Source organism: Alosa pseudoharengus, unplaced genomic scaffold (assembly GCF_046254945.1).
Source record: "Alosa pseudoharengus isolate Yale_2024_CS ecotype anadromous, Long Island Sound unplaced genomic scaffold, YU_APseudo_1.1 YU_APseudo_1.1_scf_20, whole genome shotgun sequence".
NCBI classification, from domain to species: Eukaryota; Metazoa; Chordata; class Actinopteri; order Clupeiformes; family Clupeidae; genus Alosa; species Alosa pseudoharengus.
In genome coordinates, this window is record NW_027468664.1 from 10924330 (window position 1) to 10996418 (window position 72089).

Consider the following 72089-nt stretch of genomic DNA (forward strand, 5'->3'; position numbering starts at 1 on the left):
CCTCCTTAAAAACGAAGTACAGTCGAGGTGGTATTTTTTTTTCTCCTATTTTGCCTTATTTTTCTTCTCCAAAATAGATGTCATATATATATATAATATATATACACATTCATACATACATATATTTATTCATGTGATGTCCAAAAAAAAGTTTAAAAAAGGAAAAAAAGAAATGTACACATTTATTACAAAACTTGTAACAAAGACTAGACAGTGTTTGGGTTTTTGTTTCTTCATGCGTCGAAGAATGACGACGAAGCTCATTCTTCAAAGCTCAGTGAATGTTGAACGAGCCCAAGAGGTAAAAATGGAGTGTGGCCAAGACAGTCTCTAAAACAAGTCTCTGACTGTTTCCATTTTTGTTTTGTTTGTTTTTGTTGAAGCTGGGCAGCAAAATAAGAAATGTGACGAGATGAGATGAGACGAGATGGGTGAGGCACTACATGCACAGGTTCAAGGGGTGGTGTTGATCAGGGGGTGAAGGGGCAAGCCAAGAAGAAGCGTGAATGTGTGTTAAGGGGGCTGCTAGTCTTGGTAAAAGAAAGTGCGCTCACATTTAAAATGAAAAATAAAAATCACAAATATTTTTGTGTTCTTTTATTACCAAATAGTACTACAATGAACATTGCATTCTCTCCAGGCCTCCATTTTGTTTGTCCCAGGGTCATACTGTACTCGATGGAGGTTGCTTCATTTCCATTCGCTCGCTATGAACGCTTGAACACTTCAAAGAATGAAGTATAAACCTTGTTCTGTTATGGTCAGAGTGAGTGTCTCAGTCTGTCATCCTGCCTTACAGGCATAGGTGTAAACCCAAAAGGAAAAAAAATAAAGAGGAAAATGAAACTCAGACGGTCCGAAACGGTAAAGGAATAACAGAAGAGAAAGATAAAATGAACCTTTTTTGCCTCGTCTTTTAAAAAAAAAAAAAGAGAGAAATGAAAAGAAAAGGAGAAGAAAACAAACGAGTGTGTGTGTATGTTTTTTTTTGGGCAGCACATAATTCTGAAAGGCAGGACCCCACAGCCAAACATGGCAAGATGGGGCTCCCAACCCGAGTCAATTTAGCTGATCCATTGAGGAACATTGGTGTTTGTTTGTTTGTTGTTTTTTTTTAAAAAAACAGGATGCCTGAGCCACAGCGCCATCTATCTGCCAGTTCAGTGAGTGACAAGCCAGGACAGCCATACCCCTGTCGCCGTGACGACTGCGAGCAGGGCGGACAGCTCAGAAGGCCTGCTGAGCGGGGTTGTAGTTGAAGGTGGATGGAACATGAGGCCGCTCTTCTAGCTTGTCGTATTCCAGGTGAAACTCCTGTCAATGGTCGGAGAGAGAAAACAAACGACAACGCTTGGTGATTGGTGGCAGAAGTGGGATTCCCCAATTTTCTTTCAAAACATTTAACACGCTTAAACAAAGTGAGCTTTAAGGAGAGAAGCTGGGTTAAAAGGTTTTTATTAAGTAAAAATGAACAATCTGAATTTGTTAACTAAAAAACAAATTATGTTTTACAGTTACCATTTTAATAAAACACACATAGACCATACAGTATATTACACTGTGCAATGTCTGCAGACAAATCCTCCAAAAAAACACAGTTCACAGTGATTTTCATACAAATAATTTCTTATATTTTGAAGTAACGATAGATGTGCGCTTTGGTATGCGGTATGCCAGAAAGCCTCGTGTTACTTACACACACATTAAGAATGAGATGGTGAGAGTTAAAAAGAGGACCGTCAATACCTTTACCTTAGCTACCTTCCTCCAGTTAAGACAGTCGAAGAAGTAGTACGTCCCACGCTCGTAGGTGTTGGTCTTTAATGTAGGCTCCATCCCCGGCGCCCGTGTGATCCAAACCCGCTCCTCCTTATGGTACCTCCAGTCCCGGTTAAACCTGCAAACACCAAAACAAAACGTTGGCAAAGCTTTGGCATTCACCCATCATAGACTACTTCATCCTTCCTCATTCAAGTCATTATATGTGTGAGGGGGAGGGCAATGACCAGCGATCCCTAAGTATGTTTTAGAGTAGACCTAGCAGTCAGTGTGGCAATCCCCTGTGTGTCCACAAGGGGGTGCATGGCACTTAGAAATGCTAATGAGAATGCACATGGAGATTCATACACAATACAAGCCTGCTCATATTCTCACTTTTACACCTGCACATGCTATATAAAGCACATGCATACACCCCAACCCTTAACACTCAAAGAGTCAAAAACATCAGTTCCTTAAGTCTCCTAGCCAGTTCAAGCTTTGAGCTCCCTATAACAGTCCAACCGACTCTCCACATGAACAAATCAAATCATATCAACTGTGGAAGAGTTTCCAGAGGGCTGCTAATAGTCATCTTGCTAAAAGTTCTTGTCTGCGTTTACACACCTACTTGCATTTGACCATAGAAGCAAAATAAAGTATAGTGGCCCTTCAAACACTGAATAAACAAAAATCTAGGTTGCTTTCCAAGCAGATCGGCAGTGTAGTAGAACGTTTCAGTATACGTGGCAAGTGCATTCTGGGACGGATGCCCACAATACACCTGCCAAGTACTTGTGGTGGCATGCCACTGTGTCAACCCAGGTCCCCGGTGCCAACACACTGGCACTTCCTGCCACTTCCTAACAGCCTGGAAACACTGCTGCCACTGATAAACTGCCCAGGAACCAAGGCCTGCAATGATGCTCAGGAAGAGCATTTGAAATCTAAATAGTGCAGTTAGTTTTCAAACTCTACTGTGAGTAAGTCATGTTTATATACGTACAGCTCTACTGCTGCGAGTAGTTGTAGGAGGTCGCCTCCGTTCATGTAGTACAGGTAGAACAGCAGATCTTCTCCGTACCGCGACAGCTTTATTGCAGCCAGCTGTGGAGGAAACAGCCACACGTCAGCAAACTCCTCGTTCTCTCTCTCACACACACACACACGTACATACACAAACACACACATACGTACAGTGCCAAGCACACCCGTATAGGTTTACTCCAAAAATGCACGTGGCGGCGGCGGCAGCAGCAGTTTTCTTTTCTCTCTCTCTCTCTCTCTCTCTCTCTCTCTTTTCTGAGCTAGCATTGGTGCCTTTTCAACACAAACATGCTAATACAAAAGGTGGCACTCAACTTCCATCTAGAGGTGGGGGAAGAGGGGCCGAGTAACAGCTTACTGCTATCCACCCGTTTGAAAAGTGCTTGTTTGGTGTAGCTAGTGCACACAAACAGGGCACAAAAACCATAGGCAGAGTGAGAACAACAACAACGTGTTAGCTGGTCAAACGGGCATGTGCTGGCGCATTCACCTCCTGGTACAGATATGCAAAGTGAGGAGGGAGCTTGTGGGTGGTTTTGGCGACGCCGTTTTGGCACTAACGTTCACACCGCCAACAGGTGCACCTGACAGACAGTCTACCTGGGGACAGGTGTTTTGGAAAGGGGTGAAGTAGCACCTACCTTGTCCCTTATGTGAATGTTGGTTAAGTATTCAGACGGAACATGGAAGTCTGGAAATATACAGAATATAAACAGGAACTGGTTAATGTCTATTCTAGAACATTCTAATGAAACAGAAATGACAGAGTGGGGCAGAGGCTTACCGATGTCCTGAGGCCGACAAGGTGCAGATGCCCAAGGGGAGGCAAATTTGGGGTAGAGATTTCTGTTGGTAGATTAAAACACAGAGGGAAAGAAATTATTAACTAGAATTGTGTTTGACCCTAAACAGGCAACATTTTTTAACTGAAAACTGACTGACCACCTCTATTGTCCTGGAACCTTTTTTCTGTGTACTTTGTTAGATTATATACACGTTTACATTTAATCGGGCTGCGGAAAATGAACATATGGATCACACAAAATGATCTCACACTTATGACCCTTTGATAAATGCCCTGGGAGACTAGTGTAAGACGAGTAGTTGTGCATGCAAAATACACACATTACTGTGTTGGCATGGGGAGAGGAAGAGACAATAAAAAGGGAGATAAGACATGAAACCTTTGATGCCTGGATTCTTCTAGACGGAACACGTGGAGTGATCTCTGGTATTTCATCTCTCACACAAACTCTGATCCCCCTAAGAAAGCTCCTACCGAGAGTCCCCTCTAGCTTTTTTAGGGTCTTCGGACCCTAGGGTCCGGAAGAACGCAAGGTCGAAACGTCATGTGCCAAATGAGAAAATAAACTCAACAAAACAATACCAAGGAGTGTGCAAACTTTTTTCCTAAAAAACTTGACCTTTTTTTGTTCAGCACCTGGGATGTGCACAAAGTCTCCTTGGAAGTCCCCTCTTTAGCTTGCCTGTATCTAGCTGCTGTGCTGTGCCCCTATACCCCCCCCCACCCCTCTGTGTCCCTGGCACTTAATGGTGCCCACAGGTGGCCAGTGAAACTGGTCTCTTATCAGTGTAACAGAGCTTGAAAAAGGGAAAAAAAAGGGAAAGATAATGGGGCGTCTTCTGCAGCTAGACGGCTGTTGTTGAAGCTCTTCTGCAGCCCTAATCAGCCCAATCACTGCAGCCAGCCTGCGGTGTCCACATCTTTACTGTCCAGTCAAAACAAGAGGCAGTATCCAATCAAAACAACAGCAGGCCAAGAATTGGTGTACAAATAGCAGCCACTTATAACTCACTGTGTGTGTGTGCGTGTGTGTGTGTGAGAGCGTTTTAAAGGTTCTGGTAGTGATCATCAAGTGGCATTTGGGTGCACTGTAGCATGACCGAAGCTTTGCTGTGGGTATTTTAGGTGGCAGTTACAATCCCACAAACGGTGTGAGTACGAACAAATATCAACAATACAGCTGCTCTGAAAAAGCTCAAACCCAGGCCGAGAATAGAGTTCTTAATTATTCATACATACACACACACACATACACGCAATCTCAGAAGAACAGAGGAGTCTGAACGGCCTACTACTAACACACACACACACACACACACACACACACACACAGCAAATGCAACATGTTCAACTGAACATACAGGCTGTGAGTTGTCTGTGGGTTTCAATTTCTGTTTCAAAGAAGGAATGTCTATTCCAAGGAAGACTACATATACTGGTACTTTGTCTTCCTCTCTCACACAATCCCTCTAATGACTTAAAAAAGAATTGCGAATTTTGAATTTTTTTGCATAGATCTGTTTCTTGAGGTTACCAAATGCTGTCAGTAAGGACAAAAAACAAAACAAACAGTAGCCAGACTGCTACTCGCCTACAAAAAGGACCCAAAGCTGCCATGCTATGTAAGGAGATCCGGACCCCCTTATATGGACAAAGATGGCTGCTGTGTGTCCTTTTTGTAGGCGAACTTCAAAGGTCTATTGGAACAGCCGAGGAGAAGGACAAGATGAGAATCCATTGGGGTGGAGCGGGGAGCCAACTCACTCTGGCGAGTTCAGGTTGAGGCCTAGTGTTGTCAGGTCGCTGCCTAGCGCCAAGTGCACCATGCCCGGGTCTGTCTCTGCTGCACGGATGAACGTTAACAGGCCGATCATGCCAAACTGGTCTGTCACCATGCCTGGGGGAATGTTCGTCACCCGACCTGCAACAGAGCAAAGAGGGAAGAAAACTGTTAGTTTTGTTAGCCGTCTTTGCTAAAACCAAGCAAGTTCCAAGAATGGGGAATTCCAATTCCAGGGAATTGTGGTGTGACTGCTAGGCAGCTTCTAAACTAGGTCAACCAATTTTTTTTTTGCCAATTTTTAATAATCAGCGTTGGCCGACACCTGAGCATATTAAGACGATTAACAGGCGGGCACATTTTGCGGGCAGGTCAGTGTTGTTGCTGTAGAACACGTGTGACATTGCCCTTTGAGTCAATCAAATAGTCAGAGTTCCAAACTTCTTCTGGGTGGTGGTAGTGTAGTGGTTAAGGAGCTGGGCTAGCATGCAGTAGCCCAAAAGTTGTGGGTTCAATTCCCAGCTTTCACCGTTGTGCCCTTGAACAAGACACTTAACCCCAAGTTGCTCCGGGGACAAAGTAATTCCTTGTAATATAGTTGACATACACTGCCCTATGTTTGGGGTCACTTTGAAATTTCCATTCCATTTCCAAGCAGCTGACTGCTTCTTCACTATATGGTTCTTGCATAGTTTGGAGATGTCCTTTGGATCACTGTCCTCTTTTGGAGGGAATTGGCTCTAATCAAGCACTGTGAGAGCTTTCCTTCATCGAGATTCCTTGCCTTCCTTCCTTCCCTGCCTAGAACCTTGATAAAGGCTGTTTGCCGAAACGTCGGTCTTGAATAAATAATATAAATAGAAATCGAGAAATAGAGAGTGTACGTCTACTCTGTCCTTATTCTGACAGCCTCCTGCCCAGTCCCTCTACTTGGGTGTTCACTCCTCCTCCTCCTCACTTTTTCTCAGCTCTGCCCAGAAGGCCAGCATCCTTCAGTCACCTCTTCTGCTGCTGTTGATACTGGTGTTTTGCTGGTACTGTTTAATGAAGCTTCCAGTGTCAAACCTGTGAGGTATATGTCTGAGGAAGGAGTAGTATTAAGACTTGTATTAGATCTTCAGGGTTTTTTTTTGGCCATTCTCACATGGTATACTCAGAACAAGAATAGATTGACATATCAGAACGTTCTGTTTCTGACCATTTTGTCCTTCAATCTGACCCATAATTAGCCTAGAAATCTAGACGCACCCTAGCGGCAGCAAATGTAATTTGCTACCAGGGTAGTCTAGCAACTGTCCTTTGGCTTGCGAGCTGGAAAAATGAAACTTCGATAAGGCCAATCACATCGTGTATAGAGTCAGTAGGTGGGCTTAACATAATGATTGATGGCATAGTTGCAACGGTTCGGCGTGAATTCCCTGCTACTTGAAAACAAAAAGATAGATGTTGCTGTTGGCGAACAGCGTGACCCAAGTTAAGCTTTTTCTAAAGTTTCAACTACAAGTAGCCAACTAGCTCCACTGGTGGGAAAACGCATGGGACTCATGAGTTGTAGCGCCATCCTATTGCGTGCAGAGGGAATTTGAAAGACAACCGATTATCCCGCCCCTCTGACTGAGCACTGCGAACGGTGAGTCTCCAGACCCTACATCTTGATGTGGGTCTGGCTCGTTAGGCTACCCCATAATAGCTGATGCTCCAGATACTCAACTCATCTAAAGAAGGCCAGTGGTACTGCTTCTCTAGTCAGGGCAGCTTATTGTAATGATCAGTTGACCATTTCAAATTATAGTCAGATTAGCAAACACAATGTGCAATTGCAACACAGGACAGTTGGCAGCTGATAATGGACCTCTCTGTACACTCCCTCAGTGTTGATATTGCATAAAAATGATCCATTTCCTGGTAAAATAGTAATTTACAACATTAACATTGTTTAAATTGTATTTCTAATTGATTTGGTGTACAATGGCCAAAAATGTTGCTTCAAACACAAGGAAAGTGACCCCAAAGCTTTGAACAGTAGTGTGTGTAAGTCACTATGGACAACAGTGTCTGCTAAATGAATAAATGTAAACTTCTGGACGGTTACCAGCTGTCTGTTAAAAGGAGGCATATGATTGGCTGGGAGATGTAGGAAGGGTTAGGCATGGTGTGCTGTGATTGGAAGAGGAGAGGCTCACCATCAGGTAACACCTGGATCCCTTTCTTCTGCTGGTTGTTGTTCTGTGCTGTTGAGCTCTTGTCCCCGGGGAACTTAGGACCGTCTGTGCTGGATACGCTCTTGCCCGATGAGTTCAGGTTCTGAGGAGGAAGCAGAGGCATACTTAGCAAGACCCAGGGCAACTTTAAGTCACTGAACATTTAGATATTAAACCTTTAGACAGCTAGACGTGGAATAAAGCAAGGTGTAGTCTATCCACGGGGACCAAACCTTTTTGCTGGCCTCTGCCTCCGCTTTTAACATAAAAACCGGTCAATGTTCACTACAAAAGTGTGTTATCAGTGAGTTATTTTCACACAATACAACCTTGAGTTCCTACTTTTGTTGAAGTATACAACAAAAGAAGGTCTCTCTTTGTCTCTGTTGTTACAGACAATAGAATGTATTTATCTATAGAGTGGCTTTTTCTATACTGCAAGAGTGCTCAATTATTTTGCTGAATGACTCTTTTTGCACAGCACTAACAAGCAGACCTTGCATGTGTCCGTAATGGCACGGCCTTCAGAGAGCTGACGGATCTCCCTATTTGAGTACTCCTTGTCCCCGCTCCTTTAGGGACAGAACCACTCAAAAAAAAACAGTCACTGCTGTGAATTAAGTCTGAGAGGTGTTGTGATTCAGCTGTGGCTAAGCCAACTCTATCATTTGTCTCTTGGTAACTCTGCACCTGAGCACCGTCTCCATGTCCAAGAAGAGCTAGCAAAGCCCAGGAGAGACTAAAGGAGTGAATGTGTGAGAGTCTATCTGTGTGTGTGTGTGTGTGTGTGTGTGTGTGTGTGTGTGTGTGTGTGTGTGTGTGTGTGTGTGTGTGTGTGTGTCTAGCCTCCAAGCTGTTAATTAGCATGGAGAGGAGTTGGGAGTGTCGTCATTGATTTTTCCTCCCAAGTGCGGGGATGAAAGAACCGACGGAGAGGAGAGGAGAGGAGAGAAGGAAGAGAGAGGAGAGGAGAGGAAGAGAGAGGGAGAGGAGAGAAGGAAGAAAGGGGAGAGGAGAGGAAGAGAGAGGAAAGGAGAGAAGGAAGAGAGGAGTGGAGAGGAAGAGAGAGGGAGAGGAGAGAAGGAAGAAAGGGGAGAGGAGAGGAAGAGAGAGGGAGAGGAGAGAAGGAAGAAAGGGGGAGAGGAGAGGAAGAGAGAGGGAGAGGAGAGAAGGAAGAAAGGGGGAGAGGAGAGGAAAGGAGAGGGGAGAGCGATAGGGACAAAGTGTATGCAGTGATCTCAAGTCTGGAAGCGAGACAGACTAGGCCAGCTAGTAGACAGCTTACAGTGCTTCAAGAACTGACAACAAAAACAGCACAAAAAACAGCAGGAAACCTGCCATCCGAGGGATGCTTTGTGTTCCCCTTGTGATTCTCTCTCTCTCTCAAGTAAAAAGTTAGTCTTATTGTGGGAAGATATAGAAGCAAAGGAATTCATAAACAATATGCCTCCTCACTTTGAAGTGGAATGACTATTAATATACATTATGCATGTTCTCTCCCTGCATTTCTTTCTATATATATATAAATAAAAATCCCACACTGTGCTTAGCCTCTGCAGTATAAACACTAGTTTTAACACCTGTGAACAATATAGCATTTTTCATCTTGGGTCTGTTTGCCCTTGTGTAATGCTGTGTCTTTTGGGGGATTACTTAAGAGCTTGGGTTTGTTTCCACCATTCCACAAAGAGACTGATTTCTTATTGTGAGCAAGACGATGACTCTGGTGTGTGTGTGTGTGTGTGTGTGTGTGTGTGTGTGTGTGTGTGTGTGTACCGATTTGCTGTCGTCATTATTCGACGTTGGGTCCTTGTAGTTGGGCCCAGGCAGTGCAGGGAAGTCCTCGTTGTGGATGGAGAAGTCTTGAGACTGTTCGTTCGATGGCTTTGTGACCATTCCAACTGAAGGGTGAACAGAGAAGATGGACAACATATAAAGTCTGAACCATTACATCAACCAGGGTATGGATGGATGGATGTGTGTGTACGTGTGTGTTGAGTGTGTATGAGTGTGTGTGTGTGTGTGTGTGTGTGTGTGTGTGTGTGTGTCTATGTGTCTGTGTACCGTAAGGGGCTCTCCCAGCCAGTGGGTTAAGCAGTGGAGTTGGATTGGCGTTTCCTTCCCTCCGACTCCGGTCCGCTAACGCAGGGAAGTCCGAAAGGTCCAGCCCCGTGACATTCTCACTCCCGTCTGGATGCCAGACACAGACAAACAGAACCAGAATGATTCATTATATGGAAGACTGGAATCTCAACCATTTTAGCAGTAATACACAAGTACTTTATAATCTATAATATTTGGAGTACTGTGAAGTCTGCTATTGTGGTAGTTGCTATTGCTTTTACAATGTGCCTTCTTTTCTTTTAAATAAATCTGTCTAAAACACACACCACCTTTCCAACACATTACATTTCCAACTTCTTGGAGCACACATTTCACACGCATCTAAAAGTGTCATTTACCCGTTCCGTTGAAGATGTTGCTCGATAACGAGCTGTTCATTCCGAACGCTGGATTCCTGTTCATCCCAAACCCCGACATACTGCAGAGGAAAACAAAAACAAGTATGTGTCAGCATTCTAAATGACAGTCAGAAGGACAAACTGCTGATGCATATGTACAACATAAAGGTGATGGCACACATAAATACAACACCTTTTCCACATAAATACATCACTTTCATTTCAACCAGAGGTTTCCAACTGACTGACAGGGACCTCCACCATTCTGACCAAGGGAGAAATCTGGAGGTCCACTGCTGAATATTAAAAAAAACTAAATAGTGATTCCCATGGCGACACTACATCTAATACATGGTCAGTGACCTGCAGCAATGCTCTTCATTAACGGCCAGTGGGCCATGGACTCTGGTGTAGGTAGTTTTGATTTGTGTGGGTAGAAGTGAGTACACCCCTGTGTAACATCACAAAACGATTGTTGGGCACAATGGAAGCAGATGTGCACACACACACACACACACACAGACACACACACACACACACACACACGTGCTTCAGGAGCACACACACTTTATCCTGAACAGTCCAGCCATTAGCTCAGAAATTGGCACAGAATCCTGCTGCTCAGGGTTACTTTAAAATCACTGATTAAGTTAATAACCAGCATTTAATTAATTTCCTGTATTCTCCCTAACTCTTTCTCTCTGGACTGTTCAAGTTGGCTAAAGAATGAATACAAGACAGAAAGAGAGCAGTCCTCTCTGTCCAAGAAAATAGTTAAAAGCTGACAGAGTTGTAAAGAAGGGTGCTGTGCTCCCACTGTGTGGAAAACAATGCCATAAGGATAAAGTATTAGGCTGGTTCAAAGCCATCCCAGGGGACTCTTTCAAACATAAAAATAAAACCTAAAGAGATAATCTAGGTCTCTCCACTGCTCTCCGTTTCTTCATTCATCAATACGGGAAAGATAGAGAGATAAACAGAAACAGAAGAAACAAGTGAAGGAGTGAGGGAAGAAAACAGAGAGAATGTGTAGAGGGAGATAGAAGAGAGAAAGCCAGAGATACACAGAGAGAAAAAGAGGGTAGAGAAGCAATCAGCATTCTCCAACACCACAGACATAACCATACAGCAGCTCATACACACACACACACACACACACACACACACACACACACACACACACACCTAAAACCTATGGCTCCAAATGCTCTCAGAGTGCCCTTCTGACCATCCAATCAGCTTGCTCGCTGACTCTCAAACAAAACTTGTAGCCAATAAGAACAACCTTGACTTTATAAAATTGTTCCTTTTTTTCCCCTTTAGCCCCAATGACCCCCAAAACACAGGAAGAACCACTGCCAGGAGAAAACAGTGATTCACACCATCTACACCAGAGAAGTCGGGCTTCTGGCTTTTTTTCTCCCACACACACACACACACACACTCCTCCCCCCCACCCCCGTACTAGGGTCCAGGTAATGCATCAAAGAGCAGTGCTGAGATTCATGGTAATGGGCTGTGCTGTAGTCCCATCCCTGCGTGTGGACCAGGCGTTAAGGCCAGATAAGGCCGCTTAGCAGCGCTGGTAAAGCCTCAGCTAAAATACAGAAAGGGCTGCTCAGATAAGGATGGGCTTTGGAACCACGCTCTCCCACTCACGGAAGATAAGACCCTATGAGCTTACCGATATTTAACGAAGGAAGATAGAGTGTGTGGGTGAGACAGTGTGTGTGTGTGGGTGAGACAGTGTGTGTGTGTGGATGAGACAGTGTGTGAGTGTGTGTGAGTGTGTGTGTGTGTGTGTGTGTCTGGAAATGAACAGTATCTGTGTCTGTTCTAATAGACTCATCCCTCAAGCTCCCTACAGACCCAAGACAATTCAGCGACTGACTGAGACCTCATTAAAAGACTGTTACATCTCTTGCCCTTGCTGAGGAAAAAAAAAAAAAAACACAAGCTTTTCCTTATTCTGCTCCTCTGCATTTCCAGACACCAATCTGCAGTGAGTCAGCCAGCATCCTCCCCAAAGAGCAACAGTCTCCGACCCCGTACACTTCACATCAATAGGGGAGGCTGGGATTAGCAACGCCTGAGGCAGAGTCTCTCTCTCTTCCACTGTGGCCGGCCTGAGACGGTACAGTTTCACAGTGAGAGTAACCTACAAGCCTTACCTTTGAATGAGAGCAGGTATGGTTACACAGCATTGCTGCACCTAGTCAAACTGAGCCACCGTCTAGATAAGACTCTCAAATTTTTGATGTCGTCATAGAATATTTGAATATATTTATATTTGCCCTCCAGTTCACAAACAAGTGATAGTCAGATACACAGAACGAAGCACTGTCTGCCCGTGGCTGGCACGACGCCACCCAAGCGACTGGCACACGTACCTGTTGATGGTGAGTGGCTGGCGCGCCTGCTGCTGCTTGGGCATGCAGATGATGCTGGGCGAGCTGCGGTTGGGACTGCCCAGTCCCGAGCTGCCCATGCTGTTGCTGCGGCCGCTCATGCCACCCATACCCTGGCCCACCTGCGCATGGTTCATCATGTTCCGGGTGTTCATCGGAAGGATCCCCCTGCAGGACGAGCACGACACACACACACACACACACACACACACAGATACATGATGTCACACACATGCACACACACATATATGCACATATGCCCATACATATTTCTACAGACACACACAGGCACACATTTTATCCACTTGGAGTGATGGAGTGTGAACCAAGACCAAATAGCTACATTAACAATCCCCTCAATCCCAAGTCATTACTGGCAACTAGCACTAGGCTATGTGTGAGTGAGTGCCATTGCATGTGGAGACTGGAGGAAGAGGAAGGAGCAGCACAGAGGAAGAGACAAAAAAAGGGGTGAGAGAGAGAGAGAAGAAAAGAGCACAGCAGAGCATTAGAGACAGAAAGAGGGGAGAACCATGAGAGGTGTAAACAGAAGAGTAAGATGAAAGAGTGAGGTGTGGAGAGGAAGCCACAGAATACCACTACAGACGAAGAGCAAGAGAAACTAAAAACCAGAAGTGAGCAAAAGAGCATAGAGGATAGGATGGGAGCGGAAAAAAGAGGAGAGGGAGGGAAAAGAGGAAGGGAGAAAAAACAAGGAGGGAGGAGAGGAGAGGGAGAAGAAAGGAAGAGGGAGAGGAGAGGGAAAAGAAAGGAAGGGAGGAGAGAAGAGATGGTAAGAAAGGAAGGGAGGAGAGAAGAGATGGTAAGAAAGGAAGGGAGGAGAGAAGAGATGGTAAGAAAGGAAGGGAGGAGAGAAGAGATGGTAAGAAAGGAGTGGCAGCGGAGAGAGTAGGAGGGAGGAGAGGAAGGAAATGAAAGACGAGACAAGAAGAGGGGAGTGATGAGGGGGGACTCGGACCTGCTTGGCGAGGGTGGGGTGTGCAGGGAGAGCGTGGGCACGCCGGTGGTTGGTGTGACGTGGCTGGGGAGCTGGCTGCCCTGCGTCAAGCTCCTGTTCAGCTGAGGGTTGGTGTTGCTCATGCCCCTCATCGGGAACCCTAGTGCACCTGCAGCGGAAGCACAGGAGAGAGGAGAGGAGAGAGGAGAGAGGAGAGAGGAGAAGAGAGAGGAGAGGAGAGAGGAGAGAGGAGAGAGGAGAGAGGAGAGAGGAGGACAGAGGAGAGGGGAGAGAGGAGAGGAGAGGAGAGGAGAGAGAGGAGAGGGGAGAGAGGAGAGGAGAGGGGAGGAGAGGAGAGGAGAGGAGAGAGGAGAGAGGAGAGAGGAGAGAGGAGAGAGGAGAGAGGAGAGAGGAGAGAGGAGAGAGGAGAGGAGAGGAGAGGAGAGGAGAGGAGAGGAGAGGAGAGGAGAGGAGAGGAGAGGAGAGGAGAGGAGAGAGGAGAGAGGAGAGAGGAGAGAGAGAGGAGAGAGGAGAGAGGAGAGAGGAGAGAGGAGAGGGAGAGAGGAGAGGAGAGAGGAGAGAGGAGAGGAGAGGAGAGGAGAGGAGAGGAGAGAGGAGAGAGGAGAGAGGAGAGGAGAGGAGAGAGGAGAGAGGAGAGGAGAGAGGAGAGGAGAGAGGAGAGGGCACGTCACCTCAAAGACACAGTCATTTATACAGCAGCACAATTCCTGCACACTGGGCATTCTCAAGTGCTTTACAAATGTGCAGATAAAAGAACATAGAACAAATGAGATAATAATAAAAAATAAAAAAAACATGGTACCTCAAAGCAAATTAAAGACCTCAGAACAAATAAAACATAAAAAAGTAGTGCGCAAAGACAAATCTAATTAAATAAGTGTTTACATTTTTTGCACACTTCCATTTGATCTTTTTATTTAGTGTTTGAGTCTGTTTAGAATGTGAAATTAATTATAATACTAATATTACTCAAGCATACTACATTTCTAATACAGCTATTTCAATGTCACACCATCCATTGAAATAAAGCACTTTCAAACAAATGTTGCTGGGCTTAGCTATACAGTCCACCCCCACACTGATCATGTGCAGGCTCAATGATTAACACATACAGTTTGGCAACAAGCTGTAATTGTTACTTAGCATGTGCATCGTAATACAGCGAGTGTGTTATATAACTCACTATTCCGTATGTGGACTAACGAGGCAAACATGGAGCACTGCAATAATGTTTAGGAGGTCGCAATAACACCAACCGTAAAGATACACTGTGACATGATAGTATCTCGGCAGCGCAGATCAATTAGGCTAATGTTTACCCTGCTAGAAACCAGTCATCCTGTCTGGTCAGAAATAACAGTGAAGGACTGCGGTGACATTCTGCATTGGATAATAAACAAACATGTTATTTTTTATATTCATGTGTAGGCTAAATTTTAGAACCTAATCTTTAGGTGACCGGTCCTGACGTTAAAAAATAGTTTGTCGTGTGTATCTGTCCAGAGAGAAGCATGTGTAGACTATAGTTGGCTTCTTTCCTGTGATGAGCATAACTGTAACCTAGTCGACTTATTCAGATCTCTGTCTGAACTACAGCTGTTTGAGGGGTAGAATGAAGCGCACCAAATCAATAAATGGAAGTTTGCTTCAATAGCAGTGCTTTAGTTTGGCAGTCCTGGGAGATATTAGTGTTTTTTGCCATTTGAGTAACACTTCATTTGAGTAACACTTCATTTGAGTAACACTTCATTTGAGTAACACTTCATTTGAGTAACACTTCATTTGAGTAACACTTCATTTGAGTAACACTTCATTTGAGTAACACCTGGTGAGAATAAGTCGGAACATGATTCATTTATATTGCAAGATATACAATTTTATTGAACTAAACTTGAAACTTGAAAAAAAGTACCGTTGGGTACCAGTAACGAACATCAGGTGCCGATTCCAGTACTAATATTGGTTCAATTGTGAGTTACCCAACTCTAGTGAAGACAGAGGCTGATGTCGCTGTGGGAGGCATGCCTGCTGGGGGTTTCTATGGCAACGGCCCATACACCTGCCTCCGCATCCAAGGATGCAGTAGGAGGTTGTGGGTGTGTGTGCATGCGTGCGAAGCACATTGGCGAAGCAGGCCTGCTGCACTGCAATTTGAGTGAGAATGTAGAGACAGAGTGCCATGTTCCTCTCATCGGTAAACAAGTAAATAAAACACAAACAAGGCTACAGAGGCAGTAGAGTGCTCAGTATGTCCTCATGATTCAACTCATGAGTGTGTGACCACTCAGTATGAGAAGTGGGGGGTGTGAGTGGGAAGGGGCATGCTTTGGGGCTTGGTTATGACAATAACAATAACAATAAGTTAAATGCACAAGCTGGAGAAGTGGAGTTTTGGAACACCACAGTGGGCTTCTGGAACACCACTCAACGGGGTGATGGAGAGAGCGAAGAGGGAAGGGAAGAGAGAGAGAGAGAGAGAGAGAGAGAGAGAGAGAAATAAATGCTTACTTTGCCCATATAAACTGGCGCCGAGCTGCGACAATTGACCTGACGACGATGGTGATGGAGATGCCAACATCTGGGGAGAGAGAAGGAGAGCAAGAGAGAGACAGAGAGAGAGAGAGAAAGAAAGAGAGAGAGAGAGAAAGGGAGAGAGAGAGAGAGAGAGAGAAAGGGAGACAGAGAGAGAGAAAGGGAGACAGAAAACAAAGACAATGTGAGTTCACGTGAAACATGGGTGAAGAGCATTACTAAATAATAGGCTATGCTTTGCACAGGTTCACACAGGTATAATAGAGTACATTAAGTATAAGTAAGTATATATACTCTTGATCCGTGAAGGAAATTTGGTCTCTGCATTTATCCCAATCCGTGAATTAGTGAAACACACTCAGCACACAGAGAACACACAATGAGGTGAAGCACACACTAATCCCGGCGCAGTGAGCTGCCTGCAACAACAGCGGCGCTCGGGGAGCACTGAGGGGTTAGGTGCCTTGCTCAAGGGCACTTCAGCCGTGCCTACTGGTCGGGGTCCTCCATTATAGATCAGTGGTTGAGACACATAAGGCTGCTTTTTAAGTCGGTCACGCATACAAAACAATCTGTGGCTGTGCACTCTTAAGATAAAAGTAAGGCTCCACATTGCGAAATCCCCATCTAATTTATGGCATGGGCTTAACAATATGAAGTCTCTGCTGAAATTATCTTAACATTACGCTACTGATTTATGCCTTTGTGATGCATTTCAAACACATCAAATCCACATTGAGCACAACAAAAGCAAGCTTAGTGGGGAAAATAGCTTTGTGTAAAGGAAACCACAAAATCTACTGATGATGTTTCCTGTCCCAAATTGCAGACACAGGACAACATGAGACTGTGTGAGAAACCTTGCTGTTGTCTGAGCACACACACACACACACACACACCTGGATCTGTCATCTAAACTGGCTTTGAGACAGATGAAAAAAAACCCACCAGAGGGCTGGCTCCAACATCAGATGCAGCCTAAACCTCAATTCTCACATGCCACGGAGGTGACAAGTCTTAACTCAAAGGTGCAGAAGCACACACTCTCGCTCTCTCTCTCACACACACAAAACACACACCCACGTATGCTTGGTGAAACAGCATACTCAAAGCAGTAATGACCTAGACCATTTAAAGACTGAGTAAATAAGAAACACATTATGATGGAGGGACCAAAAACATAACACATGCTATGGCTATAATAGCTATTTGCTGACAGTTGAGTTAACCTCAATTCCTGACAGGTTCACAGACTACTCCTGACAGGTTACAGCTGAGCCTACAAGTAAGCTTATATAGTAACCTGGTCACAATGCACTGATATTGTCAAAGATACTATACATTGATAAATGAATACATTTGTTTAATAAGTGATGGTATTTAAAACTAAAGCAGTAGGTCTACACTCCAACAACACTCCAATGGTAACTGCAAATGTTCTAGCAGAGGCTTTGATGTACAATTAAACATGAACACCACCAACAAAAAACAAAATGAAATTGACACCTGAAAGGAGCAAGGTGACCTCAAAACACTGTGAACATGCCTATGTGTGTGCACGTGTGTGTGTGTGTGTGTGTGTATAGCCTATGTGTGTATTCGCCACCTGACATATGGCTTACTTCCTCTATGTGCATTCTGAGTGAGAGTTAAGTGTGAACACCCCAGTGGAAGCAGCAGAGCTCCGCAGGAGAGGAAAGACAAGCCTAGCAGACAGGCCAGTGTGCAGCACGCTGTGGTCCACTGAGACACACAGAGAGAGAGAGAGAGAGAGAGAGAGAGCGAGAGAGAGAGAGAGCGCGAGAGAGGGAGAGAAAGTGGGAGAGAGAGAAGAAAGAGAAAAGAGAGCGAGAAGGAGAGAGAGGGGGGGAGAAGGAGAGGAGAGAAAGAGAGGAGGAGGAGAGGAGAGGAGGGAGAGAGAGCACTCTGCTGACTGTCAGATTAGCTACAGCCCATGGGCTCTGTACTGTAGCTCAGGGGCATGCGAATCCTAGTAGTGATACAGAGCCTCAGACACAGAGAAGCATCCCTCTGACAGTGCATGAGTTGGGGAAGAGACAAGCCCTGTGGTGCCATCAGGACGTCACACGGTGGATCTACCCAACTTTAGCACAAGCAGAAACTAGGCTATTCAAGAACAATGGATGGAACGAATCACTAAACAAACATATAGGGCTGTTAAGTGATTCATTTTGTCGTCAATTATACTGTAAACCGACAATTAAATTATTTTCCATATAATTTTTTCTGTTTGCTATATAAAATGCCATTTATATGTCAGATTTTTATATTTATAGCGCTATTGAGCACTTTCATCCGTTGTGTCTCCACTGCAAACAGGACCTAAAGGACTTACCAATGCAGCCTTTGCTCCATGATCACCATAATAATTAGATGAACTAAAATGCCATGGCAGCTGCAGCAAATACGCTCACCACACTGATGCACTGTTGTTAAATCCATAATTAGCATTAATGTGTTCAGCTACAATAACCTAAATATTCTTACTACACAAATGATCCACCATGGAGAACAAAAAACACTTCAAATTCACATGTCGCTCACAGGCTACATATATACCATCAAAACTTTGATTAGTTAAAGGCTATTTTTCAGCTGATGTTAGTTTGTTCATTTAGTGCATCTGAACTTACAGCTAAATTAATTATTTTTTACATTTAGCTTATGTGCATAGGCCGCTTACGGTATGTCTCTATGTACGTCCTTCGGTCTGTTTAATACAGTATATTCATATACATCCTGACAATGTGCACACTATTCTTCTGATCAATTTACATTTATCCATATTGGTTTTATATTTTTGCTGCTTATATTTTCCTTTTAATTTATTGGACCCGTAACAAGTACATTTCCCTGGTGTGGGAATTCTTATATTATTTTACCTTATCTTAAAATATGGCACTTGTCTTCCACTGACACCTTGTTTAAGCTTAATTTACATCACACGCCAATGCAGGAGCCGCCAAGCAGTTTTAGGGCCGCTCAAGAGGAACTTATTTCACCCCCAGACAAGTTCCTGAAAGTGATAGTGCAGGGGCAGTTCCTGATTTTGGGACATAAAAAGGTGCGCGCCGTGGAAACGGCCCTAATGAGGCTGCTGTGAAGTACAGCTAGCAGTGTTTAAGTTGACTAATACAATAACCATCCAATTATGGCAGTGCAGAACTGAGGATGCTCTCTTTGACGTCCAAAACACCCAAGTGACTGTGGAATCAAAACAATTCTTTAATGAGGTAGGGCTAGGAGCACTGTAGTGACAGAACTGGAAGGGTAGTAAGTAATGCACTATTCCATTGCCAGCAGCAAATAGACAGACTCAGCGTAATGATTACAAGATCCCATAAAATACCTCAGTCTACACCAGGTCCTCAAGATAAGAGGAGTCGTCCCACTGTGCTCTAGCACAGCTCCCACTCGTGTTACCTCCCCATTAGGAGCCAAGGAGCTGTGCCCAAAAGCATAACGCTCACATCATAACGCTCACATCACAACGCTCACATATGCTCTATCAATTAGGCTTTCCTCAACACCCCTTCCTGATTTGTTGGATCGTGGCAAATAATCTTCCATTGCAACAACTTTCTCAAAAATAAAACCCAAGAAAACAAACATCATCTCCAGTGACTAGAAAAGCACATAGGCCTATATTGTGTTACCTGTTCAGTAACAAACTGTCCAAAGAGCTGCGGTGGAGGCATTCACACACCGCTCCACACCAGACACATTGCCATTACAAGGCCATGAATGGGAACAGGTGTTCTCTTGCCCACTCAATCTGCTCCTCTCACTGTCCTTCAGTAGGAGAGCAGCATTGTTAGACATGAGAGATGGAGGTGGCCGTCCCTGGCCCCCTATGTACATCTATTTTGCCAAAGCCCTTACTTGTTCATTCAGTCTGACTTTCTTTGGGGGGAAGATCAAAGAAAGATGACACTGACATAGGCGTGAAGGGATCGCTTATTTGCACACTCATATGTTCTCATTTATTTTATTCTTCCCAATGAGGCAGGGGTGACGAGCAAACCAAATCGCCTGTAAAAACAAAGTTAATCGTAATCTTTCGTGTTATGTTATGCTCAAGAGTCAAGACGTCAAGAGGGATCCTGTGTGGCCTTGATCCCTACTCATACTCCCACGGGTATGCATTTCCTTTTGATATTGACTGACCTATTAGCCTACACCATATTGCCTTGAACAAAGTCTAAGGTTCTGCTGGATAGGAAAAATTGTTGTTCTCCAGAGAATCCCTATACGAATTCTGAACGGATTGTCAGGCAGTGTTGGACGTAGCGTGCCAGACTGGAGAGAGAGTAGGGGTCTGTACCAGCTGATGTCCACCAATTCCAGATATGACTAGCTTTCAACCGGCCTAACTGATTGTCATGTATCAAATCTAGTTAATAGATTGTAACAGCCACTGACACCATCCAGGCTGATACAGCTCAAACAAGACAAAGAGCCAGTGAACTGCACAGCTAGACTTGTGCTCATATTCCCATCGAATAGTGCTGGGCGGTATACCGGTTCACACCGTATACCGGTGTATATATTCGTTATGATATGAATTTTTTATATACCGCCATACCGGTGTATTTTATTACACAACGTTTGGAACGCTGCGCCGCGCGACAGTGTTTCAGACAGGACTTTCTTCACACGCACGCATGGTGCCAATGCGAGGCATAGTGAGGGTAAACACAAAACACCTTAAGTTTTTCCAGTATGATCCTTAAGGCTTAATTTCTCCTTAGGTAGGGGGTTTATTTAAGGGTGTTGCACAGAATACCTTAAATTGTTTCTTTAGTTAAGAAAAAACGTTAAGGGATAGGCTACTGCATTGAAAGGGATTTACCGTCACGAAAATTCTATTGAGATTGTTTAACAGCTGTAACTAGCTGGCTTGTAGGTGATGTTAGTTAGCAACCCACCGAACACAGTGAAGTTTAATGTTCTTATCATTCATCTCACCTTAAGAATATTCGCTGAAATTATCCAGGTAGCAAGTAAAGCATGTTATAGACATGCACTGAGCAATAATAGCTGGCTAGTTAGAAATTATCCTGACTGTCATCAGTGAACCAAAACGAACTTTGTTAATGTTTTGCCTAGCGAACCAAACCGAAGCTCATGGCAGGCTAACAAGACATCCACATGAAGTTAACGTTAGACTACCACTAACGTCATGTAAGCCACACAATAACAATAAGGCATGTTTCTGATAGGCCTATTTGACAGAGTAAGCATATTAGCAGAGAGGTTTTATTTGAAATTGTATAATTTTCAAAAAAGTATAATTATTGCAAGTTGCACTACTTTTTGTATTGGTTTTATACAAAATGTTTGTGAAATTTGCACAGTAAAAGTTCTGTATTTGACTGCAATTGTCTTTGCATTCTGATTCGATTCTTCATTAGAATCATGAGTGGCTCTTTGTAAACAGCATCATTTTCTGGGGCCATGCAAAACTGCATTACCACTAGTCAGTGTGAAGTTATTCTACATCATGACAGACCATAGACCATCCTTACTCAATGTACTGCAGCAATTCCTCTCCCAACTTGTAGAAAATGCTGTGAACATCTGATTATGCATGGAAAAAAATACCGTCATATATTTTGAAAAATACAGTGATATACATTTTTGGTCATACCGCCCAGCACTACCATCGAAGGACAACACATATCCAATTATACCTATATTTTATGATGGGTATTACCAGCAGATAACAGCTGTGCCAATTCCGACTGTGGCTGCATCGACTGCTCGACGCAGCGAGGTCTTTTACGAGTGTGAGCATTAGTAGCGAGATTTACACTGACAGGGCATCCCGCATCCGCAACCCCAGGATTTACTCACGAGAAAAAAGTCAGAGAAAATAAATAAATAAGACAAGGTCGCCTCGAATATGCGTCAATGAAACCTATGAATGCGGTGGCATTTCGGTTTCGCCTGAGAGTAATAGCAAGCCCCGCAAGTCTCCACATCTCTGCACTCAGCACTTAGGCCTTTACACAGATCAGTTGACAGGGAGCAGCAGGTAATCCTCATCACGCATGATACCATTTATATCTAATGAGGTTGTGACCTTTTGAGGGAAACGAGCAATAGCAGGACTTATACAGGTGACCTCCGATTGACCCTCCAAAACAGTCCACGCCTATGAGGTGGCCAGCAGAAGGTGAAATGTTCAATATATTTTTTTTTTTTGGGGGGGGGGGGGCTTTATGCCTTTAATTTTGACAGGGCATTGGAGAAGGTGACAGAAAGCGAGTGGGAGAGGGAGAGGGGCCGGACTCGAACCCGGATCCCTGTGAACATGTGGTACGGGCGCTGTAACCAGTTGCACCACAGAACCCCCCCAGAAAAGTGGACAGTTCTGTGTGCCAGTCCAAGTCAACTTGCCTGAGTGAAGGTCATGGGGCGAGAAGCTACTTCAACACAAAAACAAAGGCTGACCCCACACAGTGCAGATATTTAATAGTTGACAGCAAATAGTGAAAATTACAGCCTTGCATTAGTGATGACATTCAAAAAAACATGCAACTAAAAATAAGATTTTCAGTTTCAGTTAACATTTTTTTCCCCACAAGACACAACGCTTTCCAGACATCATCATAACAGCAGTGTTCACCTGAATCACAACAGCACTATTTTTCAACACAGAAAACAAACTTGCCTTTTGGGAGAAAAAGGCAATGAAAGAGCCTCCAAACAGAAAGGGAGGTTTTTCATGAACAGCTTTGCAGGCCCCCTACACACACCCACCCCACACACACAAACACCCTCCAGACGCTCATTGCCTTGGACGAGGCCTTCCCTCCCCAAGGTTTTGGAACATGCTGTGGCACACTTACGTCTTTTTCTGATCGATGTTGGAACATCGATGGCTGGCCGTAGTACATGCTTTCATCAGGGTAGTCACTTTCGACCCCCTCTACAAACTTCTTTCTTGTAGCACTAAACATGCTGTTTGTCACCTGCAGGGGGGAAAAAGGGAAAAGAGGTTTTGTTTTTGTTTCTTTTCTTTTTTCCTTTTTTAACCGCGGCAAGAATCATTGATGCTCATTTTCAGTGGGGCACAACGACTCCTGCAAGCCTACGACGGGGCAGGGTGGGGTTGGAGGAGTTAACTACCATGGCCAAAACTGAGCATCCAACAGGGATGCTGGCTTAACAGCCAGGGAAAGACAGAAAGAGAGGCTCTGGCTGGGCCCCATCGGCAAGCATAGCAGGGCTGAGACCAGAACAGCGTGCTGGTGACGGCACTCGTGGGGGACGAGGCTTATCTCCAAGGAACACATTGCCTCCTCGCGGGCTTCTCGACACAAAAAAAAACGTAACCCCAGTCCTCCCAGTCCAGCTCCCTGCGCTTGATTTAGTAGACCAGCACCGGAGGACGGCAGGCCGTCCACAGCCATTACAAGCACTAGAAGAGTCTAATGAGCTGCTTCTGTGTGCAGATAAAGAACAAGTCATAGAGGAAGCAACAACAACAACAACAACAACAAAACAGGCACACACATTAGCCTATACTGCAGCTCCTTGCTGTGCGTGCAAATTACTGTCAAAATAAAACAGATGCAAAAAAGCATGACTGCAAGATTTTCTTCCCCACCGTTTCATTTCACTTTAGGAATCAGGCATTATCTGTTATCCAGGCTGCCTGGCTGTAAAGAAAAGGCAACGCTCTTTGTTTAGCCGACGTGCTGCACATATGACAACGGATGAGGATGGGGCTGTGGAGAAGCAAGAGAGACAAAGATGCTACCACTGACGTCTCAGAGAGCCTAATCACAAAATCGAATTCCATCATCACACTGCAATGCTTCTGGACTACCTAGCTTGTGAAACTTGACACGTCGCCAAACCAAACCACCGCACGAGTTCACAAACTCTCTCTAAAATATTAACAAGGGCAAGCCCTGGTTCACCCTTTGTCTGGTCTATAGTTGCTGGAAGTGAGTGGATTCACTCTGAACCAGATCAAGGCTCCATTTATTATTGGGGTGGAGTGTTACTTATGAAGCGGAGGCAAGCAGTTTAATTTTTAATCAGACTCGACCTTTGAAAGAGCACAAAGATGAAAAGGAAGGCCTTGCTGGCTAAGCATTAAATCTGGGGCACTAATCAAGAGCTTGTTGGGCTGAGCTGCGGGACTTGGGGTACGTGTGTGTGGGGGGGAATATAAAAATATAGACAGGGGATTACAGTGGCGTTTTCATTTGCAGAGTTTGGCAGAGATGTCTGTGGGAAGCCCAACACTGTTTGTTCTTACGCATTTCACTTTCCCCCTCACATTTGTGGTGCACATTTGCATCTCCTTTAGTCTAAAGGCTTTAGATCAAGAATAATAGTTGGAAAATCTGCAGGATTGAACACCACAAATCACGACGCAATTCTACTTCAGACATGTGTCCCAAGCACATCATTATGCAAGGTGATTTGGGAGAAAAACATTGCCTATTTAAAATAGACAATTTCGGGACAATGTATCCCTAGTTACTGGAAGACAGGAAAAAGATCTGCATCAGCTTTAACACCCTAGGCTCTGGAGGACTGAGGGAGGCACTGTGCAAAGCATCAGAAGACCGTGAATGGAGAGGCAGGGTAGCTTGTTGAGACGCTTGTGCTTTGTGTCCCCACAGCTTTGGCACAGGCCTCTGTGGCAGGGGAGCTTAAGAGCAATGCTAGCACTAACAGCCAGGGACAGATGGCTATGTTTATTTATTTATATTCTCTGAGATGTCAGGGATATCTGGGGAGCAAGGGATTACCGAAACAAACAAAAACAGAAAATAAATGCTCCTCTTCACTGTGAGGTACAGCTTCACATAATCTCTTTTCAAGATAATATATCGATAATGACAATAGCTCCCATTCACAGTTTTTTTTTGTTTGTTTGTAAGCTATTTGGTGTGTGGATTATCTCATTTTTTTGATACTCTTGTATTGGATCCTGTACTGTGTGGCCTTAGCCAAAACTGCTTCTTCCAGGATCGTGATGCCTACAGCCCAGACGAGTGCTCATTCCTTTCAGATTACTGTGCACATCTGGCTGTGCATAAAGAGGAGATGGATCACTCATCAAACACAGGACTGATTTTCTTACATGGGTGAAAGATGGGGAGAGAAATTACATGAGACAAGCCCAACATGCTGCAAATGAGGCGAGTCATGTTGACTGAGGCAGGTGTCGTGGTGTTGTATTTGACTTTTAAGAAAAAAAAAAGAAACATGTGATGCATCACTATTGTAACTAATCAATAGCTCATGGATGAAACATATATGCTAATAGTTTAAAGCTAATAAACAAATACACTAAAAGGAATCATTTAGAGATTAAGGCAGAAATTAAGGCCTCACTCAGCCTCTTGGAAGGGTAACATATTAAATCACGGGCTAGTTAGCAATGTAAGCTTATACGGTCTAGTGGTTTTATCAAGAAATATGCAATCCCTTCCTCTGTTCTTCCTCTGACCAAGCACACTTAACAAATACATCCAGGGCAGAGACACACCAGTTGCAGGAGGCTCAAGTGTGGGAGAGGACACTAGAACTCATTAGATTCATGTATCTCCTAAGATGGACACTTCCTGAAGTACACACAGCCATGGTAATCAGACTCCTAGAGAACTGCTACTGCTGAAGTGAGGCACCATGAAGTTGCACTGAACAGCAAGCTTAATTGATTCAGAAATCTGTCTGAATGAAATTAAATTAAGTAACCTTTGGTTGCTTTATTTTGTAAACAAGGATTAGGCTTCTTACCAGTACAGCAAAGACAATCATATCTACACTTCAGACTGCATTTTGTTGGTGATGGTGTGTGTGTGTGTGTGTGTGTGTGTGTGTGTGTGTGTGTGTGTGTGTGTGTGTGTGTGTGTGTGTGTGTGTCCGAACGCGACCATGTGAGGCAGCTGTGGGTCTTTGATTGTGCTGGCACAGATGTAACATCTGTGGCGGCAAAGCAAAATGGCAATTAAAGGACAATTCCGGCGCAAAATGAACCTAGGGGTTAATAACACATGTGTACCGAGTTCGACCGTTCGCTGGGATTTGTTTTCATGCTAGTCGAATGTTACCAGTTTTATTGCAAACCGCTTATTAGCGTTTAACTCTAGCCTTCGGGGCACACATACAGTAGAAAGAAATCGCTATTTCTATACCACTAACAAGGCTCAAAATAGCACCACACTTACACAGTAGCATAATGAGGGTCTCTACATGTAAACCGAAGCATTGAGAACTTTGTAAGTGTACAGGCAGTTTATTAAAAAGAAACACATTACCGTTGACGTCTGGTTCACATACAGGCAGGCGCCTTGGTTAAACAGAACTCTGGGATGTGAAGTGAATCTCGGGTGAAACGTTGTTGCAGAAGGACTGTGCAAAAGAGAAGCACTGAACGCAACAGGAGACATAAGAGATGGCAGGTTATTTGAACGAATTTGAAGACATCGAGCATGAACCCTTATTGGACGTCCTTATCTTTTCGAGTCGGAATACCAACGAAGAGCTGCGGGAGCTCCGTGAAAGGGATATGAGAGAGAGAGAGCTAGAAGCTACCTGTAGTCAATACCACACAGGCGGCGGCGATCCATACCAGAGGGACCAGATGGATCCACTAAGTAAGTACACTATACAAGTTATGTTACATCGGAGCTATTATTTCTGATAGGCCTATATTGAGCAAATTACGTTTGATTTTAGTTCACATCGCCTGCCTGTATGTGAACCAGACGTGAACAGTAATGTGTTTCTTTTTAATAAACTGCCTGTACACTTACAAAGTTCTCAATGCTTTGGTTTACATGTAGAGACCCTCATTATGCTACTGTGTAAGTGTGGTGCTATTTTGAGCCTTGTTAGTGGTATAGAAATAGCGATTTATTTCTACTGTACGTGTGCCCCGAAGGCTAGCGTTAAACGCTAATAAGCGGTTTGCAATAAAACTGGTCACATTCGACTAGCATGAAAACAAATCCCAGCGAACGGTCGAACTCGGTACACATGTGTTATTAACCCCTATAGGTTCATTTTGCGCCGGAATTGTCCTTTAAAGTCTTGTGATCTTTGAAGGTTGGACTCCAAAGTAAAACAGATGCAGTTCAATAAAGGGGCCCATGGAAGCCATGTCAAACAGCCCGCGAGAGCTTTCAGGAAATATGATGCGAGTTCCTGAACTATAACATGATACAGGGTCCTATACTTAAAATATGAAAACCAAATCTCACTTAGTAAGTCAGATTAAACCAGTGTGGTACCATCCCCCAGCAACAGCACTGCCAGCTTGTTCTAACTTCATGGCACACTGACAGAGCCTTGTTCTCATATTACAATACCAACATCTCCATGAAATATGCTGTTACATGTTGCATAAAACAAGGACTGTTTCTTATTATATAATGATGATGAAAGGTAAGTCTTTTGGAGACAAAGTAAAAACGTATCAACTGCTTTGGGTTTGCAAAGCAAAAACAGACCTTCAGGCCATCACTGTCATCATACACAACCAACTGACTAATCAGACCTAGTTGAAGCTGGAATCACAACTTGTGCAGATTTGCCAGGCCTACTGTTATGAGACTCATAAGCAGCTGTTTCTTAAAAAGTTCAAACATCAAATTCTAGAGCACGCTGCTTTCTGTATTTCGGTGAGCGCTGAACTCTCTCTGTATAATTGATCCTGTTCAAACTGACCTCACGGTTACATAATCACATCATCTCTGTAAAAGCCAACTGCACCTCCTTCTCAGTGGGTGGAAGACAAGGCCTCTGCTGCTGAAATGGCACAGGAGTTGGCACAGACTCTACCTCACACAGATCCCCATCAGTAAACCATCAGCCACGAGAATTCTGCTGAAGTCCTTGGCTGAGAAGTGATTGGCTGTGCTTGGACTTCCTTGCTGAAGTTCTTGGCTGATTGTGTGCTCAGCATGTGTCAGATATGAAAAAGTACCTCTTGTGGGGTGGTATTCAATAGGAACAGTAGGAGTGGCACCTAGTTTCGTTCCTAATTTTAAAAGCCAAGTGTCAGGATCTACACTACTTCTACCAGTGTGGTTTGTTGTCTTGTGGGGTGGGATCTGGTTCTATAAATGAACAGTAGGTGTGGCTGTGTGGCATCCCGTTTTCAAAAGCCAAGTGTCTTGCTGACGCGTTACTTTACATCTCATCCCTGGGTTCTCTTTTATAATATGGCGAAAATTACAAATATTCTCCTGGAATTGGACAGTAAAACAGTTTTCATAGCAGAACCCCCACAATAGCTTGCCGTGTAATTGCTCAAGCTTTTTTCAATAAGTAGAAAACACACACACACGAAAATTACTGACAATCACACCCACAAGTACAACCAAAACAAAAAACAGACCAACAACTCTCTATACATTATCCACTGTTCCTCACCGCAGACTGGGGGTTAATAGGGAGGGGCTTTCTTCAGCCAATGGCAGCCCAGTAAATGAGAGCAGCCACCAGCCATTGGCAGCCTAAGACAAATAAAGGCCTCTCGGGGGTGGAAGAAGCAGACAATGTTGCCATCTGTGCAGCAGATCTGCAGACAACATCATCTCCTTCCCACACACACACACACACACACACACACACGTACACACTCCATACGCCCAGTAGTGTGCCCTATGTAACAGCTGTGATGCAATGACAGCAAGGCATTAGGTCAGAGTGAAACAAAGCTGCTGGCAGCTGTGGGAGGATAGACTACGTTCACATCCATTGTGGGCTGTGAAACAGAACTGCCAAAACGCATTAGCAATAATCAGATACATTCATCTTTTTATCTTTCTGATTAAGCCAACAATATACGGGTGAGTGAGGTTAGAAGTTGAGAGGTTAGAAGTAGACAGTTAAGGTTACGTCTGTAAGCCCAGAAATCTCATCGGACAACAATTCAGCACTCAAGCACTGAAAACAGCACCCATCTTTATTCCCTTATCTGATAGGCCTGCCACACTGTGGACCGCTCTGAGGCCTTGGCCACAATGGGTGAGCCTACACGCGGTCTCCCAGCTTGCTGAAATTCCACCTCCACACACATCACACAAAACCCACTCGTCCTTTCAGGAACACGGCACACTCAACACGGAGGGCAACAGTCCCCAGACGCCATTGTCAGCCACAAGAACTCGGTGTTCTCTACCTAATCTGAATCTACCCCTCCCCTTAATGCAAAATGGTGATTTCATAACTAGGGGATAAGGCATATATCCTTCTTTATCCTTCTTAATATGAGTCACCTTTTACTTCCCTAGGTCCAACATCATCTTCCTTCTAAAAAGTGGTGGGCTACAGAGAGTAGAAGCTAGGGCTGGGTGGCATAATTTGACAAAGTCCTGGGTGGGGAGCGTGATCCAAAAGCTAGTGGGGAAGTGTGTGTGTGTGTGTGTGTGTGTGTGTGTGTGTGTGTGTGTGTGTGTGTGTGTGTGTGTGTGTGTGTGTGTGTGTGTGTGTGTGTGTGTGTGTGTGTGTGTGTGTGTGTGTGTGTGTGTGTGTGTGTGTGTGTGTGCATCTATTAACAACTGCACAATTATGCAAACTCTCAAAGCCTCCTCAGTCTAGTGGTGCAAGTAGAGGTTATGGAAAAGTACTATAACAACCATTTTATTTTCGAGGTCACTGCCAGAAAGTCAGTCAGAGGGCGAGTCATTTATGGTACGATAATTCACCTGGGAACATTATTCTGTAAAGATGACTATTTAAAAAATACGCACTCTAACCACATTAGATATTCAAAATATCATAAAGAGGTTAAGTTTAAGCATGGATTCTTTCTGTACTTCGAAGGCAAACGGTTTAACCTTCTAAAGACCAGTTGCAGAACTGGTCCCAACTTCAAGGCCAGAGCTCCAAAGTATTTAGCGAGAGTGAATATCTGCATTGTAAAGGCAACTTCACGGACACGTGCTGCCGGAAGCCATTGGTAACATGGCCCTTCACTTAAGCTGCTCTTCATTAAAAACGTAAACAGATGCAAATGTATTCATGGCCCCACTCGCGCATATAATACCCACTCAACATCAGCTGTGCAGCTCTGTCCTGCGGATGAGTAAGGACCTGGCAGGCCCAGGAGCCATGGAGGTGGGCACGCTGCCAACAAAATGCTTGCCCTCCATCCACATACACAGACGGGTCTGTGACAGAGACATGGGTGTGTGTTCAAAGTGGGTGTGTGTGAAGGCTGCCAGGAGGTAAGACAGATAGAAAACACACACACACACCCCTAATTTCCTCCAGCTACTGCACTCTATGCCCCGTCTTCTGTGAGACCAGATGTGCTGTGCCCCGATTGGCCCAGATGTTGAGCTTGGTGGTTGGAACAGAGGGTGGAGGGAATGAGGGCTGAAAGGCAAACGATGACCCAAATCTCAAAATCTGGCCAAAGAGAAGAGATTCTTCCCCTGGGCATGATGAAGCCTACCCGATAAAGGAGAGAGAGAGAGAGAGAGGAACAGAGGGTGAGAGATTGAAGAGATGAGATAAGAGAATGTAAGACAGAAAGGATGATTAATAGTAGGGCGGAACAGAGAGATGGAACAAGAGTGAGTGAGAGAAAGAGAGAAAGAGGGAGTGAGTGTGAGAGAGAGGGAGGAAGGAAGGAAGAGAGGAATAGAGGGTGAGAGATTGAAAGAGAAAATGTAAGACCGAATACAGAAGACAGATGAATAGTAGGGCGGAACAGAGAGATGGAGCAATAGTGAGGGAGAGAGAGAGAGAGAGAGAGAGAGAGAGAGAGATGGAGAGGGAGGGAGGGAGGGAGAGAGAGAGAGAGAGAGAGAGGCTCATCTCACACTACATGCCTTTTCTCGCCTTTTCAGGCACACTAGCTTTTCCTCCTGCTGCTCCTCTGAATCTAACAATGACCAGCTGGCTGCAAGAGAGCCTCCACACACAGTCCACACCACAGATCATCTTGTTCCTTCAGTGCCGCTTCAGTACCCCAAAGTCAGTGGGGTGTGGTGGACATGGACACACCACAGGGCGTGTTAGGGCCTGAAACCCAACAGGCCTGGCATTGAATATGGGCTAATGACCACCACCTGACCAACTGACCAATTGTATTCCTCCCCCAAATCAGGTTGCAGTGACAAAAACCAAACTGATTTGCAGGAGGGGCTCACCTCGCTCACCTCGCTCAATCCAAGGGGCGGGCGGAGAATTGTCTTTCAAACTGCCTAGGCATGCAATAGGCCAGCACTACGACCATATCCGTATCCGGTCGGCAAAACGGCAAATACATCCTTCTTCGAAAGGAATGACTTAAGTGCATTGTGTTGCTCAACTTTCAAAGAAAAGCACAAGTCCAACTCCTCCAAAGTTGACGCCAATGCCGATTCAAACAACCGCTCTTCGTTCGCCATAGCCACCTTCCTTGTTGTTCACCGTCACAGGACGGTCGTTATCCTGTTAAGCCCGCCTTAAGACTCTCTAACAAAATAGAGCGCTGTGATTGGATGATGTCTACGGCGTCAGCCAATAGAAATCCCTATGGTTTGATACTAGACGTGCAGGCTGAGCAAATTAAGTTGCCGCCGCTAGGGTGCGTCTAGATTTCTAGGCTAAGGATGGGCATATTTCACATTAGGAAAGGCAGGACACAGCACAGCGCTTTTTCTTTGACTGGTGGTGAAGAACTGTGTCAGCGCAACACATAGCAATGAGAAGCAGAGGACTCCTCTCCCTCCGGCACAGATGATGAAAGCTGGACCGCTTCGCCGGAACATGAATCAGCGGCGACACGTGGAGCTTTCCCCTGATTAAGAGCCAGGGCTCAAGATACCCACCCACTCTCCATCTCTCTCTCTCCAAGTCGACCACTGTTTGGCACTGTACCAAGGAGCAGCAGAGCCTGGTGAAATGAATATGGCTCTACTGTAATGATCCACATAGCCTTCTTGGTCTCGGGGATTCACACAGGTTAGCAGAAGAGAGTGAAAGATTTTTTTGAGTTTTTGGAAGGTAGGCTAAATCACTTGGTCAAGGCTTTTGTTTTCTGCTAAGAAAATTAAGGGCCCTGTCAATCAAGTTGCGTGACGAGTCGAGCAAAATCAAAACTGTCCACTGAACTCTATATGACCAGTGTGTGTGCATATGAACAAAATAAATGTCAGTCCTTAGCGTTAAGTGTCATATTCTCAGTGCTTACACTGAGTGCAGAGTAAAACTTCCAGACGGGTCCAATCATGAATCCATTGTGGTGGTCAAAAGATCATGTTAAATTACATTAAATTAGGAGGCCGACAAACTCCATTTCAGCTAATCTGACATTTCTAAAGAAATTAGAGACAATGGTTATAACCTTACATGGCCTATGTGAGTGCTGACTGCCCTCAGTTCTGTGCAGAGCTATGGCACTTCCATCAGAACAGAAATGATCTATGATCAGAGAATAACAAGAAACCAAGATAATGGTTGACACATTTTTTGGCACTGCCGAATTCTCTAAACAGGAAATACCCCAAACACAGAAACACAGTGTGGTGAAGCCTAAATCTCGTAGCCATGGCAAAGGTTGGTCTAGCCTGCTTCTGTTCTCCTCTCTGGACAACACAAATTCTTTATTGTTATACAGCTCTTGGCAGCAGTGGAAGTTTAAAACACTGGTCTCAAACAGCCACATCTGATAGACTAATTCCTATTTCAAGGGTCATAGCAAACTTTCCACAGTGGAAGTTTTTTTTCTCTCCAGATAGTTCTCACACTAAATGTTATGAACTGCAATATTCCAGAAAGGATCTTTACTTCTGAATCTCCCTTCTCCTTACCATTCCACTGCAATGCCAAATCAACCACTTGGCTTTGGAAGGCTGCCAAGTTCCAAAACCGGAGAGTGCGCTTTCCCTTGTGTTCCTGCCCTGAATGCCCACAGCACAGCGACCACTGAAGCACGCTGTCTGTCATGCAGTGACGTCAATCTCTTTTGACAGGAGAAAGTCCCAGGTGACAGGTTTATATTTCTCTACCTTCTTGGAAGATACTCATGAATTTCTGTACACCCGAGTAGGCCTATATTTTCATTCGCTGTCAAATTCTCGTCCAATATTAATGGCTGCTTCAGTGCATAGAAGTGTGCAAAAGGGAAAAATCTGATATATCTGCAAGCCCTCCTCATCCTAGCAGGACAATGATGAAACAATGATACAACATGGATAGATACATTCAATCCAACATATGGCTTGAGATCAGACACTTAATTATTTAGCAGGCCTGTCAAAGCTGGAGACTAGCTCCTGAGATGAGAAAGAGGGCGGTCAGAGGGATTCTCTAGACAGTTCACATACAACCCAAAATCCCTCTTGACAGTGAAGGACCCGTTCAACAGAATCTCAGGACCATGTGACACTGCACTTGCCTAGTAACTTGAGTGGCAGATGTAGGTTAAACCTCAATATTTTGCCTTCAAAGGAGGGTGCTCCAAATATACAAGTGAATAGTGATCGATTTGATGAATGCATGGTCAAGTCTGCAAAAATGGGCCTATAATATTTCCATACAATTAAAAATGGTCTTTCACTGAGAACTAAGCTGTGCTGGATTGCCTTCACCCCATCAATAAACGGATCCCTTAGCCGCTGTGCCGGGAGTGAACAATACTTCACATCCGCTGGACTTGGTCCAATGCTTGAAGGCTGTTCTGGCAGACCTAAAGACTGGGTCAGAGCAGACACGTGCAGTGTGGGGAAGGCGAGGTATTAGAAAACAATGGGCTGCTCTTGACTGCAGAGCACTGACCAGTCAATGTTTCATCCCAATTGGAATTGAAACACAGTTTTTCCTCCATAGAGTGGTGAAGTCCCGCCCCTTCTACTTCCGGTCCATGGGACCTATCTTTCAAAAAATTATGAACGGGAGTTAATGGAGAGATAACAATTATTTTTTGGTCCAGTTTGAATTGTGCCACAAATTTCACATATGATGTGTGTGAATTTAAATGATAATTTTTCACGTCAAGAGAGTACTGTTGTTCGATAGACTTCAAAAGTTATGTTGGTTTTGTGCGAATCCACTCAGTGGACTACATTTCTCGTCTCGAATGATGTACGTCACCAACGTAATGAAACGATAAGAGCTGTTATGCTAGTTAACGGTTGCATCTTGCTGCCTGCTATGTCACTTAACAGTATGTAATGTACAGTCTATGGACGAATACAACTTACCTGATGTGTTTAATGCTCTGACTCATGGTATTTTCTTCGGCAAGGAAAGCCCAATTAAGACCTGTTGCTGGTATGCTTGTACAATCTAGTGTGGCTGTGAATGAGCTAACGTCACTAGCGCGACTTATGGGTTTGTAGTAGTTGGAATTACGATCTTTCACAATGTTGTAATTCAATAGTTACGAAACAAACTGCAAATGTCTACATGAAAAATTGCCTTTAAAATTGACAAACATCATATGGGTAATTCAAGGCACAAGTCAACCGGGACCAGAAAATAATTTCTTTTTCGCCATAGACTGCCGTTCAATTTTTTTTGAAAGGGGCGGGACTTCACCACTCTATAGCAACTTGTCTGGACATGGCTTTGGGCATGGAGGGTTCTAATAAAATACACTGTAGAGCTGAACCAGAAAAATGTCAACAAAGGAGAGACTAAATTTAGCCAGTGATAGAAAGAAAGAAATAAACATTGCTACTCTGACCACTTCACATAGAGGGCCACTGGATTTACAATGGGAGACTGAAGTGCCACACTCGAACACCAACAACATTCAAGAGGCTAAAAAGATTTAGGCTCTCCCCCAAGTCCTTATCACCTCCTTGGCTATGAGGACAAAGACCATTAGGAACTTGGTCGAACAGGGCAAGTTGAAACAATGAGGCATCCCCAGGGGGAATAACTGGTTTGAGGGTAGGCTTACTCTCCACTGATGCAGAGCAGCATCGCAAATGACATTTCACAATCAAAATACACCATGGGCGGAGTGAAGTCAGTGGCCGGTGAATGTTTACATGTGCACTATGCAAAATACTGGACATAAGTAAACAAGTCAAAGTAAACAAGTCAAACAAGACAAACAGGTCAACTGTATTCATTCAATGGGCGTCATGCCCTGTCTAGACTCCACAAACATGGGGGTGGGCAGGGGGAATTGAAAATGCCATAGTTTGAGGATTATAATGCAGGCGTCCTAGATGCTGTTATTTCAGTTGAGAGAAAAGTACTTCAAAGTGCATTGCACAAAACTGTAGCCTACAACATCTGCTTGATAAACCTGTAACAAACACTGGTTGCATTGACTCTTCTTGCATTTGACTGTGAGGTCACAAATCACCATATTAAGCCAAGTGAGCACAAGGCATTGCTTTCAGTGGTCCTATGGATGTAGCTTTAGGTTGCTTAAAATTAACAGTCTTAAACAAGGTGCTTTCTGCCATCGTAATCCCAGATGTCAACACTAAATTAAGTGGAAAAGATGATACACAAATGTCTTTCTTTTCAGACTTTTTCACACAAGCACTTTAAGGAGCAGACATATTGTCAGGTAGGCCTTCTACCTGAAATAGATGTTTGCAATGAATTTCTCCTAATCTAGCTAAGTAAGAGAAAACACTGTTAATGTTGTCTTTCAAAATGCATACAAACATGAACACTTTTCCTAGATGTCATCTCTCTGGGAGGCCTTCACATTCAGATAACTGAATGAAGGCCAGCTAAGATTTCCATCTCCCAGGGCCAAGAACAAAACAACCTTGTGCAACCCTGTGTCTCATCCTTACCAAAAGCCCACAGTGGCGGGCTCCCAGTGGGGTCGGCCTAATACAAGCCTTGCCCGGCTAACGCTTTGTTAGTTACAAAAAGTACCTCAGCAGGGAGAGCCAACAAATCCAATCCCTCTCAAACGAGCTTGAAATAGAAATGGTGTTCATACAGACTTAATGATCGATTGATTCCAACCCCCTACGCAGAGCAACCTCTTGCAAAGTCAGGTGGATGGAACGCGATGTGGGGAGCTGTGTGATCGTACTGATGAGGATACTTTGAGAGTGGACACGCACACGCACACACACGTGGGTAATTGACTTCAAATTGAAAGTGACTTCTGGAACATTTTGCATTTCCTTTACTTAATATTGGAACAGGCTAAGGCTCAATTGTGACTCTTCACTCACAATTTTCAGAATAAAAACTTGCTGAACGAGGTAGGCTATGCTGAGCCTACAAAGAAGTCAGGTTAACAAGTATTCCAGGGATGGCAGTGTCCCCCCCCCCCATATCATATTTTATTAGTTGTGTAAATATATTGCCGTGTTTATTGCTGCTGAAATTCTGCCCTGCATGGCAATGCTGGAAGAGAGAAAACTCATCTTAAGGCACCTGAGGGCTTTCCCTTAACACAGTGACAGAAAATCTTTCCACACCTTTGGCCATCGTGCATTATTAGTCTGCCTTAATCAGGAAGGGATGTATAACATCCATTAGCTGATGGGTATATCTGGATGTATCAACAAAAACAATTAAACGTGTGTGTGTGTGTGGGTGAGCGAGAACCAGAAAAGTCCATTAATACACCAGTCACCATTTACTGATGTTTTGACCTGCACAGAGAGAATGAAACAAACTAAAATTTACCAAAAAACAACATGGGCTGTCCCTGACAAGAAAAAACAAGCAGCATATATTCCACACTGTGTTCAGGCTCTGTAATCTCCCAGCTCCATATACCCAGCAAAACCACCACTGAATTCAGGACTTAATAGTCTCTAAAATTAAACTTGGGCATGAAATTTAGGACATCTTTCAGTTGTGACTGTTGTTTCACTGTATGTGACAGTGGGCAGTGAAAGGATGGGGTGCTGAGGATATTTTCCTGGCTCCGAGCAATCAATCTTTTCACAGAGCAATCCACAGAGAGAGAGAGAGAGAGAGAGAGAGAGAGAGAGAGAGGAGGAATTCTTCCTTTCTTAAATCACCAGCGAGAATCCCTTGGGGACAAACGGACGCTGATGCTCGTCTAAATGATGTCAGAAGTGATATAACGAACATACAGGGACAAGACGGATGAGAAGCATGGGGTCTCTGGGAAGCTGGCAAACATCTCTTCCACTCATTACATGGTGCCCTCCTGGCTTGGACAAAAGAGCCGCAATTCATCTGCTCTGCTGTGGGAAAGTCTTTAGTCACAGCTGAAGCTGATTTGGATATTTAATAAATTAGGAGGGTAGAAGTGGATAGGTTGCATGCCAACAGTATGCAGAGAAAGTGAGTGCAAGTGTGTGTGTGTGTAAGAGTGTGTGTGTGTGAGTGAGAGAGAGAGAGAGAGAATGAAGAAGACCAGCAAGGAGACTGATCACAGATTTCTGTGAATACTCCTTAACCAATTTAGAATGTAAAAACAAAGCTGTGGCGAAACACATCATCAGTGCTCTGATGCATGTAACTTCTAAGACTGCCTGGTTTGATGCAGTCACACTGTAAGCCTTCCAGGGAACAACCGCTTTTCATCGTTACATTCAGATGGGATTCCCTACCTGGCATTCACCTTGATTTTTCACTATGTACTGTTTTTAGATCAAAGCCAGCAGTGTGTCCCTCATACTCCCACTAGCCTAATATAAAAAGTAAAACAGCCCCCTTTGAAACTGACAGTACATGGGTAATGGCAACTATGCATAACAGACAAAGACATGTTGTAGACTAGTCTTGGCACAGTTGATTGCACACAATCTATAAAAAATATTTGTTCATCATGCAGAAATATAGCTTTGGTGAGAAAGAAAAGCCAAGATAAATGCACTGCCCATAGTTCTCACTAGTCTCACATAGTTCTCTCCTTAAAATTTGGTTCAGGTTTGGCAGTGAAAGCTAATGTTAAATATTATGTCCAATAGACAGAAGGCTTACACAGGGCAAATTTCGAGGTAAAGATGGCATACTTCAGTTGTCATTCCTCAACTGTAACAAATTCCTCAAACACAGCATCCGTTGACTAATCTCAATACCAAGGAACAAGTAGGAAGCCGAATGCCTACTGCCAAACTCAATGAAATAGTCTTACTATCTACTGCTAAATAGGCTATCAGTCGAGGCCACAGAGGTATGACTTGGGAGGACAAGTACAATAGGTACATAATTATAAGAAACTAACTATTATTACGTTAGCTTACTCCCACTATCACATATGATTAAAACCGTTATCTTACCGTACTATATCAAAACGTTAGTTTCTCTTGTTCTTACAAACTTCCGTGAATTACAACCCCAATGCCACAAGTACAACCAACAGAGCTGTCTCATTAACGTTTAAAAACCGGGGTCTCTTCACCATCTGTAACATTACTTTAAATAGTGGTGACGTGGTTATTGGCAAGTCGGAGATAACGTTACTGTATAACATTATATTGAATCATGTAAATGCTAAATCAGCAAAAAATGAATTAGCGTAACGTTACCTAAAGCTACCGCTAACGTGCCCCAGGTGGGTTACCACCAAGCAACTCACAAGGCTATTTCCTGATGTAATGAGCCCGCTGACTAAGTCAACCACTGCATCAATCAACACATGTCCACCTAAACTGTTTTCAGTAATGAAGCAAAAACGTTTACCAAAAAGCTAACCTTATCAACAGTTAACGTTTGTCAGATAGCCATTCGTTAACGTTAGTCTGCCAGATGAGTAGCTAGCGTTAGCACACAGCGATATCTCCCCCCTGTAAGGTTAGCCAAAAACTCTGTAGGTTGTTTGTTAGCTATATGTGACCAACAACGTACAGACCAGGATTTACCAAATGTTAGATTTCAATAAGTTGCATTAGGGATGGCTACAATAAAGTAACTTAACAGCCTAGTTATGCAGAGTGGCTGACTTTGCAACCCCGTGCCAGTGACAATCTGGTAACGTTATAGCCACAAATCATACTACAATGTTTCAATGGACACACATTCAAAAGCCAAAAGTGTAACATTATATCATTTCTACATGCTGTTGTCTACGTTAAGTGGCAAACCATAGCTTTCTTGCAATACACTGAGCTAGGAAAACGGATATTACCTGGCTGGACGGGTTGGCTAGTTAGCTAGGTCTCGTTAAAATTACAATTATTTGGCTAACGACCTAGCGATCAAAACGTTAACATTATTTGGCTGTTGCAGCTAAAATTGAACACAGAGTTGGCACTTCTGCAAATTTCAGTAAACATTAAACTTGATTACACACAGATAAACAGTCGAATTACGTTGGGTTCATTGCATTCTTCAAAAAGCATAACGATATACCAACCAATCAATTTGAGTAAGATTTTGATTAGGAACTTCATGGCTTCATAATCAACATAATAAGCAATAGCTAACATAGCACTTGCAATGGTGAGGGACCAGGTTGGATGGCTAGACGGCTAAGTAGCCAGACCAGTAAAGCTAATCTTACCTACCAAAGGCCCTGGTGGGTTTCTGTTCCCAAATCTTAGCATGATAGCCTAGCTTACTATTTCGCTCCCTTTTTTTAAATCTAAGCTAGCGAGGTAGCTTTAACAGCTTGATTACAACGAAGCCCTGCTATCGTTAGCCGCTGTATTGGGCCTGTTATGGCTCCGTCCAAGGTCCTCGGTCCCTCTCGAATTATACAGCCGAGACAAAAACTACAAGCGATAAACCTACCAATCGGTTGTGGCCCACCGACCGGACAAAATAACACAAAATTTACATCATTAAGTACCGAAATATTTCGGGTTCGCCGTGCATCTATATCCTTATTGACTAAAATGGATACTGTTGCGGAAAAAATCGGAGAAAAAAAACTCACCGCATTAATTTCTCTTCTTCTCGTAGATCCAAGATGGCTGTGTGTATTCCACAACTGAGGATGCTGGGTGAATGGCCTTTACCCTCTGACCTCACCTCGACCTCCAAAGCAATTTCTCAGGCGCAACCTTTGCAGTTGCCAACCAGTATAAAATCGTTTAGATAGCAATACTGATATTAATAATTATAATAGTAACAACAATGATTATTTAGCCTACAATAATGTCAACAACAACAATAATGTCATCATCTGCAGCAGCAATAGGCCTACTAGGCTACTATAATAAAACATCAACATTAGTAGTGGTAGGGCCTAGTAATAGTAGTAGGCTAGTAATATTAGTAGTAGTAGTAGTATTGTAATTCACTATTAGCTGGCTTACCTGCTTGTGTAATAAGATCATTACAACTGATTAGGACATATGTAGTCCTCTCCTAGTTACTCTCATGGCTCCCTATAGTAACCAGAATTAAATTTAAATCTCTCACTTTGGCCTATGGACACTGACTGGATCTGCTCCTTGTTATTTTAATTCAATAATCAAGACGTACATCCCCAACCGCCCACTGCGGTCTTCTGATGAGCGTCTGTTGTGTCGACCAGTCATAAACGCTAGGTCTAATTCAAGCCTCTTTTCCTTAGTGGTTCCATTTTGGTGGAATTAGTTGCCCAGTGCTCTTCGTTCCTGTGATAGCTTTGGGTTATTTATGAGCTGTTCAACATGCACTTAGTTCTTTAAGTGCATCTTCTGCGTTATGGTTTGTATAATATTGTTTTATTTCCATTAGGCTGTTGATTAATTTGACATTATTGTTTATTATTGATATTCTCCTTAATGTAGTCTTACCATGTTATTGTTTTTATATTATTGATTGAATGGACTTTATTGTTTATTATTACTTTACCCCCTCATTTTCATTGTTTATTTCATTAGGCTATTGATTGAATTGACATTATTGTTTATTATTGCTATTCTCCTTATTATAGTCTGACCAACAATTTAATCTGTTATATTGTTTTGTATTTGTATGTCGCTTTGGACAAAAGCGTCTGCCAAATCCTATAACCATAACCACAGTAGTAGTATTAGTAGTATTGTTGTTGTTGTTGTTAGCCTATTATTATATTGTAACACTGTGGACAAGCTCAGGGATAGAGATGGGGGCTAGAGGTGAAGTTTCTGTTGCTGTAGGTTTTATTTGCCTATTCATCTTACAGCCTAGGCACCAGGCAGCAGAAGATGTCCACCCAAGTAATTGACCACCCCCCACCCCAATCATAAACCCATCACAAATGGTTGGCACTTTCTTTGACACTGGATGGAGCAGGAGACACACAAACAGGGGGGAAAAGGGGGAACACTAGGGACATGCAGTCCAACAGGGGGTAAATGCCCTTGGCGCTATTCTATTTTAAAATCCCAGCTCAGTTATGTTAGATAGATATGTTTTTAGTTTGTTTTCCTCTCACATAATGGCTGGCAGTGAATTATATGGCTGTTGACAGGAAATTTGAATAAAATTGTTAAGGCCTTCCTGTAGGCGTATACAAACCAAAAGAGTATATATACTTAAACCACTGAACCAGACCTTCCTAAATGGCACCTCACTCAGTGTACTCCTGATTATAACCTAATTATAAAACATATGTCAAACTATATAATTTTCGGAATAAGAAATAGTAATGGTAGATTGTCAATTTCAATGAGTCTTTGTTGAAGAGGACAAACTTGACGCTTTGTAAAGTTCCATGTGTAAATAATGGGCTCATCTTCTGTGCATATGATAGACGTTCCTGCTTCACCTACTCTCAGTGTTAGGTTTCAATATGACACTTTTTTCTCTAAAGCTTTTCAAACAATAGACTTGTATTCTCCCTTGCTATGGGCCTCCCATAGGACTCAGTCGGACAGCATATTGTGGGATAAAACCCTTGACTGACCCTCAAGAATTCACTGTAAGGTGATGCTATTAAATGTGTAAATAATGCATGCTGTGTGAACAGGAGATTTCAACGAAACATAACCGTGATAAGTACCTGTCCGGCTCATCACCTGGAACAGTGTCAGCTCAGTAGTTACGAGCGCTGTCGAGTTAGTGAACCAGAGATGATTTGATGACTTCTTTTGCTGGGACTCGCTGCGGAAACCTTTATTTATTCATATGCTTTCTGCTCATACGGACAGCTGGAGGCCTTGAAATTTCAGTTCCCAGTGGGAGGAGGCCTGTAGTTGGCTAGAAAGCTCCATCTGTGAAATCTCGATGATTATGACACTGTAGCTGCAAATGGTGCATTACTGTAAATATAGCACTTTTTAAATGGTGCACAAACTGATGAGACATCTTAGTTCTAAATGCACACACTTACTGATTTGCTGTTTGTGTGGATATGAGGATTACAAAGAAGTGTGTTACTAACAGATATATTAATCTGAGCAAAACCCTTTATAGAGCAATCACTTCAAATTGTTTAAAAAGGCTGTTTGAAGTAATATTTTATAAATATAGGTACAGGCGTTTTTCAGTCACCACTTAAACAGAAAAAAATCAGCAGACAAAAATGTTGTCCATTTCAAAGTGTTAGTAAAGCCATGACATCTTTCCATCATCGCTATTTGTATATGAACAGAAATATACAAAAAACTCAAAACCACAATTTCCACATTTGTCCATACTCTATGCCATCCCGTTTACTTCCTCCATTTCTTCCTCTTCATCTTGTTGTTTTTGTGAGCGAGTGACTTGATGGGAAGACAGTAGATGTGCATAGGAATGTTTTTGTAGTAGCTGTTGACCCATGGCCTGTCAGAGGAGGCAACACACAGTGAGGCATTGCACAACTCACCTGCAGTCTGATGACATTTTCTGAACCATTTCCAAGAATTGTATATTATCTCTATATAGAATCATGGCGTTTCAAAGTTTGGATTCGTATTATCAATGAGACTGAGGAAAAACTGGTTCTATTTTTGTCCTATTTAGAATAACATGTGAATTAAAAATAGCTTGGAGCCCCAAACAAATTTGATATCTCCATAATCTCTCACATTCTCTCTTCCTCTCTCTTTTTTCTAACCCCATTCAAGCTTATAGGATTGACACATACTTTGCCGTTCTCTGGTTGAGGCTGAGGAAACAGAGGTTCTTCCACCGCAGGCGGTTCTCCTCCTGCCGGACCTGATCGAGAGCCCTCTGCTTTTCCTCTTCCCGCTGTAGGCTCTCTCGTAGTTCCTGTTCAATGCGTGCCAACTAGAAGAACCACAAAACACCAATTACAAACATGATCAACATATGATCAACATACGTAACATAAGGTTATTTTAGAAAATGTTCACATTTTGTACAAAAATATGTGTTCTAAAGCCACACTCATTCTCATATTCATTATATGGTCACACATCACAACTCCATCGTTACAAATCATACAATAACAACGTGGTAACAATTCGTACGATCCAATCGTTAAAATAATATTATCCTAGCCTGGCGGGCCATCCTATATCATTGAAATGTATAGTCTGGAATCGAACCATTCACCCCGCCTAATCCAAGGGGCGGGCGGAGAATTGTCTTTCAAACTGCCTTGGCATGCAATAGGCCAGACCATATCCGTATCCTGTCGGCAAAACGGCAAATACATCCTTCTTCGAAAGGAATGACTTAAGTGCATTGTGTTGCTCAACTTTCAAAGAAAAGCACAAGTCCAACTCCTCCAAAGTTGACGCCAATGCCGATTCAAACAACCGCTCTTCGTTCGCCATAGCCACCTTCCTTGTTGTTCACCGTCGCAGGACTGTCGTTATCCTGTTAAGCCCGCCTTAAGACTCTCTAACAAAATAGAGCGCTGTGATTGGATGACGTCTACGGCGTCAGCCAATAGAAATCCCTATGGTTTGATACTAGACGTACAGGCTGAGCAAATGAAGTTGCCGCCGCTAGGGTGCGTCTAGATTTCTAGGCTAATATTATCCTCTTCTAGGCTATCCTCTTCAAAGATGCATTGTTATAATACAGTTTATAACAAGTTTATCACTATCATATAGACATTATAAAGTATAATAATATGCATACTAATGAGAATAATTACCTGTAATTTTAATGGATTTTTCTAGAAAACAAATTACTAGTTGACATTGGCATTGGCCATTGTTAAAGCTAAACTGTATACCCTGAATACACAGAAGCATCCAGAACCCTTTCTGATTACACGCCTTTAGCATGCTGTGTTGCAACATGTTGTAATACACCCAGTCTTATAAAAAACATTTAGGGTCCAGGGATAGGGTCCAGTACAGGCCTCTATGAGCTGGCATGCAACCCATGAAAGAGACAGTGCATAAGGGTGTCTGCCCAGTGCCCACACAAAAAGCACATCTGTTCTGGCCTCTGACAACCTATCCTGCCCCCAGATGACTAATTTCCCACTAGGCAGCAGTCCACACCCTTTTATAAAGTGTCTTAATGGGATACTGGCAACCACTGAGCCCCCAGCCTCATATCCGATATCAGTCCAACTGTGGAGGACCAATGGAACAATCTCAATAATGCCAGCCATAGAGATGGCAGAATGGTCATTAAGTTATGACTATTTCAGAAAGGACTTGTGATGTAACTGTCTTTTTTCTTCCGGAACACACTCTGTGTGACAAATCATCATGAGAGAAATGTTACTTCTGCTGCAGCAGCCGCCATCTAATACCAACTTCTTTCATGATGTTAGTATTCCATTTTGAGGTTATTATCTGCTAAAATCCAGTCAAGCTACTATATTTGTCTGATTGACAAACCCATCCCTCTGCCCATGTCTGTTCCTGTTCACATTATCTGATTGCTATAAAGATTTAGCCCTGGGTGATATTTCTTCTCTGTTTATCGACAGTCAGTTTGTGATGTTTCATCTAAACATAACAAACTTGAGAATGTGCTCTCTACTTTACCTCAGCCAGTAGGCACCTGTTGTCCTCCAGCTTTCTCTGCTGCTCATACAGCATGAGGACTGCATGGTCATCCTTCTCTCCTCTCTGACTTTGGGATAGGTTAATTGCTGGGAATACACACTCCCTATCAAACAGAAAACGATCCAGGCTCAATTCCAAATGCTACCACATCATGCAGCTGGCTGCAATCCATTCAATAAAGTGATGGCTTGCAGAGTTTCTTAAAACAAGTACAAGACAAACACACAATGACCTTATTTGGAAAGCATTATTTATGCAGCTGGCATTTCAGGAACAGTAAGTCTCCCAAAAAGAGAACAGACAACAGATCCCTCTCCAAACATAGTCTGCCTACTTTCCACTGAAGCCTATTGAACTTCGGGGGGAGCAGCATTGTGAAAAGTCAATGCAATCATCTTTCCTCAGTTCAATAAGCAAAGGCTCATCCTACTAGACAGGACAATGTATATGAAGACAATGAAGATGAAGAAAGAGGGGGATGGAGAAGGACAACGGAAAGGAGAGAGCGAGAATGATCAGATAGGATGCTCTCTCGTCCTTGAGTACACCTTGGATCAAGTGACCGGGGTTCAGGATTCACGGCTGGCAAGAGCGGTTTACTTTACAAGTTTCCCCTTAGGTCAGGCACACAGGGTTGTATTTCAAGTCATCATAACACCTCAGCCACAAACAAATAAAACCAACACCATGCACATTCTTTGAGAGCTGCATCAATACTGTGTAACTCTGAGAGCATACAAAACAAATTTGATCATCAGTCCTGACCTAAAAGGCATTTCAAATAGGCAAACAATATCCTGAGGAAAGAGAGAAAGAAATACAACCATGATCTACGTGTCAGCCTGGAAAGATCTGAAATGGCTTCACTCACATTAAATAAGAGTTATTCCCCTTTCATTTGATAGCACTGACAAGCGTCCATTTCATTATATTCCCTTGGTTGCAAAACTGACCGCCAGAAGGGTCTGGTTGATTTTCCTATTACTCATGGGAAAGGCCATTTGCTGTGGGGATATTGTGCCAAGCTGTCCATCCTTAGCCAGGTTCTTATCTGCACTGGATAACAAAGGTATTGCTGGCAGCTAATGTAGGAGGCCAAGGGCTTAGATCATCATTGGCTGGGCTTGTATTTGTGTCTACAGATTGTTATAGCACTAATGGATGAGTTCACTTGCCTTTTGTGTGTGAGTGTCTAGTATATCTGAGATTGTTATGTTGTGTCTGTGTGTGTGTGTGTGTGTGTGAGAGAGAGAGAGAGAGAGAGAGAGAGTAGGAGAGAGCAAGGGGGAGAGAGAGAAAGGCTGTTTGTCTGTGAGAGCGTAGCCTTAGAGAAAATGTCTTACTCTGGGAATTATTGATTAGTTTCAGTGGCGATAATTGACAGGCATTCTCTGAGGACTGAGCTGCTCTTGGGTGAAAAATTATGTTCTCCAGCACCCTCCTGGGGAACAACAATGAGCCACTCAATGGTGGTCATAGGGGCAAGACGAGGAATGCTACAGGGTGGCTTTGGCTAACAAAGCTGACTTCCTGCACTCTGAGTGAACTTTTTATGTTTCAATTGGAAATTCACCTTATTTCTTATATCTAATGCATATATACAGCGGGGAAAATAAGTATTGAACACGTCAACATTTTTTTCAGTAAGTATACTTCCAATGAGGCTATTTGCATGAAATTTTCACCAGACATTAGTATTAACTCAGATAATCCACCCATATAAAAAAATCCAAACATTAAAGTCCGTAGGTAGAGTTATGTGTAATAAAGTGGAATGACATAGGAAAAAAGTATTGAACACGGCTGCTGAAATTTCTACTTTGGGGAAAATCCTTTATTCGTAATGACAGCTTCAAGGCATTTCCTGTATGACGAAACTAATCAGTTACAGTATTCTGGTGTGATTTTGGCCCATTCTTTTAAACTGATAGTCCTTTAATATTGAATATTCCAGGGGTTCCTCTTGTGAATCCTGATCTTTATTCAACTTCCAAAACTGTTCAATTGGATTAAAGTCAGGGCCTTGATTTCCTTTCTCTGAAACCAATTGAGAGTTTTCTTTGCTGAATGGTTTGGATCATTGTCCTGCTGGAAGGTCTAGCCATGTCTCATCCTCATTGTCCTGGTGGATGGCAAGATTCTCCCGGAACAAAATGATTCATCATTCCTTCAACTGTATGAAGTCTGCCAGTACCATAAGATGATAAACAGCCCACACCATGATGCCACCACCTCCAAACCTCACTGGTGGTAGGGTATTTTTAGGGTGATGCACAGTGCCATTTCTCCTCCAAATATGGTGTGTAGTATGACATCCGAAAAAGTTAAATTTTGCTCTCGCCTGACCAGAATACATTCTCTCAGTATTTCATAGGATTGTCCAAATGTTGTGTAGCAAACTTTCAACAAGCTTTGACATGTTTTTCTTCAGCAATAGTCATGCGGGATGAGCGTGCATAGAGGCCATGGCGGTGGAGTACATTACCTATGATTTTCTCTGTAACAATTGTACCAAGTCTTTCTGGAGCTTTCTCTGAGTGGTCCTTGGCTCTTGGGCTACTCTTCTGACTATCCTTCTGACTTCCTGGTCAGAAATCTTGCAAGGAGATACTGTGCATGGCCAGTTGATGATGCAGTAATGTTCCTTCCACTTGCAGATAATGGCTCCAATACTGCTTGCTGGATGCTTCTGAAGTTTTGATGTGCATCTGTAACCAGTTCCATTCATATGTTCTGCAACAATAAGGTTGCAAAGGTCTTGGGAGAGCTCTTTGCTTTTACCCATCATGAAATGTTTCTTGTGTGACACCTTGGTAACAAAAAACCTTTTTATAGCCCACCAGTATGCACTAACCCAGATTATATCAATTTACACAGATAGGAGAGATTATTTCTCTAACTACTTATAGATTCCAGTTTGTTCTTGGCCATTCCTTGCCTTTATGTACTGGTTTTTCTTAGCGTGTTCAATACTTTTTCCCTGTGCCATTCCACTTTTTTAGTCATAACTCTACTTTTAGACATTAATGTTTGTATTTTTATATACCGGTATGTGTGGATTACCTAAATTAATACTAATGTCCGGTGAAAATTTCATGTGAATAGCCTCACTGGAAGTATACTTACTGAAAAAAATATTGACGTGTTCAATACTTATTTTCCCCGCTGTATATAGGCCTAGGCCTTACATTCAAATGCACTCTTTACCAAGAAGTTAATGCTTTCTCTAGCTTCTCTAACCTTTTTACTGTGAATTTCCCTTCTGATCAGAAATTTGTGTGAGGCATGATGAGGCAAACTATCATCCCTCACTCACCACATGAGCTCCTTGGCAACCAATAGTTTGGGATGATATCTGTTGACCTGTGACTCATGTTGACCTAGGATAGGTTGCACAAGGCTATGAAAAGAGACCGGAAACAACCGAGAGAGAAAAACGAGGATAGAGTGACAGAGAGAAAAATGAGACTGAAAAAAGGGAGGAGAGAAACATGCTTCTCACCTGACATCCTTTGGTCCGTCTCGACTCTCTTCCCTCTTCTCTTCCCTCTGCCCCTCAAGGTGAGACGGCAGCCAGGTCGGCACTCTGGTCATGACCTCCTGCCGGACCAAACCCCAAAAGATCCCGTCACACCAAACAGCACAGCACAGGAGCCATAAAAGAACCCCTCAGCGGAACTGGACTCCGTATCTCTCTACCTCTGGGCTGATGGTGACGTCAGTTGTAATCAAATTGTGGCTCTGTGGCGTGAGAGTGCTGTCGCCGCGGGAACCTGACACCAGGCCTACTGCAGCTGACTGCAGTTTATTTACTTTAGGCTCCCGGCCGGCTCACGCATGAGGCTCCCACTACGATAGGTCACCCTGCTCCATCCCATCAAACTCCACTGCTGAGTTGACTCATCCTGGTTGTAATGTGTGTGTGTGTGTGTGTGTGTGTGTGTGTGTGTGTGTGTGTGTGTGTGTGTGTGTGTGTGTTCACTACCACTACTGTGTGTGTTCCTAAAACCTCTTTCAGACTGCAAGCAACTACTGACAAGGGGCCATATAATAGTAATGTAATTCAGCAATTATAGGCAAAATAACCAGTGAGATTTCCTTTCTGTAAGGAAAATCCCTGTATCTCACACAGGCCACTAAAAACACACAATTAACATTCAGTATTAACATCATCATTTAAAGGCGCAGTCAGCGATTGTATGCAATTTTAAGCCCATAACATTTTCTGTCACATTCAGTAAACATCTCCTCATAATCCGCTAGCTGCATCCTGTGAGTACACTATTAAAAAATAAAGTCTCTATAGGCAACCCAGGCTCCGAAAACTCTGAGGACACTGAAATAAGGGGTGAGCTACCTCTCTGATGTGTTTTGTTTGGTCCTAGACTGAAATATAATGTATGTTGTTTTGGACAAAAGTGTCTGCTAAGAAATTTAAATATAAACATAAACATAAACAAACACAATGCTTACAGTTGTTATATTAATCACTGACTGCACCTGCAAGATGTCTCTGGTCTACACCAAGTGGAATTAACGGGATGCCCAAATGTCAACTTTTTTTGCTATTTCGCCATCTATCTGAATGTAATGTGCTGATGGTGTGTTAAGGGGTGTTAAAGAGCTGATACATTTAATGGCACTGTTTTATAAAACTGGGTTATTTACCATCTCCCCTAGAGTTAGATAAGTTGGCAAAAGGATTTTTGCCTCAGTGCTTGCATTGTCTTAGTCCGGCAGCGCCACCGCTAGCTTAGCTTAGCAGAGTGTGTGGAATCCTTTTTTCGCCGGATTGCATGTCGTAAGTAACAGTGAGCCAACAAACAAAAAAGAAATCCCTAATGACTTCTTGTGGCCTGCCTGTTGACAACGAGTACAAGTGGCAATGTAGATTAAGACGAGGCGATTTCCTAGGCAGATATTGACTTGGGACTATATTGGGGTGAAGCACAGGTGAAGCACTGCTACTTGGGTGCAGAGATATCACGCAACACCTTAAAACCCCCACCTTCCGTCAATATGGAAGGAACGACGAAGGATTCCATTCACTAAGCTAAGCTAGCGCTGGCGCTGCCAGACTAAGACAATGCATGCACTGAGACAAAAAATGCTTTTGCCCACTTATCTAACTCTTGGGGAGAAGGTGAGTAACCCAATTTCATAAAATGGTGGCTTGTTCCTTTAATCAACCGCAGAGGCAGTAACTGAAAACACACAATGCTTTAGATTCTCAGGACCAGGATCAAGAGCTACAGCTCGACTGCTCACAGCATGAACCACTAATCAACAGTTCCATCTGAGTGAGCTGCATCAAGGCCATGTTGGATGTTCAGCTTGACTGCATACTGACCTTTCCATATAAACTGCCATAGGTTGCAGGAAATGTCACAACCTTCATGCATGAAATGTTACACTCAATACAAAGAAAGTGGCTGTGCTTGGCAAGTTTACAGTAACCTGTGGGGTTTAATGTGTACTTTCATGTTGCCTTGTATTGGAGGGAGTGAATATGTTGGTTTTATTTCTTTCCCCATTACATGTGGCTCTTAAAGGGGAAATAGTTCAGATCCATTATCAAAAGAAGGAGGCCAATCAGAGTCCCTGTATTAATGTAGTAAATCCTGGGAATGTGCTCATTACTGTTTAGTGGCATCTGTGATTCAGTGCCACTGAATCACATCCACTGTGTGAATGGATAATAGAGCTGAGATTAAAAGGCTCTATTGCATTCATCATAGTAGGAGGAAAATGTCTGATCTGGGATTTCCAATACTCTCACCCACAGGGTGTCTTCTGTCTAGCTTTTGTGTGATGGGGTGAGGGTTTTTTTCCTGTCAAAGAGCACATTCATTCCATTGTGAGAAAATGTGTCTAGGGTGTATGTATCAAAAGGATATTAATGCTGTTTTGAGATTGAAATGTTTTAGTGTGTGTGAGTGTGTGTGTGTGTGTGTGTGTGTGTGTATGTGTGTGTGTGTGTGTGTGTGTGTATCTGTTAATGTCAATGTATGTTGTGTGTGTGTGTTTGTGCACTTGTGTGTGCGCGCGTGCACATCTCTCTGTTAGTGTGTAGATGAATGCCTGCTTGAGTTGGTGCTGTAATCAGGTAAATATTGGAATGGTGACAAGTGCCAATTTGTGGAGTGCAAAACCTCCCACTGCAATCAGTGGAACTGTCAGCTGTCTATTGTTATTTTGCTATCTACTCTTCAACCAGTCACCATACTACTGATAAGTTGTATCTTATCACAGATTTGTTCTTTTCAGAAGCATTCACATTAATATGTATAATACGTACATACACAAGACTTGTTTTAGATCAATGACAATGCAACAGTGTTATTGGTGAGAGTGAAATAAAGGAAAGAAAAGTAAATTTCTTGTTTCAGTACAGATTTTTCCCTCTGATATGCCTCTGTCAGAATCGATATTCCCATTGGTGCTACTCATAAACTCCAAATCATCACAAAACATTTGCAGTAATAGTAATTGGTATAAAATACAATTACAAGTAGGGTCATTAAGCTCTATTATCTCTACTACATTTTCAAGTTGTTCTCATTCTTTCTTCTCTCTTTCATCAGTTTTGCATAGCTAGTCTGTGCTGCACCACCAGCTCTCCCAAAGACTTACCATGTTGTCTCCCTCCAGCTTCGCGTGGGTTAGCTGGTACTCTGCGAGAGAGCCTGGCATTGCTGGGGCTGGAGCTCCGTCGTGCCTCTGCCACCTGCGACTTCAGTCCCTGTCTGTGTGGCTCTGCCAGGCCCCGCGGAAAGGCAGGGGAGGCCAACTCGGCGCCACCTCCTCGTTCTTCAATAATGCAACACCTCTATGGTTTCTCCTTCCAGGTTGAGAACGAGGGAGAGAGAGAGACAGAAAGAGAGAGAGAGAGAGATGGAGGCAGATGAATTTCCTCCTGTCTGCTCCCCTTCCCCCTTGTCAGTCTGTATATGGTCCTGGTGCCTAATTAGTCTTTCCATGTGTCACACGGGGCTTTGCGCTTGAATAAGTCATAAGAACCAAGGGTTTGTGTATCATGTCCCAACATGTTTGACTTCACATGCGGACAGCTCATCTGTTAACGGTCACGTTAAAGTAACTTTTTTTAGTTCTCAAGACCATATGCTTAACTCATGAGGTGAGGTGAGGTGAGAAGCATTCAATTGCATTCATATGTTCATCTTTGCCAAATGCATTTATGCATTAGTTAATTTCTGAGGGAATACTAAGTTTATTCACTATTGATGTGTTCTCTCTTTCATTAATGATTCGTCTTTGAGTCTATGACTAGAGGTGTCCTGAAGTGGATCATTCTAGTTTGTGTAGTGCAGGAGTACTTTAGTCCTCCTCAGCAACTAAGAAGGGTACTCTTAATCAGTTTTGCATGCATAATGTCCCCTAATATCCAGCAGGTTTCCTACCAAACTGAAGTGTCCCATTTCTCAGGAAGGAGCCTTTTTATGAGGGTGAGTGTCAGAATTTCCATCTTAATCAGAGTGACTGAATTCCCAGACAGAATCCAAGAGAGTACTTATTTATTACCTGTAATGAAGTGTGACTAAATTAAGTGTACTGTGTGATTAAGTGTGTGTGCCAGTCAGCATCTCTTTCTCTGTCTCTCACACACACGCACACAAACACACAGACAGAAAGAGACACACACACACACACACACACACACACACACACACACACGCACGCACGCACGCACGCACGCACGCACGCACGCACGCACGCACGCACACACACACACACACACACACATTTTCATAGGGTAGCTTCGACTGGAAAAGTGCAGGAAACCCCCACCCTCTGGTGAGTGAGGGGCTGCAGAGCCTCTGAGCCAACAAGCCCGTCTGGGTGAACATGGAAAGAGCTGTGTCCAGTTAATCCAGGTGTTTCCATTTAGGCCCCCGGTCCGCCCACCTAACCCTACCCCCACAGAGACACACATAAACAGTCACACACACACCCACACTTGTGAAATGACAACTAATCCTAAAATTAGTGGTGTGTTAGTAGGCACATATATGCGCTCACATGTGCATGTGTGTTTACACACACAGGTGTATGTGTGTGTGTGTGTGGAGGTGTAACCTGAGCAATTCTGCTACGAGTTGAACAAAGGGAAGGCTGTCTGCTGTGGCCTCCATGTTGCTGTGGGAGGTATGTGGGTTGTGGGATCTGGGTGAAGATATAGGTATGCTATGGGAGTCACAATAGAGTACATTTGAAAAGGAGCACAAGTGGTTGTATATGAACCCTTGCTCTACTATACATTCTGGACACTGGCCTTATATGCTGAATTCACAAACCTGGATTGAGCACTTTCAAAGTTGCTGTTATAATACCATTTTGGGTTTTCTATCTTGGAAGTGGCCAACAGGTCTTTGAATACCAAAAGTACTGGTGAGATTTTGTTGAGGCTATTTGAAAAGGAAAATGTATTTATAAATCACTAGAGTATTTTGAGGTAAGTGCCCACCCAACAAAAACATTACATTACATTCTAAAAAAACATTATATTGAAGTTAAAATATTGTTACATATACATGATTAAATTGCCTACCATTAGGAATAATATAATTATTGGTTCTGCATAGAGGTTAGCCTATGCACGTCCAGATGTCTGATATTGGGGGGTGGGGGTTGGGGGTACCTCAGGGTATTTAAAGGTCACCAGTGGTGACTTGGCTGACACATTTCACCTGGCAGTGCTTTCAAGGAGTGAAGGAATCCTCCTGGCATTTAACTGTGAGGGCCGAACAGAAAACACACACACATACACACACACACAAACACAAACACAAGCACAAGCACACAGACACAAACAGACAGACAGACACACACACACACACACTTCTCAGACATACTGTACACACACAATCACACATGGCAACAAATGTAAAGAACTGAGAGAGACGAGGTGAAAATGGAATACTGGCTGAGTAAAAATGAGGTAGGTAAAAATGTATGAGAACCTAACCACAATTTGTGCTTTTACTGCATGTGTGTGTGAAGCATACACCTGCCATGTGCTACAGTCAAGCTCTCCCCTAGACATACACACACACACACACACACACACACACACACACACAGAGGGAGAGGACCGTTCTTTCTTTCTCTCCACTGTGAGGGTTTCTGGAGATGGAAATGTGGCAGGAATGATACGGCTGTCAGTCGGGATTACCACTCATTGTTGGCTGGGCTTTATTCTTCATTCTCCTCTCTGCTCCAAATCTATCTTTCCCTCCTTCTCCTTTCTTTCCCTGTGATGAGGACACGGTGGGTAACACTGACTGGGGAACACTGCCACACACACACACACACACACACACACACACACACACACACACACACACACACACACACACACACACACACACACACACACACACACACACACACACACACACACACACACACACACACACACACACACACACACACACACACACACACACACACACACACACACACACACACACAAAAAGCTGCCAGAACTCTGGAATGTCTTTGATATCACAAGACTTACCACCAATGCAGTGTGATCACGACTAGAGTAAAACAATGGGCATCACATTTTGTTTTCTTGCCAGAGTGTGGACCAAACTATTACAAGAAGCTCAGAAACGGCAAGGGCTGAATACATTTTAATAGAAGATCTAAAGGTAAAGTTCAAAACAAGTGAATACAAAAACTGCATAATATTTCATTCAATCGTTCATTCATTCTTTCATTCATTCATTCCACCTGTCAGTGATAAGGAGTGGTTCAAAGTGCTCATCGTCTCTGGGTTATCATGCTCCTCTCTGTCCTTTCAATCCAAGTTTGAGGGAAAAAAAATTCAGTCCTGGTGTCCAGTCGCTAATTGCAGTGCAATGTGTCTCAGTGATGTCTGGTGAGAACTAGGGACTCGGCTGAGTGCAGAGTTATATTTCATATAATATACATTATTATATCTACATCCAAGTTTCAACTTCATAATCCCTGAAGAAGGTTAAATTCTGTTCACGTTCTGCAAATCATCAGTCATCAATTGCAGTCTTATTTTTCAAACAGTGCAAGAAGAAAGATTTTGCCATTGCCAAGAATGCCATTCTACACATACAAGCAGTATTACACTCATAAATAGACAAAAAGGGAAACTACCAGTTGATATAACTTCTGAGGAAAAAGTAATTGCTGTACAACAATGTCATAATGAATCAGAACTTTAAGTTGAAAATATTTAACAATAGACTCTCTGTCTGTTGCCCTCTATTTCTGTCTAAAACGTCAACGGCAAAAACATACACACTGTCCCAATGCATATAATAGACAGTAGGTAGAGAATGGGGATGCGGGGTCAATCCGGGTCAATCAAGCTGGTTCTCAATTACAATGGCGATAGAAGTGAAGGTGGTAATCTGTGAACGATGCCCCCATATGGCTGGGGTCGGTACTGCAGTCTGCCCCCTAGGGGGGAAAATACATACAATAGTATTTGTGCCACACACATCTTACACAGCTGTTGACACCTTCAAATGATGTAAATGATTGACACATGACCTTTGATTGTTCAAAGATATCTAACATGCATCAGTGTCAATTGAATTAATTAATTGAATACTAATGACAAGTATTTCTTCAGACATTAGCCTCTCTTCCCCTCATTATGATGCATTAACTACCCTACTGTAGATACTTCTATATCTCAAATGAACACCACCACTGGACTTCTTATGAGAGAGAAAGTGGACTTACAGCTTTTGCAGCGCGGAAGTGGTAAGAACTTTGATGGAGTCGAGCAACTGGTAATGTCCATGTATGCAGATAACCCTGAAGCAAAAGTTAGGGAACATTAGTGATTTTTAATAGCTACCACCATTAGTGAGTATATTTTCAGTCAGCTCATCATTCATGACTCACAAAACTAAAGCAGGTCTGAAATTGTCAAGCACAAGACTATTCACCTCACTAAATATCAAGATAATGACAAGACAGCGCTTTGAGTACAGTATGTGATAAAGCACTCTAGAAATAAAATGTATTGTTATTTATTATTATTTAGGGTAGACATCATGGCCATTTCCATATTACACACCTGCATGACTACACAGAAGTGTATTTCATTCAGTGTTTGGGACCACTGAACCACATCAAGAGAACTTGTATTTCCAGTCATCTAGCCAAAAGTTAGCTGATGACACACAAGCTCATAAAATGTTGCTGTAACTCAGTCCAATGACTTCAAAACCCATCTGATTTATGACAACCATTTAGGGCACACTTAACATTCACCCTAAAATCCTGACGGTTCTCCTCATCTCTCCCATCAGAGATAGCCTACCTTAGTGCTGTTATGATGTTCTTCCACATTACTAGGGGTCACGGTAGGGTCACATTCATTGGTCTCATCTGCATGGCATTTGTGCACTACCAGGGGCTCTGTGGAACTGAGAGAAGATGCAAATGTGTACTTGTTAACGTGAACCAGATTCCTAAAGGAATATGTAAGATCACCAGGTTTGTGAGGATTTTTTTAATCTTACTTTTGGCAGCGTTTTGGTCAATCTTTTTCAAGAAACATTTTTATCAGCAATAAGAGACATACTATAGTTGTCGGTGTGTCGGTCGTGTAATGAAAGAAACAGAGTTTTTTTTTGATCTGGCGATTTGGTGATGGTTTATTTAAATGTTCGGATGCCATCACAAACAAATGGGTAGACTTTATTCCAATGTGTCGTGTACAAAACTGTTTATGACAGAAGAACCAAACAGCCATTTAACAATAAAACGTGGAAATTCACTTTGAAGCATCTCTATGGCTCCATAGAGTAACCTTAATGATGTTCCAGAACATTCCTGTTTGAACAGGACTTGAGTGGACTCAATAGTCACTGTGCCAGCAGAGAGCAAAATGTGACATTACATTTTCCAGAACTACTCTTACAGACTGGAGAGGAACGTTTTCCATCCGGTTGTTTTGATTTGTGATAGGCAAAAGAAAAACCAAACAGTCCTTCAAATTAAGTCTGGATGTTTTTCTGTGATAAATTTCTGCTTGGATAGAATATTGCTACAGGATACAGGAGACTTATGATGAGAAGTGATGAATTAAATAAACATATGAGCTAATGTGACTATGCAAAGTGTATCTGGGTGAAAGGTGAGCTATGATTCAGGGACTAGACTCAGACTAGAGGATTGGAATGAACTCTAGGTCCGTAGACAGTTTTGAACAAATGCAAATAACATCTGTTTATTGGAGTCAGGTTTAATCGTAATCTTTCCAGTATAAGTGAAAGGCCACACACACACACACACACACACACACACACACACACACACACACACTCGCACATACACACGCACAGATGCAGGCACGCACACACACACACACACACACACACACACACACACACACACACACACACACACACACACACACACACACACACACACACACACACACACACACACACACTCCCCATTCTCATCACAGCCTCTCTGTCAGCAGACTAAAGGGAGATCTGCGGCTGCTGAATGATTCAGTTGGAAAACAAAGTGGTCACACCACCAAGCCAAGACTCACTTCATCTGGAGAGTGATGCTCATGTTGACAGGGACAGACTTGCTGATGGGGATCCTGTAGCTGTAGTTCCCAGTCCTGTGGGGAGAAGAGAGTAAAGTAAAGAGTCAATGTAAAGTTTTGACCATAAGAAATAGCCTTCCTCTTGTCTCAGAAATGACAGCAAAATGTTCCAGTGGGTATGCCCATTTAAACTTTAGTTTTCTCCAAAACCATATGGACACCAAAGCCCAGATCTGTGCTTGCAGAACATGTTGTGACTTTGCTGGAAGGCAGAAGCGCTCAGCTTTGGTCTTTTCTATGCTCTCACTCTCTTTGCCTGTTTTGAACTCTGGTATGATAACTCACAGGTGGTGTGAAATCACTAGATTCTCACACTCTGCTGCCACCTCTTGGTCAATTAAGCAGCTGCAACACATTTTATTTTCTTTGTGGCAAGGCTTATATGTTACAAATGCTTTACTAGACCAGCAAATGTCCAAATTAGCAAACTAAATGTATCATCAGTTCTACCATAGCATTGTATCTTGACCATTTCAGAAACCTGGGATTGCAGGAATTGCAACATATCCAACCAGATCTACATCAAACCAGGGCTAAACTCATCAGTGGGTATTTGAGAAGGCTTGGGAATACCCATACGACCTTTTGGCAAATTTGGGATTTGCTCTGCAGGCCTTTCTGGCCAAGAGGCCATTGAAGCCCATTTCCAACGTCCCTAAATCACTGACACGCAAATATAATCGCTAATCTGGCATGGACGTGTATTTCTTTGGAATTGAGTGAACAACTGCATTTAAAACCTACGTGTACAAGATTGCTACACTTTTGTCATTTTGTATGCATACTCACCGACACATCCCCTGCAGGCAGTAGCGGTCATCAATGATTTGCTCACTTTGCATGATGATTATGGCCTGGAGTGTTGCGTTTGTCCCTGGGGGGGGGGGGGGGGGAAAAACACTTCAATTCAACTCAACTCAACTAAACACAATTCAACTCAATTCAATTCAATTCAACTCAACTCAACTCAACTCAACTCAACTCAACTCAACACAACACCACTCTAAACACAATTCAACTCAACTCTAATACACACACCAACATCTCATAAATACAAAGACATGAGTCACACACACACACACACACACACACACTTTTCCTGTATTCTTGTATGCACATGGACTCCAGTCTTTCACCTGGAAGAGAGGAAAGCAGCATAAGAAAGAAGCACTCTGATCTCTTCAGCTTGCATTAAGCCCTGATGTACTTTGCATGGATGAGAGGAGTGGACCACTGAGCTGACCTGGTGGTGTGGCAGGTGAATGGGGTTCTAAGGTTATGGCAGGGGAGGTGGTATGGTGGCTGTCTCCTGGGTCCAAGGGGCAACAGTAAACCTGGTCACAGTCTGACAGAGAGCAAAAATGGATCTCTGGGGGCAAAGGTCCGAGTGGTTCTCCTGTTGACCCTACTCAGAAGAGGCAAAGCCAATGACACGGGTAAATTTCCATAATTTTCACGTAGCAACTTTGTTATCATTTTGAGATTTGTTAGTAAGTTGCATTTGAAATTGTATATGGTTTTATTTAGAGGATACATTGGCCAAGCTACTGTGAAATTAGCTAAATATGAGATACAACACAGAAAAAAATAACAAATGTTTGGATTAATTTGTGTTTACTTCTGTTTTGGTAAGTGGCCGTTGTCTTAGAGACAGGATTATGATTTAAGGTGAGTTTACAAACAACTGGCCTACCTGGTTGGGTTGGGTCAGGATTAATCGGTAAGATAACTCCACTGTTAAGTCAAATACAGACACACACAAGGCATACGTTAGTATTCACTCTATATAAATAATGCATACTGTATACTTTAGCACATTTGCATGATTCTATCATTCAGAGCACAGGCACAAACAATGCAATAAAATATTGATCTATAGACTGTGTCAGGGTATCAAATCAGCCGAAAGGCTGCCCTGAAAATGGCAAGCAGTAAAGAAAGCAGCCTTAACAGACCCGTCTCCACAGCCTGGAGAGTTGTTGTCGTCTAATGTGAGCATATATATAGCAGTGATGGAGATGACGCTACAGAAAAAAAACACAAAGAAGAGGAAACATTTTGCTTTTATGATCACAGAAACAAAACCAGACAACACAAAAACAAGTCTATAAAACAGAAAAGTCATGAAACATTCTACAGAAAACTATCTTCCCAGCAGCATAAATGAGAAGCTGATTACAGTAATGCACCATTTGATCAAAGGTCCCATCATAACCTCCCACCCCCACAGTGGTGACACTATCAGTCCATTGCCCTGACTGAGACAATGTAAGCTTAGCTCCACTGTGGAATGTGAATATGGCAAAATCATATCACAATTATATCGTATTATCACTCTCATTTTAGCACGTCTTGTCTATGTCAACACCAAGGATTGGGAGTAACAACCTGTACAGATGGTAGAATTGACAATAAACTTGAACTTTTTTGTATTTCAAAACAAGTACAAGGGGTGGGCGCAAGCTATTTTCCCCTCTGGAGCATCAATCTGTGTGGTTGTGTGGCAGAGGTGTCTGAATCCGGCTTCACAACGTAAAAGTCCCACCATGTATTGGTTCCACCTGTGCACTTAGCATGAGCGTTTTCACTAATTAGCTCATCTACTTGGCTGAGGACTTGTGCCAATTAGAGTCAGCTGGTTTAGTGAATGGTTGGAGTAAATATGTGGCAGGAGTTTTACTTTCTGAAGCCGGACTTTTACACCTCTGTTGTGTGGTCATCTGCACGACTCACAAGAAGGCCATCAGAGCCACCACGGTCAGGATCCCAGCTTGAAAGGCCCGGTGGTGACAGCAGCTTTTGTACTTCTCACTGAAGTAGTTCTAAAACAGAAGGGGTGATAACATCAGACAGATTTCACTCGAAAGGCCGAAAAGTCAAAATGCCAACCGGGGCGGCTGGATGCCGCGTGACGCATGCTTACTTTGGCTGACGCACACGAGGACGGCTTCCGTTGCGGGGGTGGAACAGTGTGGATTTTGTGAACTTTGCTGTGGAATGAAACAAAAAAGAATCACCCCATTGTGTACAACAGCCCCTGCTGTGCTATGAAATAACCTTTGTCACCACATTTGTTTATATGCAGGGGATGAAATGGACAGATGTCAGATATAAGGAACACATTTGCACCACTTGAAACACAAAAGATGAGAAAAGAAAAGCAAGACTACTTTTACAACTGTGTGGTTGGCATAGGGGACATATTATCCTTGAGTTTAAGCTGTATACTGATCAAGCATGATAGCACAATGACCTTCGCCATAAAACTGATGTTGTGCAACAAATCTGTTGAGTTTCATTGCACACCGAAGGAGAGTACAGGAAATTGTACTGTATTCTAAGAACACAGTGGGGAATGTGGATGATAGTTCACACCAGATCTATTTTCATGCCAGATCTATGGAAAACCTCAGCTTGAAGACCTCTGACCAAGTTGAGAACTCCAAACACCTAATTTCCAAAAAGCCCATTGTTAGAGTGACCAGGGCACCATTCCCATAATAGTGACCAGGGCATCAATACCCACGGTAGTGACCAGGGCCCCATCCCCACGGTAGTGACCAAGGCACCATCCCCACGGTAGTGGTCAGAGCACCACCTGAGAAAGCCTACCCTTTGGCACTGGCCAGGTTGATTGGCACGGTGGGTCGTGCATTTCCGGGGGGGTTGACTTTGGCCAGCCGAGTGTTCCACACCTCCAGCTCCTGGATACGCGTCTCCAGGTTGCCCGTCAGCTTACACAGCTGCTTGACCGCACCAACATTCTCCATGAAAATCTGCTCCTGAAAACCATGGCAACAAATGTAACATATTTTAGCTCTTCTATTCCTTGTTTTTTGTCTTCTCAGCTGTTAAGGTATGCTGAAGCCAAGTCAGCAAAGTCAGTTTTTAGTGTTGATGAATGCTAGATGCAACCTATAGTATACAGCATTGTGCAAGTTTCACCAAATTAGGGGTGATTGGTCAGTGTTATTGGTCAGTCTGGGTCCATTTACTTTGTCCACCATGAGGAAGTTCTGAATTTTCTCTCCATCAGTGCAGGTTATGTCCCCCACCTCCTTGACAGCGTTTGGTAGAACCTCCTTCACCTCCTGAGCAATGACACCTAGAAATACAGGTATGTATCAGAGCAGTCTCATGACCTAATCACTACCTAAACACTGAAAACCCCTACCCACACGAGGAGTAGACTCCATTGGCCGTCTGAATGGTCAGTACCTGTTTCGTGGACGTGCTCGATGCCCATCTTTTCGGCGAACTCTCGCTTGTAGTCGTACTCCACAATCCTCATCTGAGCTATCCTCCTCAGCTGCTCTGTCGAGTCCACCTGTGTGCAAAAGTATAGATGGACCAGGTAACATGTTGGTGACACTAGCTTTCTAGTCAGTACAAATGGAATAATCTTCCTCTCAGCGTTTGGGGTGAAATATCTTCTTCTAGATCATCTAACATCTTGACCTAGATGCCAAAAAGAGCACTGTTGCCTTGGGCTTACCTCGAGTATGTTTTCCTTGGCACGTCTGTCAGAGGGATGCATGACTGACCCCATGATTTTGGCATTGCCACAGACCACCAGGGCTTCGTCAGGTGTCTCTGTGTTGATGCCCACCCTGCCCTGGCACACCACGGAGTCTGGCGCCTGGCCCCTCTGCCAGTGGACCTCACTGTCATTCTCAAATTGACCAGGGTTTGAAGCCTGTTGGAGAAAACAAAAACATATGGACTCAAATCACTCATTCCCCTTTCCCAGACATGTGCTATGTGGCAAGTCAGTGAGAAACCTTCACTGAACAAACATTCCCCTCAATTCACTAATTTCCAAACAATTGGGTTTCAGCAAAAGCCTATTTAGTTAGTTTTCCTAAGCATTTGTCATGTACACTTCTCATAAGCCTTCAGAATGAAATATATAAAGAAACTCACCCTGACTATGATTCTCTCTGACATGTGAGCCACCACCAGATGGCTTTCTCCCCTCACTGATGCATACAGCCCCACCACCATCAGAAAATATCTGCCAAAATTCAACATACAGTAACATTCCAAGTCATAATAAAAAAAAAATCTAAAACTAAGAATAATCTTTTTATCATTGTTTTATTTAGTATTTTGTATTTAGTGGTGCTTGCCTCTGGTCAGGGTTGGGTTTGCCCTTTTTTCTCATGTTGTTGGCCGTGGTCTCACTGAAATGCAGTCTTCCCAGTGTTACCTTGGTGATCTTATCTCCTGGCAGATTAACGCTGCAGGTGGAGTGTTTGTTAGTCAAACATAAAACACACACACAGACACACACACACACACAGACAGACACACACACACACACACACACACACACACACACACACACACACACACACAGTGTTGTCTCTCTAATGATTGAATCAAACTCAAGTACAAGAATGGGAAAAGGTTTCAGTTTGACTTACTTGACAGGGAAGAACGGCTTTTTGCTACGATCTGACTGTGACTGCTCAATCGTGATGAGATTACTGTGAGCCTCCAACTTTAAATAAAGAAAAAAGGAATTAACATCAATATGCTAGCTGCTATTTGATATTCTTTTACCATGATGAGGCTACGATTTCATACTACACACACCTTCATTCCAAAGACTTTAACATGGAAGCTGTCGATAGATGCTGGGCCTGTGGGGGTTTTGACATACTTGGGGTCACCCACCACTCGCACATGAACTGTGACCTGGAAGTGGTTCTTCTTTTGGCACACAAAGGCCTCATCGGCGGAGGAGTAGTTGAAGCCTTTATCTGTGTCCACGTGATAACCAGGTGGTGGGCTGGAAAAAAGATACAAATAATGCTATTTTTTCACAACTCTCACTCTCTGATTAAAATTGATCCATGGACTGAGAAAAAAATCCTCATCACAGCTGTACTGTTGTACAGATGGCAATCAAGTGTCATTACTTTCATAATAAAATAAAAAAACACCAGTGACAGTGTGTTGATTGTAGGCGTTTTTACACTGTTTTTTTTCTCCCTCATAATTATTGCACCTTTATCACGACATGCCTGTCCAATTGTGTTTCCTCTGGGTACTCACAGGTTTTCGTATTGGTTGTTGTAGAGGGTGCACCACTGGTCAGGCTGGTACTTGTCCCATGCCAGCAGCTGGTACCCTTGCCCAGAGCTGCCCACGGCCGTATCGCTGTCATAGGTGGACATCTCACACCCACCACCTTCTGTGCCCACTGAAAGTGACAAAGTGCATACGATCACAAAAAAGTAAATAAAAGCACTCGCGCAAATGCATTAAAACATTAACAGATGATAGTCCACATTTTTCACATTTATATCTCTTTAGCACATCCTTATGAAAGGAATCTACAGTGAAGTGCAGATGTGCAATTGTTTTTCAGTATGGATACTGAATGCATGGCCTTGTTGATGTTAGCACTTTGAGTTCTGGCAGTGCCATCATGCAGCTTTGCTGAGCTTGTCCCAGTTATACTTCTGTAACATCCATAACGCCAATAAAATGTGATGGTATGGTATGATGTGAATGATTACATGAAATTTGAGCATTTGCTATTTTTGGCTGAAGAATGTACATGAAAAAAAATGCACAAAAAATGAATGTTGTCATTCACATCATACAAATGCAAAGGCATTCCACTGGCGTTCTGGATGTGACAAAAAGTCAATTTCCGCCCCTTAGCAAATACCAGCTTCACGGACCACTAAGCTCACTCGGTGAAATAAAACTCAGGAGGAGAAGATAACTCACTGTAAGCACCCTTGGTCCAGACCGAGACGCCCCATGGTCCATTGTCTGCAGCTGCTTCAAACGACTCTGACCGTCTCCTCTTGTTACTGTCTGTCAGAACAGGCCTAGCATGGATAGTCACTGAGTGAGACTGCAGTTGTTTGAAAGAAGACATTTGTTGAACTTACAATAAAAAATGACTTCAGTGCTAGGTTAGCACTTACATTATCTACAAATATGACAAGCACCATTCCTTTACCTTTGCCTTTACTTCAACACTTCATACTTCAAAATATGTTTTTGCTTAAGTTCAGAATGTGAAAGTCAAATGAGTATCAACATGGATCTTTAGTAGGGCACTATTTTCAAGGGCATGATTCTTCACCTCCTCATCCGAAGTTGTGAATGTCATTCACTGGGAATAAGCTTGCTGCTTGTGCATGCAATACTGTCTTAGACTGGAATATGATGCAGGACAACAGAATAATTACAACTTATAGTGCCCACCAACGGTGAACTTTCACCTGAGCGCAGTTTGAATACAGCACTCTGGTCTTGTCTAAAATACACACAAATCAATACTCCTTTTTTTCCTATGTCAGATAAACCTGCCCTAAGATATCAACAAGCCAAGCTCATCCTCTCACCCTAGTTGCTGGACGGAGGAGTGTTGGAGGAACTCTGGCCCCACTGGACTCTGGACAAGACAAGGAGAGATGGAGGGAGTGCAGGGGGGGTTAGTCCTGGGGTAGGCCCCCTGTGGGCCCATAACCTGGGCATGCTGAAGGGTCTCCTGTCCCGGAGCAACGGGAGAGCGCTGAGCCTGAATGTAGCTGTCCGCAGGGCTCAGGTACTGCGGGTGGATGGGCGGTTCGTGGGTCTGAGTGGCGGGGTAAGCGCTGGCTTGGAGGTTGCTGTGAGGGTGGAGCTGGGGGTGGAGCTGTGGGAGGGGGTGGGCTGGGTTGTGGCGGAGTGGCGCACCGTAGGGGGCATCTGGCCTCTCTTTGAACCTGCAGGACACTGCAGCGGCCCTGGCTGTGGCAGGGTGGAGGGCTCCCTCAGGCAGTCGCCCCGGAGACCAGCTTGTCGTCCCAAGATGGACGTCTGAGGAGGAAACAGGAACAGAATGAGGTCAAAAACCCCATAAAGTCCAGCTCTTTTTTCTGAGCCATTGTCTGATCACCCATATTATTCCAATAACTATTACAATGAGCAACACAAATTCAATTGTTTTAGATTCACTGCTACAAATATGGCAATAACTGACAAAGGTCAGAAAGAGCAGGTTTTACATAAGTCTCATATGACCACTGACTGACCCATTCAAGATACAAGTCTCAAACATTCAGGGCACACAATAAGAAATGAAACAAACGTTCTCTCTCACCGGTCATTTGAGGAGGAGAGCAGGGTTCGGAACCGGAATATGGTGGTGACTCAGGAAGCATGCTGGGAAAAATGACAATAGGGGAAACACATCTTACCAAACAACAAGACTCAGCACATTGGCGTATTTCCTACTTCTATCACCAGAACTGACAGAGTTGGCGCCGTTTAGGACGTTGTTGACAACTCTGTACATTCACACTTTACACATTTAAAACTAGGTCACTGCAGAGCCATAAACTGTAGATCCCCTGACAGCTCATTTAGCAATAACCAAAGGGCTTATATAAGCAGCAGTGTGACTCTATGACATTTGCCCAAATTTTATTAGATGCAATAAATATTGTTTTAACAACATTATGATAGTCTGTGACATCTGTTTCAGTGCCATGCAGTCAAGGTCATATGTCAGAAGATAGCTGACAAAATTGTAACAACGATTATGGATGTCATTTTTTTCCACTCTGGATATGCTATTTGCTTAATTATGTAATAACATGTAAACATTTTCAGGATGAATAATCTTTCAAATGGCAGGAATTGCAATCAAAGTTTATCCACAAAAAGATAAGATTAGTGGACCCTATGGATCCTGCAAAGAAATATCTGTGTATGCATGTACGAGGAGATCATATATTTCATATTTATGGGTCCAAATCTTACTGCTATAGATGCACTTACAAACTGTTGTGTTCAATTTCATTGCTGAGATACTGCTCTAGCATGCTGGTGTCCACCACATCAGTGACATCCTGCCCTGTGGGTATAACACACACAAACACGCACGCACGCACACGCACAGACACACACAAACACACACACACACACAAACACACACACACACACACACACACAGGCACAGACACACACAACAAAGTCAGACAACTATCACCCACATCAACCTATCAACCACAAGGCACATCTCTCACACTTTCCAACTGGTCTACAACATATTCAGGGTCCAGGTCCCTTCTGCCCATTGGTCACTCCACACACTCTCACAAGACACAGCATCAACAGCCTGACCAGAGGGCAATCTCAGCGCCAGGGCACGCCTGCTTGCACAACCCCGATGATGCAGGCAGCCTCTGCCACTGTGACTAATCAGTAAGGTTAGGGTACTCTATTGGCTCCAGCGTGTACTGGTGGATTGAAGTTCTAATTTATTGCCGAGGCAGGAGCAGCAGTTATACAGCAGTGGAACTAACCAAAGACCTGCTGTTTGTGTGAGCTGCCAAGTCACCTGAGCTAGTGGCTTATTTCAACCTTGCGCTAAACCTCAACATAACTTAACAGTTAAATCAGAATCAATGCTGATCCTGTGGTGCTCCATGGGTCTACAACATTATAATAGTAGAATTAATGTTAAATTAAAAGTTAGCCTGGCTAACCTCCACATGCCATTGTACTTGTTCAGGAACTCATTTCTTAGAAGGCTTCCTGATTTGTCCATGCAGCTGGACAAAGTTGAAAGTTCAGTTACAGATTAATGGTTTGATTCTCAGACCAATTTTATCCTTCTCAGAAGAATCAGTTTTTATTACAGCAGTATGATATTTTAGGTTTTCGAACAGCATTCATTTGTGGAAAATCCTGCATATAATCTTACACCCTGTATAACTGGAGTCTTTAAACCTGGATTTAATTGCCTTGTTAACCTGATTATGGTCCAGTGACCTTGGATTTGACAGGTTATAATGGTGCATTCCCCTAACCCCAATCTAGGAATGTTACAACAACACACTTCCTATAAATGGTCATGTGCAGTCATGTCTTTTCATAAACGTGACAGGGACTTCACAAAGGCTTAGTTGTTCTTAGTGTCTAGGGTTCGGTCAGGATTTAATTAAACCCTTTTCAACATTGATACAGAATTTCTAGTGAATAAAACTGTATGACACTCTTAATTGAACTGAATTGAATTTAATTGAATTTAATTGAAAGAGTGTCGTACAGTGCACAAACAATATCATATTTGTTATTTAATGGTCAAATTGTTACATTAATACTACACATTTTAGCATGGGTCCATTTTTAGATTAAAAAGGATTTCAGATCTGTAAAAACTTTTGGCAGAAAAAGCTAACAGGGTTTTCATGTAGGGTTTTCTATTGACAAAAGTTTAAAAGTGATCCCTTCTACCAAAAACGCTTTACAATATAGTCATAAAATAATACTTTATAGCTGGTGTTTGCCTTCTTCAAAAAACAATTATAAAGCAAGCAAGTGCATTAGATGCTATCTGTGTACATTGATAAACATTAGGCTATAGGTGCAGTGGTGATAGTTTAGCAATGCACCATATCAGCCATTAGGTCTCCTCTCTTCTTATTCACTACACAATGACTAACAGAGTTTTGTTGCTTCCGGACATAGTTGATTATTAAGGAATAGGCAAACTACATAAGTCCCATTACAGAGGATTTGTTTGCCAAGGGTCTGCTAGCCTAGGTGATGGAGGAAGTCTTTTGGTGAGAGTTGAGTCCATTTAGCTCATGATGGACCAGTGCTATGGGTATCACCTGATATCAATGAATTAATGTCAGATCAAGCCTCTATTATGCTTGAAATTCACAGGCTTCCCCATGCATCTGAACCCCTGTCCTACTAAGACATGTTTCTTCTCTAGGACATAAATTAATCCTGTGTCAATACAAAGAATTTTGATAGAAAAGAAAGATAAGCTCTAACACCAATAATACATTTTAATTTGATTTCTCCTCTTTTTTCCCCAACTTGTACAATTTTTGAAACATCCCATAGTTTTTCCAAGTAAATGTTGAGTATAACCAATGACTAAATGAAGAATTTGGTTCCAAACGCTATATCCTCCATTTGAATGAATTTTCATAAATGTACTTTTTCGAAGTTATTTCAGTGGAACTGTAATTGGGTTATTGTTATTTTATTTATCTTTACTCAAGCCAAACACAACTGCAATTTCATTGATATTACCTGAAACACACAATTAAATAACAAGACATTAATATTCTCAAAGATTTAGATTTTGGACCAAACTCTTCAAATACACCACATACTGGCTTTGTGGCTTACTGTTTTCTTACCATCAAAAAACTGTTGCAGGGCCTCACTTTCTCCCAGGACGTCCATTGGACCACCTCCAGTCATGAAAGATTTTACTTCCAAATCACCTTCTGGAAACAGAGCCATATTAATCACATGGTATTCTGTGTAAAGAGTGGAATCATCTTCTTAGTTGCTTGGCTAGTATTGATGCGGTCTAAAAATAATGCATGTATGGAAGTGATCTGTTTTGATTCTAAACTTCCAATAGGCCTTTTAGTTAGTTGGTTGGCCTATATGCTGATCAATAACAGTGAATAGCAACAAAAAGAATGGCCTGAAATATATCATTTAGTCTGAAGTTGTCAAGCTATGGTAAAAGATGGTTAAGATACCCTAAGTACAACATAGTTGTTTTGCTAACTTAATTCTAGTTGAACCAATTATGTCATAAGACCTATTTCACAACATTCTACTAGAGATAATAGCATTGGAACTTTCCCCTTGAAGCAATGCGTTGACGTTCCCCACTTCACGGGTGGGGGTGGTGTCAAATTAGCACTAAGCTGTCTGCTATAGTGACACTTTCTGCTTAGCCATTTTGGTGTCTGTGGTTTCCACCAAATGTGCCATTTGATGAGCCACAGAAGATTTGTTGTGGACATAATTAATAAAGAAACAATTAATAAAAACCCAAATCCCAGTTTTGTAGCCATTTTTATGAACAAATAATCTCAACAGCTGGCCAAAAACCAGCCAGTTTTGTTAGATTCTCAAGTGTCAAAAAATATTGAGGGAAATTTGCATGTATTTATGTTTTTGACTTGATCAAATTGTTGATAGTTTACTTTGATGACAACTATATTTTAGATATTACAAATGGCATTAATTAATCAATATGTTCTTGAACTGGAATAAATAATGGATCTTCTTTCCTATCTGGAGCTGACTTACCTTCAAACCAAGATGGAGTTCTTACAGTCTGTGTTGCCTTGGCACTTGGAAAAAAATCAGGTACAATCCATTTGGGTCAGGAATGATGACACCTATTTCCTTGTTAGTCCATGCCCATTCCCTAATCCATGGATTTTCAACACAATATCCTTATGGAAATAAGAAAAATCTTCAGAATAATCACAATTTTCCCCCTGATTCCCGCAAATGGCGGACGTGAAGCCTTCCGTCTGTCTTTGGATGTACTTTGTCCCCTAATCACAGGTAACACATCCTCATACCACATCCTGCGCAGGCGTGCACCTGTCTATTGGTGTGTGTGTGTGTGTGTGTGTGTGTGTGTGTGTGTCAGGTGGCCTTGGATCAGGGTCATAAAGGGAGCATTCTTTCCAAGGTGAACACACACCAGGGGACACTACACTTGTGGGAAGAGCCCGACCTCACAGACACACACACACAAACTGTGAGAGGCCTCTTATCTCCACTCAGACATTTACAAACAGCACACTGCCATTCCTGATATACAGCCCCCCATTTCCCCCCTCTGGTTCATGAAACAACTCTGCTGCTGGGTGCCTGTTTGTCTCCTCCCAGAGCGGCAGGACAAGATCAAAAACAAGCCGTCTACATCAGCCATTTGGCTGTATCACCCAGAGAACCATCCTGTTCAGTGCATACTCAATGTTTATGAACATCTTAGATATACCACCAGCCAGCTGCAATTACTGCCTGCCTCCATGACATAAACTTGTGGATGACACAAAACTACCTGAAGCTAAATCTAAATCAGCTCTTGCTAAGATGGAACCTTTCACCCTTTGTGTAGATTGCAGCACCATCCCTTGCTTCAACCAGGTCAAGAGCCTTGGTGTTATATTGGACAATACTTTCATTTAGTGCGCACATAATCAGAATGTCTCGAAGTGCCTTTTTACATCTAAGGAACATTGCACGGCTTCGCCCAGTGCTCACTCAGCAGAGTGCAGAAGTCCTTGTAAATGCGTATGTGACATCCCGGCTTGACTACTGTAATTCCATCTAGTCTGGAATCCCTAATAAGCTACTCCATCGGCTCCAACTCATTCAGAATTCTGCAGCTAGGATTATAATAGGCTCCAAATCCACAAGCCATGTAACACCATTGCTTATGCAACTGCACTGGCTTCCAGTTGCCTAAAGAATACATTTCAAAGTCCTGCTCCTGGCATACAAGGCCCTACTCAATTATACCCCCACCTACCTCACTGATCTCCTGGAAGTTTACACCCCTGCCTGCTCACTGAGATCCTCCTCAGCAGGCCTACTGCATGTGTGAACCTCAGCACCCTGGGAGAGGGCTTTCAGCTACATCGCCCCCAAGCTGTGGAATTCACTGCCAGACTACATCAGACACTGCGACTCAATTACTGACTTTAAAAACAGACTTAAAACCCATCTCTTCCAGATGGCTTATGCTGGACTGACTGACTTTTACTTTTATTTTTCATGTTATGAGATGACTATAATTCTAACAACCTTTTTTGTTTGTGAAGTGACCTTGAGTGTCATGAAAGGCGCTTTAAATAAAATGTATTTTATTTAATAATTGTATTATTATTATTATATACGGTTTCCCATACATGATTAAACCTAGTCCTAGTCCTAGACTAAACCCCTTTTTACCCTGTGGAGGCTCCACTGAATTTTCTCTTTTAGTTCAGGATTAGACTTAATCCATGTCAGGCAACCGAACCACATACAGAAATGTATGCAGGTGGGTATCCGTAAGGGTGCAGGTGGAAATTGCAGATAGGTGGTGGATTTAAGGTGGGCATGGGGGCGCTGCCAGGCATCCCTTTCCTGGACCACTGGGTCTTTATAGAGCAGGAGAGGTCATGTTTTACGTGCACAGACGGGGCAAAGCACCAGGAAGTCTGACTGGTAGGCTGTCTGAGGCAGCGGAGACAGTCACAGGACCCACGCAAAGGCACTCCTTACCTACTCATGTGATTGCTGGTGTGCTAATCACACATACATCAATAAAAAAAAAAAACACACACACACATACACACACCCAAAGCTATCTGGAGGGCTGAGAAGCACAGGGGTTTACAAGCATATTAGGAGGACTAAATTCCTAGAATTGGATGCTGACAAGGCAGTATTGATCCCTGTTGTGGGTGGGCCATGTCGGTCTGTGACTGGAGCAAATGATTTTATACAGGCCTACATTTTTTTCTTTCAAAGACAAAGCAGAGGGTAAACCAGATTCCAGAGGTATACAATTTTCTTTTTATTTATTCAGAGTGTTCAAGAAAGGCACTAAAATAAAGTGAAAAAGCTTGATGAAACCAGGAGTGTGGAACAGAGGACAGAAAGGGGAAATTTGGGAGATACTGGAAACAGACACACACACACTCACACCACACACACACACACACACACCATATCTACACACACTCAGACACACACTAACAGAACACCACCACAATGTCACACAACTAGCTATTGTTACGGAGGGCTCAGAACTTGAGGGGAAAATAGACTCCAGATAGAGGATTTTATCTGACAAATATCTAAAACTTCACGTTTATAAGATTGTACAGGCTTCATAAAAGTACTTGCGAGGACAAAGAATGAATGCATATCCAAAAGAGCAAAAACTTCTGTTCATA

The 72089-nt window shown here is 43.1% G+C and overlaps 3 protein-coding genes across 6 annotated transcripts in view; all 3 read right to left on the bottom strand.

Moving 5' to 3' along the window:
- Positions 1-562: 562 nt before the first annotated feature.
- On the bottom strand, positions 563-39808 carry LOC143136075 (CCR4-NOT transcription complex subunit 2-like). 4 transcript variants are annotated; one of them, XM_076296557.1, is made up of 15 exons: positions 39752-39808; positions 22848-22970; positions 15949-16018; positions 13441-13588; positions 12444-12629; positions 10054-10133; positions 9656-9781; positions 9368-9492; positions 7574-7694; positions 5375-5531; positions 3590-3651; positions 3447-3496; positions 2765-2865; positions 1747-1897; positions 563-1314 (listed from the first exon to the last, which is right to left on the bottom strand). In XM_076296557.1, the coding sequence occupies exons 2-15, from the start codon at positions 22956-22958 to the stop codon at positions 1228-1230; spliced, it is 1575 nt and encodes a 524-aa protein (XP_076152672.1). In that variant the 5' UTR covers positions 22959-22970; positions 39752-39808; the 3' UTR covers positions 563-1227. The 4 variants fall into 4 exon arrangements, with proteins under 4 accessions (XP_076152672.1, XP_076152670.1, XP_076152671.1 ...); XM_076296555.1 differs by lacking the exon at positions 39752-39808 and adding an exon at positions 39381-39623; XM_076296556.1 differs by lacking the exon at positions 39752-39808 and adding an exon at positions 39381-39620 and having other exon boundaries at positions 1753-1897.
- Positions 39809-54367: 14559 nt separating this feature from the next.
- myrfl (myelin regulatory factor like) lies at positions 54368-68568 on the bottom strand. Its single transcript, XM_076297520.1, has 25 exons — positions 68523-68568; positions 66139-66214; positions 65459-65520; positions 64719-65175; positions 64093-64196; positions 63409-63556; positions 62947-63142; positions 62775-62851; positions 62478-62588; positions 62272-62362; positions 61844-62044; positions 61567-61675; positions 61344-61453; positions 60961-61130; positions 60272-60338; positions 60082-60170; positions 59304-59372; positions 59042-59082; positions 58592-58753; positions 58443-58484; positions 58138-58222; positions 57289-57363; positions 56044-56149; positions 55458-55532; positions 54368-55169 (listed from the first exon to the last, which is right to left on the bottom strand). The coding sequence occupies exons 1-25, from the start codon at positions 68566-68568 to the stop codon at positions 55086-55088; spliced, it is 2853 nt and encodes a 950-aa protein (XP_076153635.1). The 3' UTR covers positions 54368-55085.
- Positions 68569-71683: 3115 nt separating this feature from the next.
- rab3ip (RAB3A interacting protein (rabin3)) overlaps positions 71684-72089 on the bottom strand; it is a 33954-nt gene continuing 33548 nt past the window's right edge. The window contains exon 12 of the mRNA XM_076296559.1: positions 71684-72089. This exon is cut by the window's right edge and continues 463 nt beyond it. The gene's annotated coding sequence lies outside the window, so the exon portion shown is untranslated.

What these genes read in the sequence shown, in the direction of transcription:
- LOC143136075 (XM_076296555.1), bottom strand. Translation starts at nt 39,419, where the DNA reads ATGCTAAGATTTGGGAACAGAAACCCACCAGGGCCTTTG. An exon ending in ATAATGACGACAGCAAATCG is followed by an intron (nt 7,695 to 9,367) that starts GTACACACACAC and finishes CTTCCTCCTCAG; the next exon opens with AACCTGAACTCATCGGGCAA. An exon ending in GGAAGGTAGCTAAGGTAAAG is followed by an intron (nt 1,315 to 1,746) that starts GTATTGACGGTC and finishes GACCATTGACAG; the next exon opens with GAGTTTCACCTGGAATACGA.
- myrfl (XM_076297520.1), bottom strand. Translation starts at nt 68,568, where the DNA reads ATGGACGTCCTGGGAGAAAGTGAGGCCCTGCAACAGTTTTTTGATG. An exon ending in AAACCCAACCCTGACCAGAG is followed by an intron (nt 62,363 to 62,477) that starts GCAAGCACCACT and finishes GAATTTTGGCAG; the next exon opens with ATATTTTCTGATGGTGGTGG. An exon ending in ACTTCCGCGCTGCAAAAGCT is followed by an intron (nt 55,170 to 55,457) that starts GTAAGTCCACTT and finishes TTTCCCCCCTAG; the next exon opens with GGGGCAGACTGCAGTACCGA.